The sequence below is a fragment of the Neofelis nebulosa genome, chromosome X (assembly GCF_028018385.1).
Source record: "Neofelis nebulosa isolate mNeoNeb1 chromosome X, mNeoNeb1.pri, whole genome shotgun sequence".
NCBI lineage: Eukaryota > Metazoa > Chordata > Mammalia > Carnivora > Felidae > Neofelis > Neofelis nebulosa.
This window is the reverse complement of record NC_080800.1, coordinates 20,227,061-20,294,488: the sequence shown is the minus strand read 5'-3', so window position 1 is coordinate 20,294,488 and position 67,428 is coordinate 20,227,061. Positions and strand designations below refer to the sequence as shown.

Here is a 67,428-nt window from a genome sequence, read left to right as displayed (position 1 = left end):
GACATACCATAAATATGTTGCTAAGGCTAATATCAAAGATCAGTATGTTTTAAGTTTTGTGGTTTCGGGTCTTTAATCCATTTTGAATTTATCTTTGTGTATGGTGTAAAAAAGTGGTCCAGTTTCACTCTTTTGTGTGTAGTCATTCAGTTATCCCACCACAATTTATTGAAGAGACACTTTTTTCCGCACTGTGTATTCTTGCCTTCTCTGTCATAGATTAATTTACCACTTAAGTGAGGGTTTATTTCTTGGCTATCTTGTTCCATTCGTCTATGTGTCTATTTTTGTGCCGGTACCATACTGTTTTGATTACTACAGCTTTGCAGTATAGCTTGAAATCTGGAATTGTGATATCTCCAGCTTTATACTTCTTTCTCAAGACTACTCTGGCTATTCGGAATTTTTTGTGGTTCCATACAAATCTACGGATTGTGTGTTCTAGTTCTATGAAAAATGATATGGTATTTTTTTAATGTATTTTGAGAAAGTGAGAACGAGCATACAAGCAAGGGGAGGGAGGAAGAGAGAGAGAATCCAAAGGAGGCTCTGTGCTAACAGCCCTACACAGATGGGGCTTGATCCCATGAACTGTGAGATTATGACCTGAGTCAAAATCAAGAGTCAGACGCTTAACCGACTGAGCCACCCAGGCAACCCAATGCTATGGTATTTTGATAGGAATTGCACTGAATCTGTAGACTGCTTTGGACAGTATCGACATTTTAATAGTAATTCTTCCAATCCAAAGAAGGGAAGCCTGGGTTGCTCAGTCGGTTAAGTGTCCGACTGGGGCTCAGGTCATGATCTCAAGGTTCCTGGGTTTGAGCCCCGTGTCGGGCTCTGTGCTGACAGCTCAGAGCCTAGAGCCTGCTTCAGACTGTCTCCCTCTCTCTCTGCCCCTCCCACAGTCACACATGGTCTCTCTCCTTCAAAAATAAGCACAGGGGCACACGGTTAGCTCAGTTGATTAAGTGCCCGACTTGGGCTCAGGTCATGATCTCAGTTTGTGAGTTCAAGTCACGTATCGTGTTCTGTGCTGACAGCTCAGAGCCTGGAGCCTGCTTCAGATTCTGTGTCTCCCTCTCTCTCTGCCCCTCCCCTGCTGTCTCTCTCTCTCAAAAATAAACATTAAAAAATAAATAAGGGGCGCCTGGGTGGCTTGGTCGGTTAAGCGTCCGACTTCAGCTCAGGTCATGATCTCACGGTCCGTGAGTTCGAGCCCCGCGTCGGGCTCTGTGCTGACAGCTCAGAGCCTGGAGCCTGTTTCAGATTCTGTGTCTCCCTCTCTCTCTGTTCCTCACCTGTTCATGCTCTGTCTCTGTCTCAAAAATAAATAAACGTTAAAAAAAAAAAAATTTTTTTTTTAAAAAATAAATAAATAAATGTTAAATTTTTTTCTGTAAATAGTAATTCTTCCAATTCATAAGCATGGTATATCTTTCCATTTATTTGTGTTGTCTTCACTTTCTCTCACCAAAGTCTTACAGTTTTCAGAGTATAGGTCTTCCTTGGTTAAATTTATTCCCAGGTATTTTATTCTTTTTGGGGCAACTGTAAATAGGATTTTAATGTTTATTTATTTTTGAGAGACTGAGACACAGAGTGAACAGGGGAGGGCAGAGAGATGGGGACAGAGAATGTGAAGCAAGCTCCAAGTTCTGAGCTGTGAGCACAGAGCCTGATGTGGGGCTCGAACATATGAGATGTGAGATCATGACCTGAGCAGAAGTCGGATGCTTAACCAACTGACACACCCAGGTGCCCCTAAATTTTTTTTTCGACGTTTATTTATTTTTGAGAGAGAGAGAGAGAGAGACAGAGAGACAGAGCGCAACAGCAGGGGAGGGGCAGAGAGAGAGGAAGACACAGAATCTGAAGCAGGCTCCAGGCTCTGAGCCATCAGCACAGAGCCTGAGGTGGGGCTCGAACCCACAAACCATGAAATCATGACGGAGCCGAAGTCAGACATTTAGCTGACTGAGCCACCTAGGTGCCCCCATTTATTACTAGTTTTAACAGTTTTCTGGTGGAGTCTTGCTAATTTTTAAGCAAAATCTAAAGTTTCATTTGGACAGAAATCTCTTAAAGGATTAGCGGGCAGACACAAAAAAATCCTTTTATTTTAAATCTATTCTGATCCAGGAATTGTACCATTCTGAGACTAATACACTCCATGCTGTGAGTTTTTCAAAGTTTACTATTTAAGCCTATTTTAAAATACCCCAGAAATCATTATGTCTATAATAGCAAATAGTATAATCATACCAAAGAATAAAATCAAATGACCTAAATCACCACAAAGCAGGATTATTTACTTAAAATTCAACCAAAAGTTAAACTCTGTCTCAATTAGAGAATAATGATTCAGATCGGTTTTCTGAACAGTAAGTGATGAGAAACCTTCATGGGGCACGGTATCAGGAAAGCCTTAATAAGGGAAGTACTGAGGAAAAAACAGACAGCCAAAGATATGAATAATTATGACAACAATGAGGACACAGAACAATGTAATTTAGAGGGTTTATATGAGACATAGAAGGAAGAAACATAAAATGCATTGAAGCAGGCTTCCAGAAAGGTCCTGAATATCATAAAGTAATGAGAAGCTACTGAAAATTATTGAACATATAATAAAGATGTTTTAGGAAGATTAATTTTGACCGAATTCTTAACTAACAAAGGAAGAGGTAAATTAGGAATCTTTGGCAGTAACTTTTAGGTGTGAAAGAATGGCTATAGGGATATAATGAGGTCACAAAGAATAGGAAGGGTAGTTGCAGTAACTAACCAGGTAACTAAAAGCAAAGAGAAGTCTAAGATGTGTGTGTGTTTCCTAGCTCTATCCACTCAAAAGACCTAGAAGGAATAGCACCCTAGGAACAATGAACACACCTGGCACCTACATCTTCATTTCTAAATACCATTTCCCACTAAAAGAAACCAGGCTTGGAAAAACGGCCAATTCTAAAACTGGAGCATGGGAGGTATGAGAGGAGTTTGGAACATTTTGTGCCAGAAAGTAAGGAACTATTTAAAAAAAAAAAAAAAAAAAAAAAAAAAAGGTGGGGACGTATCAAAAGGACACAGGAGCCAGCCTTAAGAGTCTCTACTGGATGAATCCTGAACAATCTGGGTATCAAAATAAATAAGGACAGTGGGGCGCCTGGGTGGCGCAGTCGGTTAAGCGTCCGACTTCAGCCAGGTCACGATCTCGCGGTCCGTGAGTTCGAGCCCCGCGTCAGGCTCTGGGCCGATGGCTCGGAGCCTGGAGCCTGTTTCCGATTCTGTGTCTCCCTCTCTCTCTGCCCCTCCCCCATTCATGCTCTGTCTCTCTCTGTCCCAAAAAAAAAAAAAAAAAAACACGTTGAAAAAAAAAATAAATAAGGACAGTAATGAATCATAACCTACTGAATAAAATAGGACTCCACGAGGCTAAATTATAACTACTTAAGTAAATAATAGGGAAGAATAATAAATGAGAAGTGGCAGGTTTGGGGGAGGGATGTCATCATTTTAATAACATAATCAAGTTCAATTCAGACAAGAATCATCAGTGGATGAAGAGGAGACTAATCACATAGTCTCAACTAGTCTTCCCACAAAATGAGGTGCATAGGTAAAAAGAGTAACTATAGGGGCGCCTAGGTAGCTAGGTTGGTTGAGTGTCTGACTTTGGCTCAGGTCATGATCTCACGGTTCATGGGTTCGAGCCCCATGTTGGGCTCTGTGCTAACAGCTTGGAGCCTGGAGCCTGCTTCAGATTCTGTGTCTTCCTCTCTCTCTCTGCCCCTCCCCCACTCGCACTCTGTCTCTCAAAAATAAAAAAATTATTTTTTAACAAGTTAAAAAAAAAAAAAAGAGTAACTATATAGAAAATTGGAACAAAACCTTACTTGCATAATCAAAATTAACCTTAACGAGGAGGAGCAATCAGATCTCATGTGCCTCTGGCTATGACTCCCTGAGGAGGGACTACATAACCTGAATCTCATCTTAAGAAATTTCAGATAAAGTGAGGAAGAGTCTAAAAACCAGCTTATATTCTTCAAAATAGTCTATGTCAAGTAAGACAAAGAAAAGCTGAGAAAGTTTCAGATTAGAGATCAAAGAGACATGAAAACTAATGCAATGCATGAGACTAGAATGAAGGGACTAGAGGACATTATTGGGAAAAGCCGTATAACTGGATTAGTGACTGGAGATTTCAGTAATTTATCAATGCTAACTTCTTGAAGCAATTATATAAGAGAATGTCCATGTTTTTAGGAAATATACACCAACTGTTAAGAGATCAAGAGGTATGATACATACAACCTGCTCGTCAAACAGTTGAGCAAAAAGTATATACATATAGAAGAGTACTTACACGCATATGTAAAAATAAACGGTGTATCTGGGAAAAGGGAATACAGGAGGTTATGTGCAATTCTTGCAACTTTCTTGTTAAGTTTGAAATTATCTCCAAATAAAATGTTTTAAAAAGCCAAAGATAAGAGAAACATTGAATCTAAATTCACCGGTTTCTTTCATAGGTTGTGTGTATCACAGATCAGGGCTAGAGATAAAGATTTCAAAGCCATCCAAAAGAAGAGCTGAGCTACAGCCTCAATAACTGTTATGTTCAAGGTAAAGTGTGCACATACACCACCAAGAACTTAAGGGAATTGACTTTTTTATTAGTGACAGAGGCTAATAAACTTACCGCCAGTGTTTCTCAACTCTTCGGCTAAGAGCAATTTTTTCTCCTACTTCTGTGCACACAGGATTAGTCAGAACGATTTTGCCCAAATCGGCCTTAACTGCACTAACTCTTCCTCCTGTCGACAGGGATCCTATGTTCACCATGAGCACTTCATTCTTAGACAGCTTTTGCACCTAGGGAAGTAAATCGGGGAAAAATAAACCCTAAAATCAAGAAAATGCTTTCCAAAAAGGCATGCTTATTATTCTCCTACATCCTTGCCAACAAGAGATGTCAGCAACTGTCCATCTCTGCTGACTTAACCTAAAACTTTAAAAATCAAAATCATACGGATAGTAACAGTTTCATGTCACTGACATATGGGACATACATTTTTGTTTGGGTTTTTTTTGGCTTTTTTACTTTAAACTAATAACCGTATCTAAGTTCTCAATAAATGACTTTCCGAAAGTAGAAAATCAAATTTACTCACATTTTCTTTTTCTTAATCCCATGTTAACTGTCAAAGAGTGAACCTCAAAACTGGTCTTAACATCACTGCCACTTTTCTGAAACAGGAATTACAGAGAGCACTTACCTTTGCTGCTTTCTTGTCTCCTTCAGTGCGTACACCTAGAAGCCGTCTAAGTAGGAAATAGGAGATTTCCAATTCTGTGAAGATCTCTGGTAAAGCTCCAACTGCACCAAGTACCTGTCCCACCATTCTGTCAGCTCGGCACAAAGTGGGGTCAATTTTTGTTCCTACTCCTGATATAAAACAAGATACATAAAGTCCAACTTTTTATTTCCCATTAAGCTGTCTACCCAAAACTTAGTCAAACAAGTAAAGCAAACACCTATACGTTTTAACACACATTTACACTTCCACACTCATGTAATAGCTACATAGGTATGACAAAATATGTCCTACCTGAAGAAAGAATCATAAACCTACGGATTTGTTGGGCCTTTGAGGACAGTCGTTTGATTTAAATTCTAAACAAAGGACAGAAATGATAGCCTAACTCAAAAGTGAGTGTGACTACACTTAATAAAGAGTAAGAAGATACAAAATTCATAATGAGTAATTTATAGAATATTTGCCTGCCAATTCTCCCCTGGAGGGCTAATCAAAAGAAAAAAAAAAAAAACAAAAAACTTCATGACTTCATTATCTGATTCCTAGGATCCACTTCAAAATACTTTAGCTGTGTATGAGGAGAGGGAAAAAGATATAAAGATGAAGCAAAATAAAGTATTGACAACTGTTCAAGCTGGGTGGTGGCTACATGAGCATTATCGTTAAATTATATACAATAAACTATTAATTACGAGATAGGATAAAAAAATGAATTATATACCTAAAGACCAGAGAACCAAAAGACAAACTCCTTCTTTATCCAACAATTTCTTCTTTAATCCAAAGGTACAATAGGTCTAATTCTTACTAAATCTTATCTTTTTCTGGGTATCTGGTAATAACAATAAGTTATAAGTGACCAGGAAATCCATAAATCATCTCAGTAATTCCTATATAATCAGAGTTATTTTTTTAGTCTCACCTCAGAGTAAATATGATCTGACATGATTCAAGTGACATTTGTGGGTAACTTTCCATTTGCAAAACACACACACAAAAACAACCACTCTCTACCGCCATAACTGTGTAGACAAAAAAGTATACTTGGGTGTTTTAACACTGGGTCATAAAACTTTATTGCTAAAAGGCATTCCTTTATATACTAAACCAAAATGTATTCTTCTTTATGCTTAAAATAATTTTTATCAACACATGAAACCATCTTATGAACTAAAATCAACAGCTTAACCACACAAACATTCCCCCAACCCAATCATTTAAAATACCTAATTAAAAATCTACAATACACCTTTTTGGGTACTCCTTTTCCCACGAAAAATACCACAAATTAAAAACGTAAGGTTAAGAAAAGAAATCCTTACCAATAAGACCTCCTGGAGCAGCATACTGAAGATCATTATGCTCCGCAAAAAGTGACACAATTTTCGAAAAGATTGGTTTACACATGAGTTTTCCTTCGCTATCTTTGGAAACAATACCAGGTCTGACTTCTATCTCTTGGCCCACCTGTAAACATGTAAGTTTGTAATTAGAATCACTCTGGGATGATACAATTACCACTTACATATCAAAAGTCCTAACAGGAAGACCCCATAACTAAAAAGGCAATTCTTTTTCTATGTCAAAGACTGCTATTAAAAAACAAAACAAAACAAAAAACAGACATAGAGTTTCAAAACCAGAACCATTCATCCAACTGTTGCTAGCTACATACCACACACACCTCTCTCCATACTCAGAAAATAGTACTTTCTGTTTGGAGTATCCATACTATCCACCTTATGATTAAAACAAGAGAAAAACAGGGGCTCCTGGACAGCTCAATCAGTTAAGCATCTGACTCTGGACTTTGGCTCAAGTCATGTTCTCATGATTCATGAGACTGAGCCCACATCAGGCTCTGCGATGACAGCATGGAGCCTGCTTGGGATTCTCTCTCCCTCTCTCTCTGCCCTTCCCCTACTCGAGATCTCAGTATCTCTCTCTCAAAATAAACAAACATTAAAAAAAAAGACAAGGGAAAAACAAACAAAACAAAGACAATAAAAATCCAGTTCACCTTTAATACTCCTTTTAGAATACTACCACCAGCTACACCACCCTTAAGGTCATCAACTTCACAGCCAGGTTTGTTGACATCAAAGGACCTAATAACTAAAAGAAAACAAAACAAATTAAAGCCAATTCTGCTCGTTTTAACTTTAAAGGAAATGTTCTTTTCTAAGTTAACTTCTACAATAGCAGCCACAGGGATGCCTGGGTGGCTCAGTCACTTAAGCCACCGACTTTAGCTTAGGTCAGGATCTCACCATATGTGAGTTCAAGCCCCGCCTCCGGCTCTGTGCTGACAGCTCAGAGCCTGGAGCCTGCTTTGGATTCTGTCTCCCTTTCTCTGCCCCTCCCCCATTCGCACTCTGCCTCTCTTTCTCAAAAATAAATAAATCTTAAAGAAAAAAAATTAAAAAATAAAACAGCAGCCACATGATTCTTATACACACAGGGGTGACTTTATGCAAAATCTATTATTATTACTCCTACATTTATTGCAGCCTTACTTATGATGAAAAAAGGGGAAATAAGTTAAAAGTTAATTGATAGGGGGCATATGATGGTACACCCATACTATGGAATATCACGCAGTTATTAAAAAAAACAATGTTTAAGGAGCTCCTGGGCAGCTCCGTCAGTTAAGCGTCCAACTCTTGATTCTGGCTCAGGTTCTGGGATCCCACGGTTCATGGAATCTAGTTCCATGTTGGGCTCTGTGCTGACAGCGCAGAGCCTGCTTGGGATTCTCTCTCCCCCTCTCTGCTCCTCCCCACTCACGTTCATATTCTCTCTCAAAATAAACTTAAAAAAATTTTTTTATAAGGATGGTAATTTATTATCACCTCTGTAGAAAGAAAAAGTATTAATAAACACCCTTAGAGGAAAATCACTAATGTGAAAAAGATCAAATTAAGAGTTAAAGACAGGGGTGCCTGGGTGGCTGAGTCAGTTAAAGTGTCCGACTTCGGCTCAGTTCATGATCTCACGGTTCATGGGTTCGAGCTTCATGTGGGGATCTGTGCTGACAGCTCAGAGCCTGGAGCCTGCTTCCGATTCTGTGTCTCCCTCTCTGCCTCGCGCCCTCTTCCGCTGCTCATGCTTTGTCTCTCTCTCTAAAATGAATAAACATCAAAAAAAATAAAAATAAAGACAAATACTGTCACTTACCAATGAGTCGGGGTTCTGAAGTAAAGTCTCTTGGGGGTACTGGAATTTTCTTCACTATGTACTCACAGACAACTTCAATGTTGTATTTCAGCTGAGCGGAAATTGGAATAATAGGAGCTCCTTCTGCTACTGTACCTATAGGAAATTCAGATTAAGATTCTTTAGTTTAACAGAACTTCATCTGTGTTACATGAAACACTTAAGATTGCTCAAACAAATGCTTAAACATCCCCCCACAAATGCCAGCAACAGGATAAAAGTGATAATTCTGTTTAGAAAGGTGGCAGTATTGTTTGTTCTATTCCTGAAAATGAACACTAGTTCCTTTACAGAAAAAAACTGCTAAAATATATTAACATGTATATTTAATATACTAAAAATGATAACACTGTCTAAAGGAATAAAATACTAACACTCCTGGGAAAGAGCACTTTACTAGTTGAAAGATTTCTAATAATATGTAATTAACCTCCCAATAAATGTCAAAGTAAAATTACAGACTCGGTGCTAATCAAAGACTACTGGCTCATATAATATTTCCTCCTTATTAATTATATGTCAAACAGGCTGGGCAAAGAAATGAACCAAACATAATTAGATTTTAATCAAAAGGACTTATTCTTTTTCATAACAACAGAACTGAGTTCACAGGAACTCAACCTTTCCACCAACAAGGCTAAGAGAGAATTGTCAACAACATGCATCATGTCTACTGTGAAATGAAAAACACCATGCTGTTAGAGAAATAGACACTATAAAGGCTAAATAAATCATTGTCAGTTCCAATGATCAAAGTAACTACCTGGTAAGAATAAATAGTATAAGACCTAAGTATAAAAAAAAATGCTTTTGTTCTTTAAAGTGAGTTATTATTTTTTTTAAATCTGATAGTTTCCAGGATACAAACTTCAGCTCTAACTTTCAGTCAGCAGAAATATACTTTGGTTTATCCTTCCAATTATAAAATAAAAAATCACTGGGATGAAATGTACAGCATGGGGAATGTAGTCAGTAATAATGTAAGAACTGTGCGCGAAGACAGTTGGTGACTCCACTTACTACGTGGAGCATTGCATAATGTATAAAATTGTCGAAACTGTTGAATCACTATGTTGTATGCTTGAAACTAATGTAATAGGAGGTCAACTATACTTCAATAAAAAAAATTTTCAGGGGCGCCTGGGTGACGCAGTCAGCTAAGCATCCAACTTCGGCTCAGGTCATGATCTCATGGTTCGTAAGTTCGAGCCCCACATGAGGCTCTCTACTGTCAGCACAGAGTCTGCTTCAGATCCTCTCCTTTTCTCCCTGCCCCTCTCCCGTGCTCACTCGCTTGCTCTCTCTCAAAAATAAACATTAAAACCAAGTTTATTAAATTCAGAAACAAAGATTTCACTAGTTGTGTTAGGTGGCTAACAAATACTAGGGAGAGAAAGAAGGCTTAAAATCCATAAATGTATTCTATTTCAGATAGTCTATTATAGTAAAAGGTAATTTAACATCTGTATCTGGACTATATACGTGTCTAAACAATTCACAGATTTATTAAGTATCACGGCTTCTTACCTTGTACAAATGCAAGGATCTGTTCATACTGCTCTTTAGCCTGACTTTCTTTTACCAAATCAATTTTATTTTGTAGAATCAAAATATGCTTCAGTTTCATGATTTCTATGGCAGCCAGGTGTTCAGATGTCTGAGGTTGAGGACAAGACTCATTACCAGCTAGATGACAAAGAATCAGAAAGATGCCATGAGAATCAGCTGGAAATATTAAGACCAGGCAAATCCACAGGGACAGAAAGCAGATAAATGGTTGCCAGGAGCTAGAGGGAGGGATATGGTACACAGTGACTGTTTAACGGGCATGTGGTTTCCCTTTTGGGGCAATGAAAATATTCTGGAACTAGAAGATGGTGATGCTCGTCTAACACTGTGAATGTACTTAATGTCACTGCGTTGTACAGTTTAAACAGCTAAAATGGTAAGTTTTATTTTATGTCTATTTTACTACCAAAAAAATTTTTACCTGGCATCTAATAAAGAAAATTTGTCCAGGTCTTATCCTTACTCAAGGCAAAAGTCCTGACTATTATTGCCAGGCGTCCACCTTTTGCCCTTGCTTCACTCTCTGTGCTTGCATTCATTACAGCCTCCAAATCATTTGGCTCTCATCCCTGATCCTAAGCAAGAAGCTTGGAATCAACAAGTTTGGCATTTAGGGTCTGCCCTTAGCTTTTGTTCAAGGGTAAGTCATAGCCCTCTGGCTCTATTCAGTCTTAGAGATGTTTTGGCCCAGTCCAGCTCCTGAGGGGCAGAGAGTAATTCAGAAGGGAAGACGCTTATTACATTCTGTGAATTTCAACTACCATCAAAGGGTACTCTCTAACAAAGGGAGGGAAGAACACTAAACGTGAAGATAACCAACAGTGTATCACATAGAAATGAGCACGTTTTGTTGTGCACTCCAATGATCATTTTCCCTAAGCAGTGATGTTCAGATGTCCTGTACTGTATATACGTGGCATGCTTTTAAAAATTATGTTCCATGTCAATGAAATCTCTTAAGAGCTCACATAAGAAACCCTAGCTTTGAAAACCCCAATGAGGTCTACACTTTAGCACTTATTAGGAGATCTGCATCTAAATAAAACCACTACGTGTCAATGTTGCAGTGGACGACGCACAGACCAAAAAAAAAAAAAAAAGGCACATTTAAAACTAAATTTAAAACTAAAATAAGAAATCATTTCACGTGATCTAGACGGGAAAAATGCACTATCGACTTTTTCAAAATGTATACTACTGTAAGGATTCACCTGTCAGCCCCAGATCTTGTTTACTATCGTGTGACAGCTGGTAGGCAGGGATGTCATCTTAGTTGACATGTTACCTCCCGTCGGTGTCACCCTTAGGTAATGGAAATGGCCCTTAATGGCCTTGGTTCTCGTTTCAATATCCCACCCTGGATTCGTTCCACACTGATCTGTCCAAGGCAGCTTTGATGTATTTACCTATCAGCAGAAGGGCTGCATCCATCACTGCTGCACCGTTCAGCATAGTCGCCATCAAAATATCGTGGCCGGGGCAATCAACAAAGGACACGTGTCTAATAATTAAGAAGTAACAATGAGTCCTAAGATCAATCTGTATTTCTGCAGACAGAAATTCCCAAATCCAATCAAAAGGAATAGGGTATAGAGTATGGTACAGAGTATATGCTGGAAATGTCATTGATTTGAAAGCTAAAACAGTGTTAACAGAACAGGCACTGCCATCTGAAAGAATAACTTGCCAAAAATTCCTCTAACACCTTAAAAAGCTGGAACTGCTAATGTGAAGTAGAGACAGGAGTACTATTTTAATAAAACTATACTACTCATTCAGAATCACTATATCCAAAAAGCGTAGGCTCACAATGACATGATCTCAAACAGAGGTTAGCCGACTAAGGCCCTTAGGCCAAACCTGGCCCATACCCACTCAAGCACATATTATTTGTATTTGCTTCCATAACACAATAGCAGAGATGAGTAGCCTCTTCACAGAGAACCTATGGTCTGCAAAGCTGTAAATATTTACAATTTGGCCATTTATAAAAAAACGTGATCTCTGATCAAGGACCAGAACTAGGGTAAGGCCAAGGGAGGAATCTGCCTCAGGTGCAAAGTTTAAGACGGTGCCAAAAAAACCTGCTAATCAAAATAAATAATATTTACATTTAAGATTGTTAAAACAAAATTAATGCAAAAAAGTCCATGATGAGCAAAGTATCAAAATTAACTAATAATGCCACAATGAGCCAAAAACAGTGATAATGAAGAGAAAAAAATCTGTAATTGTCTAATTTAAACAAACAACATTCTATTTATTAAGATTTCTTTGCATTAATTTCAAAAAGCACTGTCTCAAAATACTATTTACCCTGATTACTGAGGTGTTTGGGGGGATATTCCCCCTTATATTTGGGGCCCAAAGCAAGAGCCTCACTCTCATCTCTCCTTAGTTCCAGCTTTGCCCCAATCTAAAATTTCCTTGTGGGCCATTCCCAATCCCACATTAACACCACTAGGCAAAAGTCTGTATCCTCTGATAAAAAACTAGGGTATGAATCATATTCAGAAAACAGATGGGTAACAAGACCATGTATTTAAGAGAGGTAATTAAATATTGCTTTGTTCATCCACTATCTAAAAAACAGAAACAACATTGTTTAAAAGAAATTTAGGAAGCCTGGCAAAAAGCATCCCCTAAATCCAAACAGCTGTGTTTCCACCTGCTTGTGTGATACCTTTCCTTTGAAGAATTTGCACTCAAGTATCTAAATGGAGGTTGAAATACTTGACTTTTCAAATTACTGTCATAATAGACAACCGAAACAATAAAAAATATAAAAACAAAAACATTCAGCAGTTTCATTATTTAATATCTCAGTTAAATACTTCAAAAAGGATAATTAGAAGACAACAGAATATGACATATAAAGTGTTTTTAGCATGAAAGAGCTCACCTGACTAATTTGAAGTTCCCTTTGGTCCCTGGAATGTCTGTAGGAAACTCATCGGGCGTACTACTTCCACAGGATCTATAACATTCTGGCCGAGGACAACTTGGGTCATCAAGTTTATAAATCTAAAAGTTCCAACAAAAAAAAGATTCAAATTTGTTACGTGCACATTCAACAAAGTTATTTCTAGTTCCACGGTATACACAGCTCACCTTAGCATTAGCATATCCAAGCTTGATCGTAATATTTCTTTCTAGTTCGTTTTTGAACCTGACAGTGTGAACTCCAGAAATAGCTTTTACAACTGTGGATTTCCCATGAGCTACGTGACCAATTGTACCTACAGACAAAGTACAAGAAATTAATTCATATGCATTCAATTATACCAAATACTTTTTCAAATAGCATCAGAGGAGAAAACCCAAAGCTGTAACTCCCTATAAATATCAATGTAAAACCAACTGTGACTTCAGTTTTTCCTCCTTCATATTCTTTTCTACCCAAACCTTATGCTGATACAGGTCTGAAGTGAACCTTCCATGTAAAGACAATCTTGTTCAAAAACTACAGTCAGTATAGTAAAAGCTATTCATTTTATGTTTCTAATCACATGAAAGACTGCCTTCATCTGAAATAAACACTCTGGGAATGCAAGCTGGTGCAGCCACTGTGGAAAACAGTACGAAAGTTCCTCAAAAAACTAAAAATAGCACTACCCTACGACCCAGCAATTGCACTACTAGGCATTTATCCACAGGATACAGGTGTGCTGTTTCAAAGGGACACATGCACCCCCGTGTTTATAGCAGCACTATCAATAATAGCCAAAGTATGGAAAGAGCCCAAATGTCCATCGATGGATGAATGGATAAAGATGTGCTATATATACACAATGGAGTATTACTCGACAATCAAAAAGAATGAAATCTTGCCATTTGCGACTACGTGGATGGAACTGGAGGGTATTATGCTAAGTGAAATCAGTCAGAGAAAGACAAAAATCATATGACTTCACTCATAGGAGGACTTTAAGAGACAAAACAGATGAACATAAGGGAAGGGAAACAAAAATAATATAAAAACAAGGAGGGGGACATAACAGAAGAGACTCATAAATATGGAGAACAAACTGAGGTTTACGGGAGGGATTGTGGGAGGGGGGATAGGATAAATGGGTAAGGGGCACTAAGGAATCTACTCCTGAAATCACTGTTTCACTATATGCTAACTAATTTGGATATAAATTTTAAAAATAAATAAATAAAATTAACACTTAAAAAAAATTAGGTTAAATACAAAAATAAACACTCAACAAGAACATAAAATTCTATATACTAAGAAACTTTCCAGTATATCCAGAGTGAAGTAAACAGGTATGAAACAACCTGAAACAACCAAAAAGAATCCATGAAAACAAGCAAACCACCCAGGTTTAATTATGGTAATGCTAGCAAGGGTAACATATATCTTATAATTTCTTAATAACCTGATGGTAGAGCTTTACTTTCAACTAGATTTAATTGTGCTGTTTGTACAGGCTGTCAGATACTCTAACTTGACACTCAGTCAACATACCTTCTCCTCTAAAGTTCTAGATGGCAATGGGCAGGGAGAGAAACTACTTAATAACAGCTTATATACCAAATAAAATTTTTCAAGATTCTGCCCTTGCAATAACCCTGTGTGGCAAATACCACCACATTTTCAACTCCTCTGATACATACGACTACATATTGCCTTATGCTACTAAACTTTTTATATGTATCTTCTCACCTAGTCTGTGAACTAAGCAGGAACAATATGTGCTTCCCACAAAATCTGACAGGTGCTTTGCTCACAAGGGCTCGAAGTCTATTTCTTGAAAGTCTGTGTCCTCATATAATTCAGGTAATCACACAAAGGAAGAGGTTAAAAAATTACTTGTCGAGATCAAACAAGTCAGGTCAGGAAAAGACTAAGGCTTTGTTTACTTATTTTGAGAAAGAGAGCGCGTGTGAGTGGGGGAGGGGCAGAGAGAGAGAGAGAGAGAGAGAAGGAGGAGGAGGAGGAGGAGGAGGAGGAGGAGGAGGAGGAGGAGGAGAGAGAATCCCAGGCAGGCTCTGCACTGTAAGCACAGAGCCTGATGCGGGGCTGGAACCCACAAACTGCTAGATCATGACCTGAGCCGAAGTCAAGAGTCGGATGCTTAACCACAGAGCCACCCAAGCACCCCACCAAGTTACTCTTATCTTACCTATATTAATCGTGGCTTGTCTGCTGATAACTTCGTGTGAAAGTGGCGTCAACTTGCTAACATCCTACAACCAAACATTTTTATTTTAAGTCGCTGTACATAAGACCAATCACAACTTTCCTTTGATTTTACATTTGCTCCACAGAGCTTCCAAAGCGCTTTTCCTGAAAAAGCAATCTTCTGTTCTGATGGCTGGGATGCCCTAAGAGTCCTTCATCGTTAGAGAAGACAACTCCACTCACTATGGGAGATGTGAAGGCCCGAGGCCCCCCAAACTTGACAGTATTAGGGCTAAGGACTATGTAGATACTCCCTCCCCAGACCTTCAGAAGCAAAAGCCTTAGTGACATTTAACACCATCACTTTCCAGCCGAATCCTTCGGGGGGCTCGAAATCCCACAATCTTACACCCCCCATGCACAGCTCGCAGACTTGCCGGGGTACAGCCGGCGGCGCGAGCTCAGCTTAGGGCGCCCGACTCCAAGGCTCCCTCCTAATGCATGCTCCCGACATCCCGGCACTGCCTGATCCCAACGCCTCCCGGGAGGCTCTATCACTCACTTCTGAGCTCCCTCCGTATCCCTGCAGCACGAAACCTTACCAAGGTGGCGAGATCCTGGCGAGAAAGATGCGGCTGCCCCAGAGTCACGCCAGCCTCGCCCCCCGCCATCTTGCTCCGAGAGGAAGGAAGTCGCACCAGTGGCTGCCTGACCAAGCGCAGGTCCCCTTGTAAGGGGCGGGGAAGCGGAGGCGGGAAGGCCGACTAGGGCCCACGCCTGGGAAAGGAGGCTGGCCAGTGCCGCCGGGGCCTCGCTGCTTGGACTTCTCTCCGCTTGGGTTTACACAGTGCCTGCCGGCCGACTGACTATAAACCAGGAGGCAAAGTTTCGGAATCTACTCGTGGCAGACCTGATACATATTTGTGCAGGCAACGCTGAGGGCAGCCCCATAATAAGACGCTCCCGCCCCCCTTGCTAGGCGGGTGATGTAACCGCCGCGCGCGCTGGCGAGGGAGAAGCCATTTCCGGTTCCCGGGGGGAGGGCCGGAAGAGTTTCCCGGAGCCTGGGAATGTTCTTTGGGGTGTGGGGACAGACAGTGGGGCTGTCCTTCTTTACCGATTTCCATAATTAAATAAGGCGAGATCGGCTGGGGGTGCGGCTCTCCTGTGACGGCCACGCTGGCCACATTTACGGCCCCACGCGTCACCTGGTGGGTGGGGGGAAGGGCGCCCTCGCGCGGAGGTTTGTTGAAATGGTCATGGCACAGGGATGGCAAGAGCAAAGTCCCTAACTTGTTCTCACAGGTTTCTAGGGCCTGGGAGGCGGTCCGTGGTGGCTGTAAACTGCACAGCATTGTAAGGGCGCCCAAAGAGGTTATTTTTTTAAGCTCAAGCAGGAAAACCCACTTGCTTAATGGAACGATTACCACTAAATCGGTGTTTTGAAATGTAAAGACTTTTGGGAGTTTCCTTTTTTTTTTTTTTATGGTGTATCAAAAAGTCGAGTAATTGCTTACCTCCATGTCTACACTTTACAAGTTTTCCGTCATGAACAGGTGTTCATGTTTAGCCAGCAAAAAATTTAAGGAGAGGTGAATAAGAATCTAGATTACCTGTGTTCATTGAATACTTAAGATGAAAAGGAATATATGCATTCTATCACATACGTTTTAGGTACAACAGTTTACCTAAAATGGGAAGTTCTATTTCAATAAATGCATTCATTGGTTAAGTGATGGTAGAGACTACAATGTATTATGTTTGAATGGAGGAATTTAGTTCCTACATTTAGGAACTCACACATTTGTAAGTTTATAAATTTAGAATTTCTCTTACATTCTGAATAGTTACATCAGCCAATTAAGAAAACCCATTGAGGTGATAAAAATGTAGAAATATTGAATCACTATGTTGTACACCTAAACTCATTATTATATGCCAACTATACTTCAATAAAAAACGTTGAACTAGGGGTGATGGTTGCACAATTTTGTAAATATACTAAAAACCAGTGAATTGTATGGTTTAAAAAGGGTGAATCTTATGGTATGTGAATGAAAAATAAAATTAATTGATAATAAATATAATATGCTTCATTGTCAGAAACTTGCACTGGAAGTAGAAATGTCACAAAAAATAATATTCGTAAAAAATTACAGTACAGTTAAATATTGGCAATGACTCAACAAGTATTAACTTTATTTAACCTTCACAACGATCTGACGACGTAGATGGTATTATTCCCACTTTACAAGTGAGCAAACTGAGTCCACAAAAGATTAGATAACGGGCCCACAATCCCACAGTTTATAACTAACAGAGCTGGAATTCATAGGCAATTACGAGTATACTCTTTTTAAAAAATCACCTTTGAGGGGTGCCTGGGTGGCTTAGTCCGTCGAGCATCCAACTTCAGCTCATGTCGTGATCTCATGGTTTGTGGGTTCGAGCCCCACGTTGGACTCTATGCTGACAGCTCAGAGCATGGAGTCTCCTTCAGATTCTGTGTCTCCCGCCCTCTGCCCCACCCCCGTTCGACTCTCTCTGTCTCTCTCTCTCTCAAAAATAAAAGAATCAGGGGCGCCTGGGTGGCGCAGTCGGTTAAGCGTCCGACTTCAGCCAGGTCACGATCTCGCGGTCTGTGAGTTCGAGCCCCGCGTCAGGCTCTGGGCTGATGGCTCGGAGCCTGGAGCCTGTTTCCGATTCTGTGTCTCCCTCTCTCTCTGCCCCTCCCCCGTGCATGCTCAGTTTCTCTCTGTCCCAAAAATAAATAAAAAACGTTGAAAAAAAAATTTTAATAAAAAAAAAAATAAAAATAAAAGAATCAGCTTTGAGATAAAATTTGCATACTATGAAATTCACTCATTTGAAGGATACAATTCAATGGTTTTTAGTAAATTTACAGAGCTGTGCAACCACAACCCAGATTTTTGAATTTTCCGCCACCCCAAAGAAATCCCTCGTATCTATTTACAGTCAATCCCCATTTCCATCTCTGGCTGCCGGCAGCCACTAATGGGCTTTGTCTCTACAGACAATTTCTGGACATTTCATATAAATGAAATCATACAATATGCAGTCTTTCGCATCTGGCTTGTTCGCTGAGCATAGTGGTTTTGAGGTTCTTCCATGTTGTTCATTCCTTTTTATTCCTGGGTAAATTCCATGGTATGGACATAGCACATTTTGTCAATCCCTTCACCAGGTGATGGATAGTTGGGTTGTTTGCATTTTGGGCTACTTTGAATAACACCATGAACATATGTGTACAAGTTTTTGTTGGGAATAATGCTCATATGAACGTTTCTGTACACGTTTTTATGAAAACATGTTTTCATTTCTCTTGGCAAAGATCTAGTTGTGCAATTGCTGAGTCCCACGGTAAATCTATGTTTAACATTTTGTGGAGCAGCCAAACTTTCTTCTAAGATAGCTGCACCATTTTATAGTCTTATCAGCAGTGTGCGAGGGCTCCAGTTTCTCCACATCCTCGCCAATACTTGATACTGTCTCTTGTTTTTAGACATTCTAGTAGGTGCGGTTTTCATTTGTATTTCTCTAATAACTAATGAGGCTGAGCATCTTTTCGTGTGCTTATTAGCCATTCATATTTCTTCTTTGGTAAAATAGCTATTCCAGTCCATTCTTAAGTTGGGTTGCTTATTTTATTATTGAATTGCGAGAGTTCTTTATATATTCTGGATACAAGTCTGTCTCAGATACATGATTTGCAAACGTTTTCTTCCAGTCTGTTGCTTGTCTTTTCATTTTCTTAATGGTATCTCTGCAGAGCAAACGTTTTTAACTTTAAGTCCAATTTATTTCTTCTTCCATGAATCATTCAGTGGGTATCATTATTTAAGAACACTTTACCTAACTCAAGTTCACAAAGATTTACTCCTAGGTTTTCTTCTTAAAGGTTAACAGTTTTAGCTCTTATATTTAGCTTATGATATATTTTGAATTAACTTTTGTGTATAGTGTGAGGGAAGGCTTTAACTCCATCTTTTTACATGTGGATATGCAATTGTCCCAGCACTATTTCCCTTCCCTATTGAATTGCCTTAGCATCTTTGTAGAAAATCAATTGACCATCAATTGACCATATTTTTGGACTCTCAACACCTTTCCATTGATCTACATGTCCAAACTTAAGCCAGTACCACACTGTCTTGATTTCTGTAGTTTCATAGTACATTTTGAAATTGGAAAGTATTAAGACTTCTAACTATGTTATTTTTCAAAACTGTTTTGGCCCTTCTAGAGCTTTTGCACTTCCATATAAACTTCAGAAACAGCCTGTCAATTTCCGCCAAGAAGAAGAAGAAGAGAAAAAGAAAAAAGAAAAACAAAGAGCCTGCTGGGTTTTCGATATGGATTGCTTTGAATATGTAGACCAATTTAGGGAGACTCACCATCTTGACGATATCGAGACTTCAATAACACAGGGCTATCCTGCCTCACCCATACTTAGCATTAAATGAATGCCCCTCACCCAAACAGTGCTGCTCTCTTCTCAAGTCCCTGGGAAGCATGAAGCTCAGCCGTGCTTCGGCCTGAGCCCTGTTGCTCACGTAATGCTTTCCCAGCTTCTCCTTCAGCTCCCACCGCCCTGCGCTGTGGCGGCCCGAACTGACTTACCCAAAGTCCCTCTCTGCCCTGTATCGACAAAGACAGCTTGTCCGGAGAGAGCTATGCGATTACTGTTTTTTTTTTTCTTTTTTTAAGAACTTCGTTTTAGAACCAATAAATAACCTCAGAGCCTGGCTTCAATCCCGTCTCTATCCTTAACCACACTCAAACCCTAAAGCTGTGCTTCTGGCAACAGTAATTACTGAAGGCGTTTTTTTTTTTCACTTCTTTCATTGCGCAAACACCATGTAGCAGCTCTTCATGGCTCCTGCTCACCTCAACTCTGGCGCTCACACTTAGGATGTGTGTGTGTGTGTGTGTGTGTGTGTGTGTGTGTGTACGCACATCTACTGAAATGCTGTGCTTATGAATATGTGGCTTGTACCTTGAGGCTTCTATAGTATTGCTTTTCATTGGCTCATAAAGAACATAAAAATGATTAACTTTGGGGGGAATTTGTTCTTTCTAGCATTTTCATTTACAAGGAGGCATTGTCTACATTGTTCCCAAGTAGATAAATTTCATTAAAATGATGACATTCATTTAATCTTTTATAGATAGTGGAGTTATAACAACTTACAATAAATACTTTTCTATCTGGCTTGCCATACCACACTCTCTCTTTTACCCTTATCTCACTCGCTACTCCTCAGGCTCCTTGACAGCTCTCCATCTTTTCCTGGATGACTCCCTACTATTGGTATTGCCCCAGGGCCCAGTCCTAGTTCTACTTCTTTCAGCCCTTGGTAATCCCATAAACGCTTCATGAAAATGTGGCTTGCAATGTTGAGGCTTCTGAAGCATAGGGTTATTTTTCATTATTTCAGAAGGAGCACAAAAATGATGATCTTTTTAAACACTTGTTCTTTTTGACATTTTCATTTAAAAATTTTTTAAAGTTTATTTAGAGAGAGAGAGCGAACGAGCAGGGGAGGGGCAGAGAGAGAGAGGGAGAGAGCATCCCAAGCTGGCTCCGCGCTGTCAGTGCAGAGCCCGACTCTGGGCTTGACCTCTTGAACCCTGAGGTCCTGACCTGAGCCAAAACCAAGAGTCGGAAGGTTAACGGACTGAACCATCCAGGCACCCCTGACATTTTCATTTGTCTACACTGTATTTCAAGGTAAATATATTCAGTTAAAACAGCAACATTCGGGCCACCTGCGTGGTTCAGTTGGTTCAGCGTCTGACTTCAGCTCAGGTCATGATATCACAGGTCATGAGTTCGAGTCCCACATCACATAGGACTCTCTGCTGTCAGCACAGAGCCCGCTTCAGATCCCCTGTCTCTCTCTCTCTCTCTCTCTCTCTCTGCCCCTCCCACACTCACGGTCTCTCTCAAAAATAAACATTAAAAAAATTAAAAGAAAACAAAATGGCAATGTTCACTGCACCTTTTATTGATGGTGAACATTGAGCAACTTCTACTAGTCTCTCCAGCTTGTAGCATACCATACTCCGGTCTCCTACACCTGCTCCCTGTTCTCTGGACGGCTCCCAGCCCTTGGTGTGCCCCCTTCTCTTTTCACGCCCACTCATTTCAAACCTGCTCCTCTTGAGGTCTTCCCCATGTCAGGAAATGCCAATTCCATCCTTCCAGTCACTCGGGATGGAAACCTAGGCGACTTCCTCATCTCCTCTCTTTCCTTTATTGCTACATCCAGGAAATCCAGTTGGCTCTACCTTCAGAATATTTGCTGAGTCTTGCCACTTCCCACAGTGTCTCCTTTAGCTTCTATTTCATTGTTAGATGAGTCTCCTTATCCCAGGTCCCTGCTTACATGTTCATCCACTTTAATTGTTTAATAGCCTAACTTTTTATTTATTTGTGCGTGCATATTATATTTCCAGTGGTTTTCTTTTCTTCCAATGTTACTGACATACAGCACTGTAGAAGTTTCAGGCATACAGCGTAATGACTTGACATGAATATATTGTGAAACGATTACAATAAGTTAACATCCATCATCTCATACAGATAGAAGAGGAAAAAAAACGTTTTCCTTGTGATGAGAACTTTTAGGATTTAATCTCTTAGCAACTTTCAAATATCCCATACAGTAGTGTTAACTATAGTCACCATGTTGTCCATTACATTTAGGCCTGAATTCTATCATTTACACGAGCAGCCTTAGGGTTAGTGGTAGTGCTCCTCTTCTCAAGAGCTGCCAATGGTTCCCAATTTCTCAAAGGCCAAGGCCTTACAATGGTCTAAAAAGCTTTACACAGTCTGGTCCTTCACCTCCTTCAAGTCAAAGCTCAAAAGCAACCTCCTGCGTTGATTATCCCAGTTAAAACTGGAACACTCTTACTAATCTTTTACCCTGCTCTGTTATTTCCCACAGCGCTCATCACATTCTAATAGGCCACAGAATTAGCTTATTTATTTTGTTTACTATCTGATTTATGTAATCTTTGAGATGGCAAAGGCTTTTTATATGTTTTGGTCTCTGACAGATTCCCCAATGCTTAGAACAGGACGTGACACACAGTAGGTGTTCATAAATACCGACGGCATGAATAAGTAAATTAGCATAGTAGATTAGGATAAATTAGATTACTATTAGATTACTATAGCAAATAATTTACGGAATTAAGTAGGAGTAAAAATGCAAGATCATTTAATACGTTCATCAGTATGACATCATGGTACAGTGGAAAAAGCATGGCGTGAGAGGCCACACAGGAGGGGAGAAGCCTTTACTGCTTCGGTCTAATACGCAGCAGCCTTGGTGGTTCTTCTTTTCCCTCTCCCCTTTTTGTGTACTATGCTGTCATCCTACAGAATTATCAGCGGTTCTCTAAATAAAGCTGCCTTGCTGTCTCTTCTAGGCCTGGAACGCCCTGCGCTGTGGGGGATCCTTTACTCTCTTCCCTTTCCCCTCTATTCTTCCCTTTGCCCTGAATTTAGAAATTACTGCCTCGGGGCACCTGGGTGGCTCAGTCGGTTAAGCGTCTGACTTCGGCTCAGGGCATGATCTCACAGTTCGTGGGTTCGAGCCTCATGTCGGGTTCTGTGCTGACAGCTCGGAGCCTGGAGCCTGCTTCGGATTCTGTGTCTCCCTCTCTCTCTGCCCCACCCCAGTCACACTCTGTCTGTCTCTCTCTAAAAAAATAAACATTTAAAAAATTTTTTAAAAGAAGGAAATTACTGCCTCTGAGACTTGTTAGACCCTCTCAAGCCCGAATTACACCCCCCTACCTTTGTGCTGACTCACATAGCACCCCATGTTGTCTAAACCTGTCACCATGTATTGGGGACTCTGAGACCAAACCTGAATGTTTTTAAACACTTGTTAGCTGGCCACAAGCACAAAACAGTTATTCTCACAACTGCCAGCAGAGAATTGCTTGCTAGGGCTTTAAGGATGGAAGTGAAATATGAAGAAGCATTTGGTTCCAGAATCACATTGTTGAGTCCTCTTGGCCATACAGAAATAAGTCAGGTTATCAGTTCATTTTCATTGAGGTAACTCCCCACATTGGTGAAATAACAAAACATAAATACAGTAAAACCTTAGTTTGCAACCATAACCCGTTCCGGAAACATGCTTATAATCCAAAGCACTTGTATATCAAAGCAAATTTCCTCCTAAGAAATAATGGAAATTCAGATGATTCATTCCACAACCCAAAAATATTCATTTAAAATGATTACAATCCTGTAATACAATACAAAATAATAAAGAAAATGCAAAATAAAGAATTTTTTAATGTTTACTTATTTTTTAGAGAGAGACACACAGACTGTGAGCAGGGGAGGGGCAGAGAGCAAGGGAGACACTCTGAGCTATAAGCACAGAGCCTGACGCAGGGGTTGAACTCACAAACCGTGAGATCATGACCTGAGTCGAAGTCAGATGCTTAACGAACTGAGTCACCCAGGCGCCCCAAGAAAACACAAAATATAAAGAAAAACAAATTAACCTGCACTTATCTTTGAAAACTTTCGTGGCTGGTGTGAGGGCAACAAGAGAGAGGAGGGTTATTGTGTAGGATGACTTTCACTGTCACTAACAGATGTTGACTACAGTACAATGTGAATTAACTTGTCATAGACTGTATTTAATGCAACTGGCAATAAGGCAGCAGAGGAAAGGGTCCCTCTCTGCAGGCAGCCTGACCTAGAATGAAGCAAAGCATTCTTAGGCTTACTCTTGTCTGGAAAAGCAAAGGACTGTCCATCAGTGCTTTGAAGTGACAGAAAACACACTAGTGACAGTTGTGGGCACCTTCCAACGTTCTGAAAAATTACTGATTTCTGCCAGACACCGTGGCCAAACACCAAACACCGCATCCGAGCATGGAGATGATCATCCACAATCCCGCAGTGAGAATGAGAGAGAGAGACAGACAGAGAGAGAGAGAGAGAGAGAGAGAGAGAGAGAGAGAACCATTGGCTCAGTTGTGATCTTGTGACATTTGGCATCATGTACGACTTGTATTGCAAGACATCGCTCGTTTATCAAGTTAAAATTTATTAGAAATGTTTGCTTGTGGGAGCGCCTGGGTGGCTCAGTCGGTTGAGCGTCCGACTTCAGCTCAGGTCATGATCTCACCGCTCCTGAGTTCGAGCCCCGCATGGGGCTCTGTGCTGACAGCTCAGAGCCTGGAGCCTGTTTCGGATTCTGTGTCTCCCTCGCTCTCTGCCCCTCCCCCACTCACGCTCTTTCTCTCTCTCTCTCTCTCTCTCAAAAATAAATACATATTAAAATTTTTTAAATAAATAAAAGCTATTAAAAAAGAGAAATGTTTGCTCATCCTGTGGAACACTCGCAAAACAAGTTACTTACAAGGAGTGATGTCTTGAAATATGAGTAGTACGTGATGCCAAACGTCACATAATCACAACTGAGCCAATGGTTCTTGAAATTCACTTTGATACACAAGTGCTTTGGATTATAAGCATGTTTCCCAGAAGGATTATGCTCACAAACCAAGGTTTTACTATATTTCTTTTTTTTTCTAAAATTTTTTAATGTTTATTTTTGAGAGAGAGAGACAGAGTATCAGCAAAGGAGGGGCAGAGAGAGAGAGGGAGACATAGAATCCGAAGCAGGCTCCAGGATCTGAGCTGTCAGCACAGAGCCCGATGCGGGGCTGGAACTCGGGAACGCAAGATCATGACCTAGGCCGAAGTCAGACGCTTAATCAATTGGACCACCCAGGCACCTCGGTTTTACTATATTTCAGATACACTGTCTCATGGGGGAAGTGCCCTTTTGAGGGTTTTTGTGTGTGTGTGTGTGTGTGTGCCCACATTCCTTTTGGATGTTTAGGGACCTGGTGCTCTCCTAGCTGAGCCCAAGGCGTGGATTTAAGGACTCATGAGATTGGGGAAGAGAGGAGATGGGACAAGCCCCTTTTTTTTTTCTTTTTTTAAAGTCGATTATAATCAATTTACACTTTTTTCAAATGCTTATTTATTTTTGAGAGACAGCGCGCGAGCAGGAGAGGGGCAGAGAGAGAGGGAGACACGGAACCCGAAGCAGGCTTCAGGCTCTGAGCTGTCAGCACAAAACCCAATGTGGGGCTCGAACCCATGGACCGTAAGATCATGACCTGAACTGAAGTCAGACACTTAGCCAAATGAGCCATCCAGGAGCTCCTCTTTTTTTTTTTTTTTTTTTTTAATGTTTATTTATTTTTGACAGAGAGACAGAGCATGAGCAGGGGAGGGGCAGAGAGAGAGGGAGACACAGAATCCGAAGCAGGCTCCAGGCTCCGGGCTGTCAGCACAGAGCCAGACATGGGGCTCGAAACCACATGCTGTGAAATCATGACCTTAGCTGAAGCCGGACCAACTGAGCTACCCAGGCGCCCCAGGACAAACCCTTTGATATGCTTAGGAGAGGGTTCCCACCTAATGATTACAATTCTGACTTACAGATGGCGAGAGAAGACATCCCTGTTTAGGGATCTCTAGAAGTCATGTCCTGTTTAAAGCGACTGAAGTTTCCTTGTGATGGCTTTAGGTTTTTGCTTTGCTAGAGAACTGGAGGGAGAGTCAAGTTTGTGAGGCAGGAAGTACACAGAAAGAGCTGGAGAAACGTGGAGATGTGATGACACACCAGAAAGCTAGAGATAGATAATAGGACAGAAGCTATGAGGAGCCATTCCAAGCAACAGGTGACCAGCAACAACCAAGGTATGTAGGCATTAGCCAGGAAGCCTCCAACATTCACGAAGACACGGATTTCCTGTCAGTCATGCAACATAAAGTCTCAAGTTATTCTACTGGGTTGTAAAAACAACAAAGTTGAAAGGCTGGAAAATTTGGGGACTCTCAGATTGCATTAAAAAAAAAAAAAAAAAAAAAGCTTAGGAGCACCTGGGTGGCTCAGTCAGTTAAACGTCTGACTCTTGATTTTGGCTCAGGTTGCGATCTCTCAGATCGTGAGATCGAGCCCGGAGTTGGGCTTGGGATTCTCTCTCTGCCCCTCCCTGGCTTGCATGTGCACGCTCTCTTTCTCAAAAGAAATAAACTTTAGAAAAATATTATTATTGTAGTAATCTCTATACCCAATATGAGGCTCGAACCCACAACCCCAAGATCAAGAGTAGCATGCTTTTCCGACCGAATCACCCAGGCACTGCTCAGACTGCATTTTGAAGGTTCTGTCTGCAATAGGGACCAGAAAAAAAATATTTAGGACAACAGCTACCAACCTGTTGGAATGTGTCAGTGTACAGGTCTTGGTGTGTACCAGCGGAAGTTGGTACTGATTTGGGAGGATGCTGGTGCATCCTGAGGGACTGAGATGGACTGGACCCCAACAAGATGCCTTAAAAACCATCAACAGCTATAAAGTCCCTGTCCAAACAGTTTTCAAGAGGAAAGGGAATGCATATGTAACTTTATTAGAGTTCACTGAAAATACAACTCTTTGATTCCCAGAGATTAAAGTGGGAGCTAGTTACATGAAAGTGACTACCTTATCACAGACGCTAGGCTTCTGAAAAGCCAAAAAAAAAAAAAAAAAAAAAAAAAAAAAGTGGGCAAGGAAAGGTTATAGAGTATCCTAAATCCTCACAAACCCCTTCCTTGGAACTTCCTTCCAACTCTGCCACCATTCTTAGACCCAAGCCTCTAACATGCCTCGGGACATTTCAGACTGCAAGGTAGCAGATTTGAGGAGTATCCTGTTAATACTTATGTTAGAGGGCTAGGAAAAGACAGCCTCCCTTTCCCCAGTGGGACTCTACCAGTGTGAAAAGATGCCCTCAAGGTATTTGGGAACTCCCATTACTTTCCAGTAATTGGTGGGAAAAGTAATTGAATACAGGAATTACCTAGAGGAGTTAGTATAAATGATGTGGTTTCACTTTACTTGGTGTCAGAGAAGCAGAATGCTCCTTACAGCACTAGACCCATCTATACCCTTTTTTTTCTTAAATGAAAGTGAGGGAGGTATCATAGATCACATATAACTTTTTTTTTTTTTTTTGAGGAATGGACTCTACATAGTAAATATACAGATTGGTGAAAAGACACAGCACACAGAAACAGTATTTTTAAAAAAGACGTTTTGGATATAACGGAATGTCATATATGAGGCCACGTCATGCCATAAGGGGTGTAATGATCACAGTGGTTCATGACATTACTCACTGTAGGTATATATACCAGCTACACACAACACAGACACATTTCAATTCCTGCTTGATTCAAGAACGTAAGTGTCTCTCTGTACAGGTCAGTGCTACACTATGTATACCTCAAAATGTATGTTTGTTGGCTAATACACAAGAATCAAAATTCACCCATTTTAAATGTTCAAGAATAATGTATGAAAACGCAAATGTTCAAAGTTATATGTATGTCATTTTAAAGTATATTTTATGGCTTACAGTTTTTTAAAGCTTGTTTTATAGTTTAAATCAGAAAAAGTAAGCTTATTTCCCTATTTCCTTAGGATTCAGGTGATTATTTTTTCCCACGAACTAGTCTACTTCAGCAAAAAAGTACACCGTGTGCTATCTTGGCCTCTTGGGAAACATGACATGTTCAAGTTTGCTAGAAAGAGATAATGATCGCTTTTAGCCACACACCTCACTGTAAATTCATGGGGATATTGGTGTAGAGAGAAAATGGCGGTGGGGGGTGGAGTGGGGGTTAGGGTAGGAGATCCTCAGTTTTAGATTAGAAATGGGCACTGGATGACTTAAGGTTAGTTGTAGAACCACTGGCCTCCAGCTGTGTATTTCTGTCATTTACATTTTTCTCACAAAGAGGTTTCACAATAATAAATTTACAAAACAGGCTTTAGTATGGTTCTACATTCTTAAATCAAGTACGGCGATATATTTAAAAAACATTAGCTCAAATTCTACAGCTGATTTATTTAAAAAGAACAACCACCCCAAAAATCACTGCTCTCTGAATGTTCGTTCTTGCCATCGTATTTTGACGCAAATAGAACAGCGTTTTTAGATCCGACATTTCTGTGGGGCAGACATGCCGTTTTCTATGAATTTTCCCACCTCTGGGAAATGCATTCCCGAAAGAGTAATTGCTGTGCAATAAGCCAAGTGGAACTATGACGCAATAATCTCCTGCAAGTTGCTTTACAAAAATGATGTCATTTGGCGCAGAAGTAGTCAATTTTATAAAACAGGTAGGTAGGGCAAGGCTTCCTCCACGTCGTCGCAGACTCCCCCACCCCCACCGTGGTATTCAAGATGCAAAAAGACATTTTCCGGGCGCCCCAACCCTCAACTTTGTCGAGGGTGGGCGCACCCGCAGTAGCTTGAGACCACCGCTCATGCAGACTAAGCGAGACCGCTGCGAGGGGATAAGCACCACCCGGCGTTCCCAGCCCCGACGGCGACGCCACGAGGGAAACCGCGTCGAGCCGAGGCCGCAGTGCAGCGCCCGGCCGCCTTATTCTCTCGGTGGGGCCCGCCGGCGTGGCCGGCTTGAACGTGGGGCCCCGCGGGCGTGGGACAGCCCTGCCCCCACCCCGCTCCCACACCCGCTCCCGCTCCCCCGGCGCCGGAAGTGACGCGCGCTGGCTGAAAGATGGCGGCATTGGCGCTCGACCAGGGGGAAGGTAAACACCCTCCGGGCCGTGGCCCGCGCGCGGGCCCTCTCGAGGCGCCGATGGGGGACGAGGGCGCCTCCGAGGCCTGCTTTCCAACTGTTGCCTTCCCACCCTTCGACCTCCCTACCCGCGTGGCAGGCTTCCGCGTTGCGACGACGGCGCATGGAGCCCCCTGCCGGCGGGCCCCGCCTCCCAGGGCCGGCCCCGGGCGGCTCCCGCGGCCCGCAGGGGGCGCGCGGCCCGGAGCGGCCCCTGGCTCGTGGCCCCGCACGCTCCGCCCCTTGCCCGCCCCTTTCCCGCCTTCCTCCACCCCCGGCGTGGGTGATCCTGAGGCTCGGCGCGCTTCGGGGCAGAAGCCCGGAGACGCCGTCGTCGACACCGCTACCACCGTGCATCTGCCGCTGCCCGCAGCCCCCCAGCCCCTTTCCCCGCCCGTGGCCCCGAGTCGGCCCTCCAGCCGAGCCCCGCCGGGCGCCGCGAGGCTCCTGGCGTTGGCAAGGCCGGGCCCGGCCCCGACGCCGCGCCGCCTTGCGCCTTGTGCCGAGCCCGACTGTCTCGACTCGCGACTCAGCGCTGTCTTCTTTCCCAGGACTGGTTCCGAGGGGGCCGCAGGCGCGCAGACTCGCCCCCCGCCGGAGCGCCCCGGCCCGGCCCGGGAGCGGCCCCTTGTAGAGGTTCGAGGAGCCTGCCGAGTGCCATCCCGGGGCCCGACCGCCCACCGCCTGGCCCGCCGGCCCGCTTCTTCCTGATGCAGACTGCCGTCCACTAGAGGCTGGACAGACCCCCGAGGTGCGTAGCCGCCCCTGGCCCTCCGGCCTGCAGGAGCCCGGGCTTCGTCCGCGTCCCCGTGCTCGGCACCGATTTGGTAGCCTTTTCTGCACAGACCCGAGTCAAACATTTGGTAGACGCCGGGAACTAATTTGTCTTTGAGTTTACTTAAATTGTTTGAAATCTAATTTTTTTCAGGGAGGGGGGGGAGAAGGAAGAAGCATAATTCAGCCATTTTTTGCAGCACACAGCTGCAGGTACCATGATTATTTTCTCCCTAACCCGTTCCTTCCCTTTAAAAATTCTGTTTATGCCTGGGATAGAAGTATGCGAAATGCGAGGCATAAAACGTGGAATCAGAAGGTCTGGGTTCGACCGGGTGACGCTGAGAAAATCGCTTACTGATCCTCGGTTTCTTATCTATGAAATCTAGTCGGTAATAGCCACATCACAGGGTAGTGAGGACTATATGAGGTCATATATATGAAAATAACCTATAGCTGTAAAGTGTTGTAAAAATGCAAAGCAATTTTTTAAGTAACCCTTGCCAGAGTGGTTAACGTTGTAGTGGCTAACTGTTGCTGCCTCTTTTTTTTTTTTTTTTCTGTATTATAAGAGTAAGCAATAAGTACGGAATAGCGAAGCAGTGCTGTGAATCGACCAGATATATAATAGTCACGTTGCTTGGCCTTCTTCCTACGAAATGCTAACTGCTTATTTAAATAACGGTATTCTTTAATTCAAATTTAACGTTACTGTAGTGCTTTGCTTTTCATTTTTCTAGGCCGCTTATGCCCGTTTTCTTACTCGGAATATTTATTTAACACTTTGTGTTTAGTCTTCTGTGTTTTCCGAATTTACATTTATTTTTGTTGATCTGATTAAATTGTAACTTAGAAAATGCTTTTAAGGTATATTCTTTAATTTTAATGCTGTTTTTCATATCTAGGGAACAGGATGCCTGGATATCTCTACTAATTTGAAAATTATTTTTGAAGAGCTCACAAATGCATTCAGATTTCTGTAATTCTTAACAGATCTAGAAATGTGTAGAAATTTTCAACTTCTTGGCAATGTACTAGTATTTGTGTAATTTAATTTTCTTTTTAAGTCATCACAACACTTAGTAGGTGCTTAAAACCAGTTTTTCAGTGGTAAAGGGTGTTAATTTGCGCTCTATTGCTGATTTAACTTGGGAGAAATAATAGAATAGTAAATATTTGTGGTTTGGACTTATTTGTCAGATTTTATAATACATATGTGTAAAAACAGATCAGTATGGAATAATTCTTACTGGGTACATCAAAAATGTACCATGTAGTATGTTTTGGTTTAAAAATGGTCCACAAAAAGTGAAAGAGAAGCATTTTTCTTAGTATATTGTTATTTTTAGCCAACAAATGGTTTTCTGAGACTTTTTATTTTATAATCTAATCCTGGTTGTTTTTTAGAGTATGCTTTTGTGTTTTGTAAAAAGATCGAGTAATATAAGTGGGTAGGATTAAATTAGATGGTAGAGCCTCTTGTAATGTGCTAGGCTTTTATACATCAGACTTATCGTTTGTCCTGAAGAAAAAATTTTGGTAAATCATTGCTTTATTGGGAATTTCAAGGTTTGACCTTCTCTCTGCCTTGATTTGGGTTATCTGGGGCAAAAATCTTGGAACCAGGGCTGGCTTGGCCTTCATGGGTGTTCAGAAGGGCCTCGAAGTTGGTATAATAATCTGCACATAAAACTGGCATTGTACAATATAAAGGCGAATGATGAAACTCATGCTAATTTAAATTTTTAATTTTTCTTTACTTAGAACGCGTTAAACAGCAAATAAAAAAACACCAATAAGTCGAGAGATACCTCAGAAGAAAGGAGAAAACTTTTTATTTTAGTACCTTTAACGACACTTTTTTCCAGCTTTTGGATAAGGGGGCCCAAATTTTCATTTCACTTGCGTCCCAAAAATTAGCTGGTCTGCTGTCAGCTCGCCCTTCACTTTGTAAATATTTTAAGAGTAAATAACGTTAACTGTAAGGAGAATTAATATTTAGTTTGAGAGGTTGGATTAATTTATTAGCGTATATTTTCTCTGAACTGGCATGCGGTAGTTTGTGTGGGGTTTTTTTATTGAAAAGAAATTAAGAGTCACTGGTGAAGCCTTGTAGGATACTGATTAAACATAGAGGCTCTGAAGTGGGACGGACCCCAACTCCACCGCTTAAGGATCAGGGCCTCAGGCAGGTTTCTTAACCTCTGTGAGCTTTGATTTTTCTCATTTTTAAATCAGGGGTGGTTACAGAACATGGATCGTTATGTGGTAAATGAACGGATAAATTTATCTGTTCATCCAACAAATATTTATTAAGCACTTATTATGTGCCAAGCGCTGTTATTTCTAGGTTGTGAGGGATACAACAGTCAAAGCAAAACCAGAAAAAAGAAAAACAACCCAAACAGTAAACTAAACAAGGAAGAGAGGCTCTATCTCAATTTTAATATACTATAGAGAAAAACTAAGCAGAAAAGTAAAGTGAGGATTTCTGGCAGTGGGTTTTGTTTTTTTGTTTGTTTGTTTGTCTTTAATTTTAAAGATGGGGTTTGGGGAAGGCCTCACTGAGATGACACTGGAGTAAAGGCCTGAAGGGAGCCCTATATATCTGGAGATATAGTGATCCAGGTAGAGGGAACAGCAAGTGTAGAAGTCTTAGGATGGGTGTATGGCTGGTTTTCAGGAAATAGCAAAAGAGGCCAGTGTATCTGGGGCAAGGGGTACAAGGGGGAGAATAATAGGAGATAATACTATTATTGCTATTTTAAGAATCATTGGAGGGGCTCTTGTGGTTCATTTTTGCTGTGGGTATATGTTGTATTGCCGCTGGTACAAAAGTGGAAGGCCTTTTCAGAATTAGAAATTTTAACTTTGGCAGAAATTAGAAAAGGGGAGGTATTTCCTCAGATACTCTGTTTTTAATATAAGGCCTTTAAAGCTCATCTGGCTGAATCATTGAAGCAAATAAGAACAGATAGAAAATTTATTCTTTGTCTCTGATAAAATCATTGAATTTAGTTAATGATTCTACATCATTTAAAGATTTGCAGGAAATCTGTATCAGGACATCAAGATCCCTTCCAAAAGATTTAGTTTGTTTGTATAATTCTTGTAGAGAACTAAAATGTTAACACTATAATATTGATGTTTTCTTGTTAGGGTATAACTTAGAAGATTTGGAGTTTGATTCCCCAGTAGAGGCTTTTCCTAGAATTCTCACTGGATCCAATCTCTAAAGGCTAGGGAATCTGTTTTCCATGACATCACTCTTGGACTACTACTGCTTGTAGTGAGAAATAGGCAGAGCATTAAATGAAAATCTTCTGATGAAAAAATAGCATTGAAGCAGGAGTGGTGTTTTTTTTTTCTTATAAGTTTTCTTGTGGTATAGGATGATTAAATGCTAAACATACCTGAAAAGTGAAGTAATTTGGATAATAGGTGCCAACCTGGCTAGAGGACCCAGAGCCTTCCTAAAAGCTCAGTTAAACGGTCATTTGCAGTTTGGTACTGAGTTGTAAGAACATTTAGATAGATAAGAAAGAATTTCCAGTATTAAGTAAATTAAAGTTATGTTGCCTTGCCTCCCATATTAAACTGAGTTGTCTCTCAATTTGAATAGCGTATCCAAGAATAAAATGACTGCTAATATAGGATGTTTTTACATTTTTCTTGCTTTTAGATTGAGAAGTTAACCACTTTGAGATTGCTGAACTTAAAATTTCTTCTTTATAAGTTAACAGAAATTGTGAGAAACTCCATGATTCTATTTTTGTCTATAGTAAGCCTTGCATTTTCTTTTCAGTGTGCGAGTATGGGATTTTCTGCATTAGGCATCAGCTTTGGTAAGCCACCAGTTTGAGGAAGAAGGTAGTATGAAATAATTTAAATTTTTCGTTGAAAACAAGTGTATCAAGCTTTGAGAATCTAGCTTTTGTTCCGAATGACTTAAGATTTTGTATGAATTTTCAAGGAGCTTTGGGAGGAACGTGAAAGCAGTAAATTATTGCTTAAGGCATAAACATGGAGGTTGATTTTGAAATACCTTCTATTTAATTGCCTAAAATTTTGCCTTGAGATTGGAATGGCAGCCTTCTAACTGAAAAGGAAGCATTTAATTTCTTTGCGTTTAATTTCCTGTCCAATTTTACCCCCATCAGACTTCTTTCTTTACTGGTCACTAGAGAGTTTGAACTGTTAGAAATTTCTGTGATATAAATAGCAGTAATAGTCTTCCAGGGCAGAGGTAGGAAGAATATGTTTTGTGCATGTGTGTGTTGTCATCAATCTCTTATACCGTCAGGAGCACTCAAACCTTTTGGTCTCAGGACCTCATTATTCTCTTAAATATTTGGAGGACCCTTAAGAGCTTCTGTTGATGTGGGTTGTATCTATTTATATTTACTAAAATAGAAATTAAAACAGGGAAATTAAAAAAATATTTGTACATACAATTTAAAAAACCCATTACAGGTTAATCTGAGTAACATTTTTTTAATGAAAATTAACTGTCTTCCAAAACCATACTAAACTTGGTGAGAAGAGTGGCATCATTTTGCAGATCTGATTAATGTCTGACTTAAAGACAGTGGGCTTCCTATAGGCTTCTGCATTCAGTCTGTTACCATATCACACGTGTAGCCTCTGAAAAACAGAGAATGAAAGTTCTGGAAAAGACAGACAACTTTTAAAATTATGACTCTGAAAATAGTTTTGACTTGGTGGATTTCTTTTAGGGGACTAGGACCTCATTTATCCCTGGACTGTACTTTGAAAATCACTATATTAATCATTCTTAGGTGTAGAAAATACGAAGGTTTCTCTTTAATCAGTGCCAAGTTTATGAAACAAGACAAACTCTTCAGTATTTTTTTCCTAGTGAAGTAATTATGTCTTGTCATTTAGTTTTAAGTTGGTTCCCCTTTTGAAAAAAAAAAACCTGCCATTTGAAATTCTGAAGGCCAAGTGTAGAATATTTGTGTGTGTGTGTGTGTGTGTGTGTGTGTGTGTGTGTATATGTATATAAGTTTATAAACCATGATTTCCTTTAATCTGATGATCTGTTTTGAAAAGTGAGGATACAGAATTTATGTGCATGGAACATCTTGTAAGTCAGTAAATACCTCTTCTCAAAACCCCTGAATGGATTTTTTTCGCCAGACCTCATTGATTTATAGTCCTTATTTGAGTTTAGTTTTACAGAGATTCATTCTTAAAACTATTTATTCCATGAATTGCTATAATTTTAAAGAAAATTCTTATGCATAAGATTTTGTGGGGTTTTTTTTGTATCCTTATAATTTCCTCTTTGTAGGTATTATTTTTTTTGTTTGCTTACATGGGTGTTTTGTGTTTTTATTTTAAGCCTCACTTTTTTTTCTTTTCTTTGTAGCTTCCAGGGTATGGATTGTGAACAAGTTGGTTTTGTTTCACATGTTCCTTTGTAAGTTTGGTTGTTTGATGCCTTAAACATGGATGTTGTAGCTCTGTGCTGCCCAATAGAATATAACACAAGACACATGTAATTTAAAATTTTTTACAGCCACAGTTTTTTTTAAAAGTAAAAAACAGGTGAGGTTACTTTTAGTGTATTTTATTTAACCCATTATATCTAAAGTATTATTTCAATGTGATTAGTACAAAAAATTGTGTAAAGAGATAATTTACAGGGTTTTTTTGTACTAAATCTTCAAAAATCTGGCATTCATTTTATACTGAGAGCACATCTCAATTTGGACGAGCCACATTTCAAGTGCTCTATATCCCCATGGCTAGTGGCTTATATATTGAACAGCACAGATACAGAGAGTGGCTACCCTGGTTAGGGCAGAAAAACTTGAAAAGCCCATAAAAGCTAGAAAATTATACTTGTGTGTTGAGAAAAAGTAGAAAATAATGCCATTGTAAAATGAAGTCCAGTGTTTTGACTACCAGTAAGAGATCTCCTGATCTCTTAGGAATTTTCATTTTAATAAGCTTTAGGGAGATGTGGGGTCTGTAGAGGTGATTTTGAGAGGTACCAAGTTCCTATGTTTTTTTTTTTTTTTTGATGGTAAAGGAGCATTAGGCAAGAGTTGAACAATGGAAGCCATCATTGATTGACCTCTGGTGGATGCCTTGCTCTGGGCTAGGCATTGAAGTGACTTTATTTAATCACTACCCCAATTCAATAATAAGGCGGTGGTGATGATAATTCCTAATGTATGAATGGAAACTGAGGTCAGGAAGTTAACTACATTTCTCCAGGTCATGCAGGTGGTGAGTACTAGAAAGTACTCTAATTTCAAAAGTTTTGCTCTTTCTAACAAAACACATATTTTTTGTAAATTAAATTCTAGTTTTAACTCTATTTCTAACTAGTTGTATGACCTTGAAAAATTTCACCCTTAGACCTTAGTTTCTTTATCAAGTTAGAGTTGGCCTGGCTCCTAAGAGACTTCACTGATAAGACAGGTTGGGGTTCTAAGGAAGTGCTGTTGCTAGGGAGAAGGGTTCTCTAGAGACAGCTGGACTTGTTTGTTTGTTTGTTTGTTTGTGACCTCTACGTGCTCTGTGGGACTTGAACTCATAACCCCGAGATCCAGTCGCATGCTCTACTGAGTGAGCCACCTAGGCTCCCTGAGGCAACTGGACTTTTAAAGTGGCCGTTTGACTCTCTTGGTTCCACTAGCACCAACTGAAGGGGCCTAATAATGAGCCCTAACATTATGGTGTACTTAAGGGCCATATACTGTCTTTACATGTATTAACTAAGTCTGTACGTGTATTAACTCCTGCAGTCCTCACAGCAACCTGTGAGGAAGGTTCTGTTGATACTGGTGCCTGCTTTTTACAAGTGAGGACAGTAGAGCACAGAGAGGCTCAATATCTTGCCCCAAGGTCTCAAAGCTAGGAAGAAGTTAGAACCAGGATTCAAAACAGGCATATGACTCCACACCTGTGCTTTTAACTCAACTATTTCCATTTAGAGATTAAATGTTGGTCAGTTAATCACGGAGTATTTTATTGTTTTCTCCTTATAAAAATAAAAATACAAAATACTGCTGTTGCTCTAAAGCTATTAGTTATTAGTCTTATTGATAGATGCACCAAACTTTTTCATGTAGAAGTTACTGAGAAGTCCCAGCTATCACAAATTAGTTTTAGAAATCAATTTAGATCAAGTAAACTTCACAAATGAATTGCTAAGGCTTGAAAAACAGCTACAGGTTATTTAGCCTGCACACCTACGTAAGTGCGTTATACCTCTGTAAAGTCTTATAAAAAGTAGGAGAATAAATGAGAAATTATCTGACTAAAAATTTTGAGGTCCTCATGGTGAATGTTCTCAATTTTACAGATGCAGAGATAAGACCAAGAAGGTTTGAGTAACTTAAAGTATAGCAGTTTCTGTTCTAAAACCATATTAGTTAGGGACCATGGTTATGTGAAGGGAAAACACACCTATAGTAGTAAAGTAGGAATTTGTTCCAAGCATGGAAGGATTTCTCTTAGAACCCAAGGGCAGGAATAGAGCTGAGCCTAGAAACTGGAAAAATGAACGTGTTAGGGAGCACTCCCTGTCCTCTTGTCTTGGCTTTATCCTTCTTTCTCAGTTCGCTGGCTTTCTCTGATATTCGGCCCACATGGCAGGCAGAAGTTGGTGCCTACAGCTGCTTTTTGACATGTTCCAGTTCCAGTCATACACAGTCAGTGCACGTCTCTCTCTTTTTCCTTTTTCTAAATTCTTGACAAGAGAGTGTTCCTCTTGATTCATATTTCCCACCCCAGTCTGACCGTATGTGACTGGACAGGATCACAGAGTGAAGCCTGCCTGCTTGGAGTCCCCCTTGGTGTGCTGGATCCCAGAGGAGTATGGGTGCTGTCCTTATATTTTTTAGGGTCTTTTGACTCACAGTTTACCAATCATTCTCCTTTTTTTTTTTTTTTTTTCCTTCTTTGCCCTATGATGTTTCTACCATAGTAAGTATCTGGAACCTAGATTGCTTTTTTTTTTTTTTTTTTTTTTTTGGAGAAATCATAGTTTCTCCTTTTATTTTTATTTTAAAAAATTGTACTTTTTAGGGGCGCCTGGGTGGCTCAGTCGGTTAAGCATCCAACTTCGGCTCAGGTCATGATCCTGGGGTTTGTGAGTTCGAGCCCCGCGTCAGGCTCTGTGCTGATAGCTTGGAGCCTGGAACCTGCTTCAGATTCTGTGTCTCCCTCTGCCCCCCCCCCCCCCCCCCGGCTCACACTCTGTCTCCCTCTGTCTCTCAATAATAAATGTTAAAAAACTTTTTTAATTGTACTTTTTAAAATTCAAGTATAATTAACATGGTCTTATGTTAGTTTCAGGTGTACAGTATAATGATTCAACAATTTTATGCATTTCTCAGTGCTCATCAGGAGAAGTGTACTCTTAATTCTCTTTATTTTCACCCATTCCCCCCGCCAGCTTCCCCTCTGGCAATCACCAGTTTGTTCTCTGTATTAAGAGTCTGTTTTTCGTCTTTCTTTCCTTGTTCATTTGTTTTTTGAGTTCTACATATGCGTGAAATCATATGGTATTTGTCTTTGACTTATTTCACTTAGCAGTATACCCTCTAGGGCTGTCCCATGTTGTTGCAGATGGCAAGATCTCATTCTTTTTTTAATGGCTGAGTAATATTCTATAGTATGTGTATGTATGTACATACACATACACGTGTTCTTTATCCACTTATTGATCAGTGGACACTTGGGTTGCTTCCATATCTTGGTTACTACAGATTAGTACAGTCACTGTGGAAAACAGTGTGGAGGTTCCTCAAATAATTAAAAATAGAATTACCATATGACCCAGTTATTCCACTTCTTGGTATTTACTCAAAGACGAAAACATGAATTCAAAAAGATATATGCCCCTCTATGTTTATTGCAGCATAGTATCTCCTTTTAAAAATTTCCTTCAGATGAAACCTTTTCCAGAAAGGTGAATAATAGCTGTTGGAGACCTTATCAGATAGTGATAACTGTTGAATAGAGAGTGTTACTTTGACAGGAAGTGAAATATATGGTATTCTAGGCATTGTCAAAATAACAGATGAATAAAACACAAAGAAGTCTATTCTCACGTATACAAACCCTGAGGTCGAGTCTTCTATTACTAAATCTCCATTAAACGTGACCAGTATCTTGACAAGTCACAGTGATAATTGGTGTCCATAATGATCCTGAGAAAGATAATGAAATATCAGACATTTCATCTGGTCCAATTTATTGTATTTTTAAGTTCCAGTTATTTTGAAAACTGATCGTTAGTGTGATGTGGGTAGTCTGCTATTAACCATAATGTTTGATTATTCAGATACCACGCCGTGTGATGTTCCTTTTGTTCCCAGTGTGCATTTGTGTATGTATGCCTCATATCACTTTGAAGATTCTAAGCTCATTAATTTTACCTTTAAAAATAATTCAGGAAAAAACCCCTCATATCTTACTTTAATGTTGAATGTGTTAGTAAAGTTGTTTTGCCACGAATTACTTGTAGTGTCTAAATTATTTTATATCTGTTTTCCACATGATAGACAAACCTCTTGTGTTCTGCCTTCAAAGTGAAAATATAGCTTTTGGAACAATGGAGTACTAATAAAAAACTTGATAGTAATTTCACTGTGTGCATACTTAGCTGTCTTAGGTAAGTGATTGTATATATATATATAATTTAATCAGTAAGACTTGCAGGTAAGTTAGGGACAAATTGAGTGAGAGAGTCACCTAGACTGCCTCTTGGTAAGATGAGGAATATGGAAGAAAGAACTGGTTGGGAGAAGGTCATATTATGATTACTTTTAGACATGATGTTTTTGAGATCCCAGTGGGACACAAGAAGAAGTGTTTAGCAACCATTCACTATTTGGACAGAGATAGTCAAGGTTTTGGTAAAGGTAGGTGTTAGAAGAAACCATGGGTTTAGATGAGATCATTGAAGGAGATACGGTGTTAAGATGAAAAGAGAAAAGGTCCGAGAACAGAATTCTGGGGAACACCAGTGTTTAAGGAACAACTCAAGAAAAATGAGGCCAGGGAGGAGATTGAGAAATAAACAGCCCAGGAATAGGAAGAGAATCAGGGAAGTAATTTCATGAAACTGAGCCAAGGGAGTAAGTCATGTTGCGGAAGGATTCTGCAAAATAGGGACTAGTCTATAACCATTGGACTTGGCAATTAGTTTTTCTTAATATTTTTAAAAATGAATTTTCAAAACAATCATATACTTTTGCTGCAGATAGATTAGAAAACACAGGTCAGCAAAAGGGAAAAAATTAGAACTTCTTGATACTCTGCCATCCCGAGATAACCATTTTTAACATTTTGGCATACTATTCTTTCAGACTTTTGTCTTGCTGATTAACAAAGGTGTTTTTTTTTTTTAAGATGACTTCAGACGGGGGTAACTACTGAATCAATGGGTTAATACATCAAGAAGTTAAATATGGGGTGTCACAGATAACATTGATGAAACAAAGAAAAATACCGTGATAGTCTACTCACAAGATTGGATACGTAGAGCTGTTAGCATGTCCACAGAAGATGCCTTTCACTCTCAGCATCAGAGGCTTCTTCCAAATCCAGGGTGCAGAGGGGATTCCTGAAAGGCACATTCCCCCATGCCTAACATAATGCCTGGCACACAGAAGTACTCTTTTAGCAAGTAAAGGAGGAGGTTTTGGTAATAGAGTGGGGAGATTGGAAAGGAAAGAACTTGGGAGATTGTGTCCAACACCAGAAGATCTAAGCTGGAGAAGGATACAGGTAAAGTTTGGAAACGATAGACCAAGTGAAAAGGGAGGCGAAGATTAAGCCAGAGTGAAGAGTTGACAGTTAAGATTTTAGATGGGGACCAGTTATGGATTGTGTTGACATCTAGCAGGTACAGGAATAAGATTTTAAAATGGAGTAAAGAGGGAGGCTGAAGCAGTTGAGGTGGTCAGGGAAATTTGACCCTTCAGGTTTTGGATGAGTGGTCGTATGTGAACATCGAAGAGGTGGAGAACATGAGTCTTAGCCAGGTGCCAAAGTTGTTGGCAAACGTGCATGAGAGAGTGATCGATCTGGATGTGTGTTTGTGACAAGTGACAAGAAGCAATAGAAGATGAATTTTTATCTGAGCAAAAGGCCGTGTTTTAGAAAAAGGACAGTAGAAAGCTAAAAAGGAGCCTTAGAAAGTAGGTTTATAAGCTATAGAGGAGTATGTTTTCATATTTAAATCAGACTGCGGGAAAAACTTTGTGACCAGCAGGAGGCTGTAGGGGAGTTTGTTTTCACTGAAGCAATATTCCACAGGGCACAGTGGAAAGGGTAGGGAGGGAATTCGGGAACGGAGGAGGCCCCAAGCTGTGTGAGGTGGAGAGGAGAGGATAGATGGCTGGCGGGCAGGGTATGAGGGAGGGTTCTTGTGTGAAAAGGAGAAAATTGCTTTGCTTCATAAACAGTCTAATAGACTGAATTAGTTGATTCTGCTTCAGAGATCTAATTATCAGTCCACTGTCTCGGCTTCATTTCTCAGATATGCAAAAATGTGGTTTAATTCCCTTTAAAAATTATATATTTATATTTTAAATATATAAGCAATGTGTGATCATTGTTTTTTTAGGATAAGGTTAATGAGGTAAGTAAAAAAGAAAAGGTAAACTTCAACATTTCTTGAAATCCCATTACCCAGGGACATCGTTTTGGTATATATTCCTCCAGACTTTTCCTCATCTAAACATACATGTGTGTATTTAATTTTGGAAAATGCACCAAGTAAACTGTAGTTGTGTGCTTTTTTGTTTTTTCACATAACAGTACCTAATAAATATCCTTTGTCAGAGTAGGTATATTGCTGCCATCATTTTTAGTTGTTAAAGTTATCCATTATAGAACTGCATGCACCATATTTATTTAATAATCTCTTGTTGGGCTTTTGAATACTTTCCAGTTTTTTTTTTATTGTAAGTAAGGCTAGAAAGAAAATCTTGTGTGTGTACAATTTGGCCTATTTATCTCATTATTTCCTTTGGGTAAGTTTCTAAGAGTGTTCAAGGTCAACTGTGGTACTTTTTGGTTTGGTTTCTTTCTTGTTGTTTTTTCTCATAATTTAGCGTTTGGCTGAGAGATTCTTTTTGTGTTGAAAATCTGGGAACATATTGAAATATATTTGGTGAACGGTGTAAAATCAGTGGGATAGGCATATATTGTTTGTAAGTTAACAATTTACCATTGTTTGATAGATACGTGATCATTTAGATATATTTTTCCCCAGGTAGGGAAGCCAAAACATTATCCTGCAAACCTTTAGGTTGTCTTCTCCCAAAGGGCTTGTACATTTATGATTTAGGCAGTGGAATTGAGATGATTATGAAAAATTGTTTAAGCTCTTAAGTTAATAATGTCTTCAGAATGCATGGAAATGATTAACACAGTTTTCTTTGATTACCTTTCTTCCAGGTGATTCATGGCAGGGGACGTGGAAGGATTCTGTTCCTCCATCCATGACACCAGTGTCTCTGCTGGGTTCAGAGCACTGTATGAGGAGGGATTGCTTCTTGATGTCACTCTGGTTATTGAAGATCATCAGTTCCAGGCCCATAAAGCACTCTTGGCCACCCAGAGTGATTACTTCAGAATTATGTTTACTGCAGACATGAGGGAGCGAGATCAGGACAAAATTCATTTAAAAGGTTTAACTGCTACTGGTTTCAGCCACGTGCTTCAATTTATGTACTATGGAACTATAGAACTGAGTATGAATACTGTTCATGAGATCCTTCAGGCTGCCATGTATGTTCAACTTATAGAAGTGGTGAAGTTCTGCTGCTCTTTTCTGTTAGCCAAAATCTGCTTAGAAAATTGTGCAGAAATTATGAGACTCTTAGATGATTTTGGTGTTAACATCGAGGGAGTCAGGGAGAAGTTGGACGCCTTTCTGCTAGACAACTTTGTGCCACTCATGTCCAGGCCTGACTTCCTGTCTTATCTTAGCTTTGAGAAGCTCATGTCTTATTTGGATAATGATCATCTGAGCAGGTTCCCAGAGATAGAGCTGTACGAGGCTGTGCAGTCTTGGCTGCGGCATGATAGAAGACGCTGGAGACATACCGATACCATCATACAGAACATCAGGTTTTGTTTGATGACCCCATCCAGTGTTTTTGAGAAGGTTAGTGCATTTGAAAGCAATAGATAGGACTCATATAGGTGACATTCCCAGGCTTGGTCAGGAGCTAAAAAGAGAATGAATAGTTTATAAGAATAGTTTATGTGTAAGAAGTCTGATTTGTTATAGCTTGTGCATTTAGGTTTTTAAAAACACATTTTGTGGGTGAAAGATGAACCAGGTAGGTAGTAGAGTAGTTTGTTTTAAGTTGAAGCATAATTACGTAATGCAAAATATTTCAGGTTTGCTTTAGCTCTTCTTTCTTTTCACAAAGTAATTACATCTGAACTGCATCAGGCTAGCTCTGTTTTTAAAAATTAATTTAAGTGATACATGCTGAAATTAGAGTTGAGAGGAGTTTTGTAGTTCTGAATGACGTGCATTAAAGCACTTTGGTGTTCCTCTAAAACGTAGTGAGTAAACATAAAATAGCTCTTGAAAACCAATAGGCCCTAGTGGTGATTCTTCCCTACCCATACCTAGTTGATTTTCTTCCCTGCTCTTCAGTAGTTCTGTTTTTCCCATTTCACTGTGAATACTAACTAAATTTAACCATGAAAACATGTTTATGTCTAAAACCATTGTTTGGGCATTTCTAACTAAATAGGCCATCAGTCATCTATCTACATTGATCAAACATCCCTGTGCATATTTTACCATGTAACAGTTCTCTCTTAAAAATAGTCTTTCTTCAAAACAGCCTTGCCCTTTTTGCATGTAAGCATATTTCATTTTTATGTCAGAGTCTCACTTGTGATCCTTTCTTGCGGAAAGGAGAGAAAGCGGTTTCAGTAATTGCTTAACTTAATTGGTTTCTAATCACATGGTTACCTCTGGGGGTCTGTTTACCCTCTTGCATCTTCTTTCTAGAAAGCGTACTTAAAGCTTTGGTCGACACCCTTCATGTTAAATAGTTACTCAGATTTAGTTACCAGGCCTGACGATAAAAATATAATATTTGCAAAGGAGAGTTGTTTGCACCATTTGAAAAATAAACAAATTTGCGACTTCAGATAACACTCAGCAGCCTGGCATGTTCCCCCCCCCCACCCCGAAATGTTGTGAAATGTCATTAACTTACACTTTTTTTTTTATAATTTTTTTTAACGTTTATTTATTTTTGAGACAGAGAGAGACAGAGCATGAACAGGGGAGGGGCAGAGAGAGAGGGAGACACAGAAGCAGAAGCAGGCTCCAGGCTCTGAGCTGTCAGCACAGAGCCCGACGCGGGGCTCGAACTCACGAACTGTGAGATCATGACCTGAGCTGAAGTCGGATGCTCAACCGACTGAGCCACCAAGGTGCCCCTAACTTACACTTTTAATAGAGAATTCAATTTTATGGGATTTTATCTTTATTCTCAAAATGTACTGATCTAACAGAAATAATTGAGGCTAAGAATACATTTCTTAATCACTTTTTGTTGGATAATAACCAGTCCCAACATCAACTATATAAATCATTTGTGTCTGATTTGATTTTTTTTTCTTTACTGTTGTTTTTATTGCTCTCTTTCCCTGGGGAATCCTGTTTTGTCTTATACATTAAATGCAAATGCTTTCCCACTACTAAAAGAAACAAAAACCCTCCCAACTTCAGTCCAGATGGAAGTACTGGTGAACAAGAAAATAAAATTTTCCTCTTGTGGTGCAATATGATGGATAATTTTTAGCAGTAAGTGATTTTTAAGTGCTAGAGCAGAGCCTTTTTATATTCTAATCACCAGCTCAAGATGGTCAATAGTGATTGGCTGAAATGAAAGTTAATACTGTCAGGTAGTTTTGTAAATTATATGAAACATTACTTGTACCTTCTGATGGATTTTGTTTGCTTATGTAGTATAAGAGGTGGTTATTAACCATTGGCCAGGTATTGAGCATCTCATCAGAATAAAAATGTTAGGGCTTCCTACTTGAGTTAATTTCTTAGGAAAACTTCATAAAGCCCTGGCCACAGAGAAATCTTTCAGTTCTTTGTTATATAGTGTAAGTCTTTCACTTTTATTTTAATAATACTGGTAAGATAAATAGAGGTAGGTGTCTCTGATTCTTACCTTTGCGATATGAGAGTTAATGTTTATCAAAGGAATCTGTGGCTTTCTATTTATTTTAATTCCAGTAGAGTTAACATACAGTGTTATATTAGTTTCAGTAGGCCTGTATGGCTATCTACATTTTGAGAACCACTAAGTTAGGCAATTTTTTTTTTAAGTTAGGCAAATTTTTGAGAGCTTATCTCTAGAAATAAAACTTCATAAACCAAACTAAAATGGAAAATTGGGTTGGGAAATAAGAATTTGAACTATTTTATACCATACTATTTTGAGCTCCCTTGAAAATAGGGCCCATCTATTTTTCCATAGTATGCTGCAGGTCTCACACAAAGCCATTTTAATATCCATTATATATTCATGGTGCCAGAAAGGGCACAGGAATAAAGACGTGTTACATCTGCGCTGGTCCTTTTTTAGTATGAGAATCTACATGGGGAAAAGCGTAGGCAGTTTTGATTTGTGGTTTTATCCTATTTGCCGAAATTTAGAAAAGTGGAATTGATACGCACTTCTTATTTTTAGCTTTAAATTTTTAAACACTTATTATGAGACTTTCTAAACATAAAAAAAAAAAAAGTCTGAGGGGCACCTGGGTGACTTCGTCATTTGAGCGTCTGATTCTTGATTTTGGCTCAAGTCATGATCCCAGGGTTATGGGATCCAGCCCTGAACTGAGTGTGGAGCCTGCTTAAAATCCCCCCATCCCTCCCTCTGTCTCCCTCTGTCTCTGCCTGTCTCTCTGTGTCTCTCCCTCTGCCTCTCTCCTCCACTAGCTCCCTCTCTCTCTTTCTCTAAAAAATAAAAAGGGCCGAAAGAATAGTGAAATGATCACCCATAAACATCCTGTAGGTCAGTGTTTTTATCATCTTGTCACATTGGCTTTAGGTATGTGAAACCATTTCAAAGAAAGTTGTAGATACTATTACACTTCATCCCTAACTACTGGAGCAAGCAGCTGATCTCCCAAGAGTAAGGAAATTCTCCTACATAATCATAATACCATTATTGAAGTTAACAATCATTCCTTAATGTCATGTAATACCCACTTCGTTTTCTGGTTTTCTCACTTCTCCCCCAGATGTCTTTTTTAGCTACTTTTTAAGGATTTAATCAAGGTTCATACAGCATATTTGGTTGTTATGTCTCTGTTTTCATCTAGAATTTCTCCTTATGATGAGGATGTTTAAACACAGAAAAAGTTGGAAGAATAGTATAATGGATACCTATATAGCTGTCATCTAGATTCAAGAACTGTTAACATTTTACCATATTTTCTTTCTTTTTTTTTTTTTAATTTTTTTTTTTTTTAACATTTATTTATTTTTGACAGAGAGAGACAGAGCATGAACGGGGGAGGGTCAGAGAGAGAGGGAGACACAGAATCTGAAACGGGCTCCAGGCTCTGAGCAGTCAGCACAGAGCCCGATGCGGGGCTCGAACTCACATACCGCGAGATCGTGACCTGAGCCGAAGTCGGACGCTTAACCGACTGAGCCACCCAGGCGCCCCATTTTACCATATTTTCTCTGTCTAGATTTTTTCTTTGCTGAACCTTCAAAAATAAGTTGCAAACATCATTAATGCCTCATCCCTAAAAACTTACATGCCTCTCGTACGAATAAGGACTTTATCCTACCCAAGTTCATTGCCATTCCATCTAGGTAAATTAACAATAAGACCTTAATATCATCTAATAGCTAGTCCATATTCAAATCTTCCCTTTTCTCACAATGCCCTAGAATCCAGTCATTATTTATGCATTGCTTTTGGTTTTCATGTATGTCTAATCTTAACCTAAAACAGTCCCCCATTTTTTTTTTACATTTATTTATTTTTGAGAGAGAGACAGAGCACAAGTGGGGGAGGGGCAGAGAGAGGAGACACAGAATCCGAAGCAGGCTCCAGACTGAGCTGTCAGCACAGAGCGTGATGCGGGCTTGAACTCACAAACTGTGACATCATGACCCGAGCCGAAGTTGGATGCTTAACTGACTGAGCCACCCAGGCGCCCCAGTCCCCTACTTTTTAAAAAGAAAGATCACTGATTGCCTTAGTGTGTCCCACATTGTAGATTTATCATCTTATTTCTTTGTGTTAGTGTTAACTTATATTTCCTCTTTTCTTTATGTGTCCCTGTTAACACATCTCCTTTTCAGTGTTGTGATTTTTCAGTAATGGTTGCAGGAAAATCTTGTTGTAATGCTGAAGAAGTCTTGGAAAAACTACTTAGTAACTCTGATCAAACTTAGAATTTACCTTTCTTTTTTTTTTATATTAGGAAGTCAGGTAGCCCAATCCTCTGACTAAAATAGTCACAAATTTTATTCACACTATTCCATTAGATTTCTTTTAGATTGATGAAATTTCCCTCCTTTAAAAAAAATTTAAATCTAAGTTAGTTAACATAGTGTAATAACGATTTCAGGAATAGAATTTAGTGATTGATCACTTACACATAACACCCAGTGCTCATTCCAACATGTGTCCTCCTTAATGCCCATCACCCATTTAGCCCATTCCCCCTACCCAACACCCTGCCAGCAAAATTGTTCTTTGTATTTAAGAGTCTCTTATGGTTTTTCTCCCTCTCTGTTTTGATCTTATTTTTGCTTCCCTTACGTTCATCTGTTTTGTACCTTAAATTCCACATGAGTGAAATCATCTATTTCTGTCTCTGACTTAATTCGCTTAGCATAATACACTCTAGTTTCATCCATATCGTAGCAAATGGCAAGATTTCATTCTTTTTGATCACTGAGTTATATTCCATTGTATATGTATACCACATCTTTATCCATTCATTCGTCGATGGACATTTGGACTCTTTCCATACTTTGGCTTTTGTCGGTAGTGCTGCTATAAAATCTCCCTTTTAAAAAAATTTAAAGCCTTTCCATTCAATTTACTGGGGTTAAAACTAGCTGAAGTGTCAAAAGATTACTCTTACTGATAAAAATTTTAGTGTATATCTATGACTCTAGAACTGCACTGTTCGATATGGCCACTGCTTGCGGCTATTGAATACTTGAAATGTGGCAAATCTGAATGGAGATTTCAAAAATTAAGATGACATAGGATGTAAATGACCCCATTACTAATTTTTATATTGATTACAATTTGAAATGATATTTTGGGTATATTGGGCTAAATAAAATACATCATTAAATGTTTTTTACTTTTTTTTGTTTGTTTATTTTTGAGAGAGAGAGAGAGAGCAGGGAAGGGGCAGAGAGAGACGGAGACACAGAATCTGAAGCAGGTTCCAGGCTCTGAGCTGTCAGTACACAGCCTGATGCGGGGCTTGAACCCACAAGCTGTGAGATCCTGACCTGAACCGAAGTCAGATGCTTAACTGACTGAGCCACCCAGGTGCCCCAATGTTTTTTACTTTTTTAAATGTACAGAAAATGTAAAATTAATCATTGGCTCACATTTGCGGCTCTTTCTGTTGCACAGCGCTGCTCTAGAAGTTCAAGGAGTGAGTTGTTCATTAGAAACTCTGAATCTGCATACAATAAGCAGCTTTTCTCACATATTAAACCCTTCTCCTGGTTTCTCAGCCATTAGAAATGTTCTGTACAGTTTAGTATTAAATGAACTGACCTACCGAACTATTCTGTAGAGTGGCTGATGAAGACAGCTTGAGTATAGCATCTCTTTGTCAGGATCCTTACCCTGGCCTCACGAAAATTAAAAGCTAGTGAGCAAAGCTTGGTGAAAGGAACCTGTGGAGATTTTAAGTCTTCCTTTGGAAGTAACAAACAGATCTGAGCAGAGGCTTCCTAGTGCGGAAAGGGGATGTTCTGCCTCTCCCCAAGGAATAGCCCTCCTTCACTCCAGGGACCTGAATCATGCTCCGTAGCTATGCTGAAATCTTTAGGTTTATTCTTGTACAGTATCTTTCCCCTTAGTCCTCTACTGGATTTTCTCCCCAGCTGAAAACTTTTGTACTGAGTACTCTGTGGGAGCATCACCAAAGAGATCAAGACTTCCAAATTTCCTCCTGGAATTCCTTAGAAGCAGTGATTCTCCTTATTTGAACACCTTATGTGTGTCAGGTCGCGCATACGCTAAGCGCTCTCCGCGTGGGTAGAATCTATAGGTTATCTCCATTTTATAGATAAGAAAACAGGCTCAGAAAGGTTAGGAATCTTATCCCATGATGAATGACTGAGTGAAACCTAGGTTTGCTTGCTTCCCACTGCAAGGGCTTCCTATTACAGCTGCTGGAGCAGGGAGGGAGAGGCCCCTAAGGTGCAGAAGCATGCACTTGTCTCTGTGGCCCAGCTTGGGTCATTTAGAAGTTGCTGTCTAGAGTCATGAAAATTCCAACGTGTTTGCATGAACAAAATACAGCCTGAGAAGTGTAATGGCACTGAAAAAAGTACAGGGTGTGGGAAAACCTTCAGATGTGAAAGCACAATTCTGGGGATGGCAGTGTATAAGAAAGCTGAAAATAAATATCAGAATCTTGTCCTTTTAACGTAGTTGTTGAAGAGTTCTTATGATCCCTTTTATCTGTAGTGGATTCTCAATTTTAAAACTAGACTTCAGTTTCAGTTTTTACTCCTACAAATGTCTGTGGCGTGTTTTTTTACTAGCTCCGAGGGTCTTTGCATCTTGGATTTAAATAGTTTACACTTCGCTTTCTTTGGTCCTTTGGTTTTTAAAAAACAATTACTGCCTTACTGAAAACATTGTATGAGGCAAATCTATATTTAGCCAAGTGCATATTATACTTGACTTTTTTGCATGGGAAAGATCTTTTCAGCAAAATTGTTAAATTATTCATTAAAATACCCATATGTTGATTCTTTAGTACAGTGATATTTTAACATTTTGAACCCAGGGTCAGTATGATAAATATGTATATGGTAAGAGCTTACCAATGATCCCCTTAGAAATTGTATCAATCATAAAATCTTCCAATTTTTCACAAGGAAAGAAAATGTATTTTAAACCCTATAAAGATTTACAAAGCAAATTTGTTTGGCTTATAATTAGGCTTTTACAGTTGATTTTTCATTGGCTGTTGACTACGGAAGCAGATTATATACATGTATTCTGCTTCATTCCAAATGTTTTTATCAACTAGCTCATGATACTCAGACTCCCTACTGTGCTTTTTTCCTGATCTATTAAATGTGACTCATCATCTTCCCCCCAAATTTGGATGTATGTAACTTTTAAAGAGCAAAGTTTATGTTTTAATGAGAAAAAAGCTCTTTTACTGAGAATATATTTCGATTTAACAAATCATATCTGCATTTTATGAAAGCTTGTTATAAGAATAAAGCTTTGAGGTAATTTTGATAGTCTGCTGAAAAAAGACAACTTCATTACTAGTGAAAAGTAATCCTAGGATCAGAATAAAAAATGCTTCAGAAGAGCTTTCCAATACTTTTTTTAAAAAGTGTCTTTTACTTAAAGTACAGAATTTGTGGCTTTAAAAGCTACATCTTAAAATGGGGATAAGTGATCTTGTACTCACCTTGAAACGGATAGAATTCAAGGATTACAAATTAAACGTCCAAGTATAGTATACCTTGGACACTTAAGAATACTAGTAGCTCTCAGAATTGGTCTTCACAGAGTGTTCCAAATATTTGCGCTATTAGCATAGTTGATTTAGATAGCATTAACAGTGGACTATATGACACATGAGGAAATCAATTGTTCTTAATGTCCTGCTTGGATGGTGTGATATTTTGGTTAATTGAGGTACAGACCACTTGTAATGACGTTGTATGGATAAGGACGCATCTGTTTAAAGTGCAGGTGCTGTATACCCTTTAGAATTCCTTTACTTAGGAGCTGTGACACGTTTTGACTGATCTAGCACTTGAGCAATCCAAAATTTCTGTCTAGCAACAAGACCATTAACTGTAGTGTTAATTACGGTTTAGCGGAAAACTCAAAGTTTAATTATTTCTAATGACTTCAGCTATAGCCAGACAAATCTAGAGGAGAGAACAGAAGTTTCCTTCTGACCCTCACGGAAGTACATGAGAAACACAAGCAGTGCTGTATTTGACAGTACAAATATTTTTTACAAAGACAGTAACCTAGATTTCAAATGTGAAATTTGGTTACAGTTCTTAATGGGTTTGAGTTGTTTTTGAAAAAGTTTAAAACCCCCTTGAATACATTAAATAGTCCTTATACAGCTATAACTTGAAATTGCTTAACAATCAACTCACTTGCTCCTTGGAGTGAAAGCACAGAGATGACCAGGTTTTCTGTTGGAAATTAGGTCAATAGGGTAAGCGGACTTTCACTGTTCACTTAATGTCTTTTTTACATCCATCTCTTTTACCAGCCCCTCCTCCCCCAGCCCTGTGGACTTGGATGATTGTAATTAACACATGCACAGTTCTTTCAAAATCACCCAAGGTGTTTTTCTTCTCTCAACTCTTCTGCCTTTTATATATAGAAGTAGAGTGCTCTTGTTTTCTATCTTTGACTTGGATTCATCCCAGGTTTACAGGTTCGTGGAGGGTACAGTAATCCAGGGTGTTGACTGCTGTTAGATCCCCTGGGAGAGAGACTGTCCGTAGAGGGTGTATTAAGCAGGCCAGAACCTACTGAAAATGGTAGTTCACAAATTTAGTCTTACTTGCTGATTTTCCTTTTAAGTAAAATAAATGGGAGATAAAAACAAAAGTCTAGAATTGGAAATTAACTGTGGAGTGAAAGGGAAGGAGGAGATGGAGTGGAGACAGCTGTTTTCTTATAAAAGGAGAAAAATGTTTTAATGAACGAGGGAACAAGGAGGGAGAGAAACCAAATGAGAAGCCGAAATCAAAAAAGATCAGAGAAGTCAGAAAATGGAGGCAAGGTTAGAAGCAGGAAAGGAACAAGAGCAAATACTAAGATTGTAGGCTTTAAAGTTTTAATTCTCTAATATTTACTCAAAATGTTACATGAGTCATAGGTAAGCCTTGCTCATTCAGAAGTTAATTGTAGGATTAAACCTTTTATTTGGCTTTCCTTCTCTTTTAGCATATTTTTCAATAAAATTAAAACATTTACACAGTTGAGAATATTTCCATAAGTAGGAAAAAGTCCTCCTAAGTTGTGAATTGTAGAATACAGTTGTACTATCTAAATATTAGTATAACCAGATAATAAGATAGTCCTAAGGCTTTCTAGAAATTACATAAATTTTTACCTTTTAGGCTTGTGAACGCTTATTTAATTTCTAGTGATGTTCAATGACTACTGCACTGGAATTGGAAGCAAATTAGACTTTCTGAGCATATTTATTTTTTGAGTTACATATTTTTCATCCTAGGAAAGTTGAAGGGATAGAGGACTAACCAAATTGTGCTCAATCTCTTATTAGATTATTGTCTTGAGGAGGGTCTTCTCCCTCACCCCCATTTATGCTGGTCACTTGGCTTTTGAAGTTCTATTCGATAATTTAGATTGTTGCCTGCTTGAAAAAGAGAGGATAGGTAAATCCTTACTAAAATTTGTCTTTACTGTTTGGTGTTTGACTGCAATTACAGTATTACTGAGAGGATTTGTACTTAGCAGGAACTGATTTTTTTTTTCTTATAGCTTTATCCTTGGTCATTAACTCAGTTTTTCAGGACAAAGGGATTAATTAAAGGTATCTTGCACCTAGCTTTTTGTAATTTTAACATAAATAAGTATGAGCTTCAGTTCTGAGCATGAATTTATAAATAGACTTCTCATACCAAGGTGGATGCTTTTGTAATATGGCACATAAAGACTGCTCCACATTTTGCTGAATATCAAAAATAATACTAGATGTAGCTGTGGTTCCCAAAGGTATAATTCGTTTTAGTAACTGCTTTATTTCTGGATATTTCTTTTGAGCAGATTGGATCATAGAAAAGGGATGATAAAACTGATAGCTAGGACTCTGTCTTCCTTCCACATGATCCCTTATACTCATCATTCTGAAAATTAGGGTATCATTTTTGGATGTAGGAAGGGCCAGAGGTGTCTTCATGCAACTGACTCCTATCGTAAGGAGAAAATGTCTAAACTAGAGGCTTGTCCATGGTCATACAGTGACTTAGGGACGGCATCAAGCCCAAGACCTGGGATCTTTAGTTCAGGGAATATTTCAGTCCCCAGTGGCACCTCCAACCCCCACTGATGGATAAGCTAATAAAAGACGGGTTTTTTTTTTGGTTTTTGTGGGGTTTTTTTTGTTTGGTTTTGGTTTAGTAGAAGTATATTGGGCATTTAAAAACATTTTGAAAGGTGAAATAGCTGTTAATATCTTAAATTGGCTAAAGGCCTAAAATAATTTTAGATTGTAGCCAGTTTTTTTTTAAGTGACCTCTACACCCAGTGTAGTGCTCAGACTTAAAACCCCAAGATCAAGGGGCGCCTGGGTGGCTCAGTCGGTTGAGCGTCCGACTTCGGCCCAGGTCATGATCTCACGTCCGTGAGTTCGAGCCCCGCGTCGGGCTCTGTGCTGACAGCTCGGAGCCTGGAGCCTATTTCAGATTCTGTGTCTCCCTCTCTCTCTGACCCTCCCGCATTCATGCTCTGTCTCTCTCTGTCTCAAAAATAAATAAACGTTAAAAAATTAAAAAAACAAACAAACAAACAAAACCCCAAGATCAAGAGTCACATGCTCTACCAGCTGAGCCAGTCAGGCACCCCAGACTAGCCAGTTATAGTAGATTTTTTTAAATTGCAGATTTTTAATCACGTGAAGTTATGTAGTAATAAGCTCTGTAGAAATGCTTGTTTTAGTTATATTGCCAGTTTCACTTTAATTCTTTAAAACAATTTTTTTTAGTGTTTATTTATTTTTGAGAGAGACAGAGTGCAAGCTGGGGAGGGGTAGAGAGAGGGAGACACAGAATCTGAAGCAGGCTCCAGGCTCTGAGCTGTCAGGACAGAGCCCAACGTGGGGCTCGAACTCCCAAACCATGAGATCGTGACCTGAGCTGAAGTCGGACGTTTAACCAACTGAGCCACCCAGGTGCCCCAGTTTCACTTTAATTCTTAAAATTAAGAATGATCTATACGAATTACCTTTAAAATTAAAAAATTGAATGAATGGATTATGTAACGTTTTGACAGCAACAGGAGAAACCTGGAATATTTGCCCAGTGGTAATGGCTAGCTCCTGTTTGTTCCACTTAATACACATTTCCAGGAGCCTCATTCAGAATTAATAGTACCTCACGTTTTCTCCTGTACATGCATGTGTGCACACAGTTACATGAAACTAAAGATCAGAGGAAATGGCCAATTTAAATTTTCAGATCACTGTTTTTAGGAGGTATCATACTTTTATTTTTTATGCAGCATAAGACAAAATACTTTTCATAAAAAATTTTTAAGTATCAAGAAAAGCGATAATGAATATATTCTTTCTAAGTGTTAAAACAAGACCGCTTTTTTAATCCTGTGGAAGGATAAGGAAAGTAGTTCTTCAGAACATGAAAGAAATGTCATTTTTCCCCCATAATCTTTCTTTTGGAAGTAACTGATCTAGAGATAAACTGTTATGTGAGCGAATGATGGGAGAAATGCTTTCTCTATGAAAAGATGAGCCACATGTTTCTTTTTTGATAGCTTTCTTCATTAATGTATTTAAATGATTCCATTCACATAGGTTTTAGCCCTACGCTTTTTGTTTTAAAGCAGAGTATATCTGTAATTACTTTGTCCAGGATTATCAGAGAGGCATTAATTCCCCATTTCTATAATGAAAGAAGAAGCTAATTATGCTTATTGATATTATGTAGTTGTAGAGGAAAATTGTAGTTCTGGGGAAAGAGCATGGTAGATCTAGAACTTCTAGCTGTGGCAGGAGTAGGAGCTGAATTTCTTAGGTTAGAAGACATTTTACCGTATAACCAACTGTCTCAGAGGCACAACTTCCATTGTTGGGGGCTTACGGTTAGAACAAGCTGGATAAAGGTATGTGGCTATGATAAGGACTTTTAACATAGAGTTGAAGTAACTCTTTAAACTCTTTGGAACCCTGGTTTCAAAGGAACACAATAGAATGAATGGAGAAGAAGACAAAGGGACCGAAACACTGGGTAGGAAACAGACAGGAAAATGACTTTAAGAAGCACTTACGCTGGTTCAGGTTGATGGGATTTGCAAGAGACTGGGGTTGGAAGGTGGAGGGCTGTCACAGGCCATTGTGCCTAGTCCTCATGTGACACCAGAACCCTCTCCACTCCTGACAGGCAGTCACACACGGACTACCTGAAGTGACAGGATTGCTCACTGACTCCGGAGGTAAACAGTCCTGACTTGGGGCAAATATGTACCCATACCCTTTTTACTGTAGTCCTTGTGAAAAAGCCAAATACAGACCTGTATAGATCCTGAAAAGGGGCAAGTCCCCCAAAAGTTCACTGGTAACCATATGTTGTATGTGTATACATGTTTTCCTCTGAATACACTACCAGCTGTTCAAAGCAGGCCACTTTTATTTTTTGAGAATATTGTATATGTTCTTCAGTTATCATTTGACACTTTGAACATCTGTGTTAGTGCATGTGGATTAACTTCATTCTCTTCATGACTGCATATGGTAAAGTCTGCATACCACAGTTTATCCAACTGATGTCATTGATACTTGAGTTGTTCCTGGCTTCTGTGCTCTTTTACTAATGTGATGGATATCCATTATCTTGGTAGGTCTAATTACAAAGCTTTTCTCTTTGTTGGCCTAAAATCTTACTCCAAACTTCGGCTTACTGGTCCTGAAAATGGTTGCCATCTTTCTCCTGAGTCTTCTCTTGAACGTAAACATTGCTGATCACTTTTACCATTCTTCCTATGGTTTAGATCCCTTCGCTGTCTTCAGACTGTGGTCCACTTTGTATTGTCTAAATTGTAGCGATGGAACTAAACGCTCTGAGCTGTGGTTTCATCTGATGGAGAGGATGGGATTGTCTAATTTAATTAGGTCCATGATATGACTCTGCTCTATCACATTGTACTGAGGATAGTCAGTTACAGCTTTACATTTAGAGTTCATGGATCGTTGGAGCATTTGATAAAAGCTGTGGACTTCCCACCATCTAGCCTTACCCCCGGAATGCATTAACACAATTATTGCTACAATTGCAACTAGTTCATGGATCCCTGGTACTTCTCTTGATGATTAGACTTACTGATTACTTTGCCAAAGCCATAGGTTCTCTCATTGTCTACCGGTTCTGTTACATCCTCGGACGTTAAACTGGAAGTGTCAAGTTTTGGCATTATTTGGTGGGTCTGCTGCCTCCCAGTGTGTAACACTTTCTTATTTGCAAGTGGTATTTTTTAACAATTCAGGATCACCCTCTGGCTAACTAGTCTAGTTTGGAAGTCTGGCTTCTAGTCGTTTTCCATTCTTCATGATTCCGCACAGATTACGGAAAGCAGTTAAGCAACCTTATATGTGAAGCCTCTCAGGATCCCAGAATGTGATCTTGAGATGAAATGACTTGAACTTAGTGACAATATCTTATCTAGTTTTTCTTTTTTTTTTTTTTTTCCTTAGCCATCTTGGATTTAAGTTTCTTTGTCATTGTGTTTGATCTTCAGATTGGACAGAATAAAACATTGTTAGCTGAGAATGGAAATAAAATAGAAGACTATTTGTCTTTGCTAATATTACATTAACCACCCCATCCGGGAGGGGCTTCACTTTTGCCTCCACTTCTTTTTACTTTAACCTCCAAGATGCCACTTAATTCAATACCTGGCACTTTGCTGAGTCACAGTTCATCCTGAGGCGTTAGCCTTGTTCACAGTATTCTTACAGCTCCATCTCACCCTTTGTAATACTTGTTTTATGCGCCTGTTTTTTTTTGTTTTGTTTTGTTTTGGCCATCTGTTGTAAGTGGTTTTTTAACATCTGAATTCCAGAAATCTCTCTGTGCAGCACATCAGATTTTTTAGATACTTTCCCCTTTTCTTCCCCTCATCAGTGTGTTTTGCAATTATGCAGTCAGCATTATGCTTTTGAGAGCCTCCAAGCCTTCTTGAGCTTCTTTACACAGTTTCCGATCTTGGAATTGGTCCTAATTTTCCTTTAAAACACTTGAAATCTGCCTGTCCAATATGTGCAGTGTTCCCCTTCCTTTTTCCATCTCCAAGTGACATGGCTGCTTTTGGGAAAGCTTCCTTCTCTTCGAATCTTACCAGTCAGGTTTTACTGGGGAGGATTAGGTCCAGGGTAAGTTTGACTCATTACTCCTCTCGTTTCTAAAAGACTGAATTTTTACACAGACCAAAAACACACCATCAGATGCATTGACTTAAGCTGACGGACACTTCCACAGATGTCCACTGGTGAGTAATAATAGCTAATAACTGCTATTATTTGTTGTACACTGCCACATGACAGGCACCATAGTAAGTCTTTTTCACTTGGATTATCATGCTTATCTCCTACCTTAGGGTTATGAGGCATAGGTGCTATTGTTATCTCAATGATACAGATGAGGAAACGGCTGTAAAGATGTTGAGTTACTTGCCCAAGATCCCACAGCTTGTTGAATGTGAGTCGGATATTTTCTAAATTGGATTCTTAGTTGTCTTACCGGGCTGCTTGACGTGGTGCTTAATTACGGTGCTAGACCGGATTCTGTTACTTCAAAACCTGTGTAGCTCTCAGGCCACTGGCTGTGCACAGTAGGCACTTAAATACTTAATTTGAGGTTTATGTTTCTTGTTGATTTCCAGGGTATTGCCTTTTAGTCTTGCACATATGAAAAAGATGAGAAAAATGGGCGAGGTACACTATTAGGCGATTCATAGTAGAAATGAATGGAAAATGAAAAGATACGTATTTTTACTAAGCAAATATATTTTTGATGGTTTTAGGAGACCCATTTTTTTAATGGCAAGATTCTTCTTGTTTATAAATAATGATACATTAAAAACAAAGAATGCAAAGATGTTTGTGAAGTTTTAGAGAATCAGTATTAACACAGCAAACGTACACAAAATCTTCTTTAATTGGGATACCAGTTTACTATTGCTTTTTAAAAACTGAATATATTGTGAACATCATTGCATATTGATAAATACTCCGTGAAAATGGCTTTACAGGTTTCCATTGTTTCTCATAAGAGATTGAGGCTCGTTTCATTTCCTTTATTCTTCTATATGTGAAGTGAAAGTAGTAGAGAATGAGAGTTCATCTCATATTTTTATCATATTAGTACTCTCTTTATTGAAATTACTTGTTTACCATTACTCATTATTTTGCTGTGATTTCTTCCACACTTAATATTTTGCTAGGAAGAATTGGGTTGGATGCCCAGTCATTTGTGATCCATATGATTGATTCTTTAAGAACCATTATATTATCTTTTCTTTGAGAAGGGTCATTAGGCTAATTCATTAAATATGTTAAGTGTTCTAAGAATTGAGTTTGTCATTTGAAGAGTTTTCTAAAGACTAAAGGAAGCTGTGCTGTAACCTATTGGAAATTGATCTTCGGAGCAAGACTGTCCTGGTTCAAGGTTCAGATCCCAGCTCTCCTGGTTTTAGTCATGTAAACAATTTGGGCAAGTCACTTAAGATTCTAAGCCTTAGTTTTTTCATCAGGAAAACAGGGATGATTATTAGTCTCTCGCAGGAGGAATAATTTAGCTTGAGATGTTGCACATAAGGCCCCCAGTGAAGTAATGACGTCCGTTTGTTCTCTTTTATGTAGTCAGACCAGGAATTCTCTGCTGGCCTGGTTAAATCCACCGAAGGACCCCTTCTCAGAATAATGATTTTAAATCCATAAAATTAACTGCTTGGGATCACAAAGGAAGCCAATCATATTGAAATGCAGTTAACAAAATACTTAAAAACATATTTGCGGTGCTTTCTGTTTCAAACTTTTTGGACCAAGGTGGGCGTGAATGAGAAAACTAGGGAGGAGGAAGGAAAAAGGAGAAGGAAAGAAAGCTCCTAAACATTTATGTGTAGTTCTGGCTCCCTCCCACACAGCCACGCTGGGTTCCCTGTACACTCCTAGACATCCCCGCCTCAGCATCCTCCCACCAGTGCAGATTGATCACCAGTGAAGTGGAATGCCTCTCCAGAGTCCCTTAGTGATCCCGCTCTCACGAGCGCCTCAAGTCTAAATCCTCAGATCAGTTCAAGTCATCGCCTTTGCTCCCTGTCTCTACTTCACATCAGTCGTACTCTTCTGCCCATCTTCTGTCTACAATAGCTGATTTTCCCCCTTGAAATTGAAGATTCTTGTCTCATTCTTGTCACTAGGATACAAGCTTTTTCTTCACGGATTCCAGCTTCCTACCTCTTCCACGAGGTAACCCGTGAGTGTTTTGGGCCAGTTTGGTGTATGTTCCATGTCCTAAGTTCTACAGAACTCCCATATTACACCCTCATTCCCAACTGTCAACTGCCTTGTTTATTTACTTACTGGCAACTCTATCTATTTTCATTTCCCCAGACACAGATTCTAAGTTCTTTGAGGAAAGAGATCCCATCTTAACATTTTTATGTCCCTATAGAACTTAGCACAGTACTTAAAAGTGCTTCATAAGATCTTGATAATCATCACAATGAGGTAGTTCCAGCTCCAAAAAAAAGAAAAGAAAAAGAAAAAAAAAGTTGGGGCACCAGGTGGCTCAGTCGGTTGAACATCTCACTTTGGCTCAGGTCATGATCTCATGTTTGTGAGCTCAAGCCCTGCATTGGGCTCTCTGCTGTCAGCACAGAGCCCTCTTTGGATCCTCTGTCTGTCTGTCTCTCTGCCCCTTGCCCTTTCTCTCTCAGAAATAAACAAATGTTTTTTTTTTAAAAAGGAAAAAAACTTGACCTTTCCTTGTCAACTGGGTTATGATTGTAGGAGTTGATACAAACCAATTCTTTATATCAAAAACCTACTGAGAATTTTATATATATTTAAATTTTTACTAACTCACTAACTTGATTGCCCAAGTTTTTCAGTCATGGCTGTTCTTACAGTGTTCCTTGTGGTTAAGAAAACCATGGCCATGATTTCCTCTACTGTGAAACCTCTGTCCTCATAGCCACCACTTGTATCCCAGGGCCTGACATACAGTAGATGAATGATTAGTACATTTTGTTAGAGGAATGTAGCTTGTGCCTGGAAAATAAATATTTACTTTAAAAGGCTTGGGGATGTGCATAGATTATTATGAAAACAAATATGATAAAACTTTGCTTAAAAAATAGTATGTGATCTTAACAGGAGAAACAGTTTTAGCAAAGTAAGCCTCAAATCGTACACTAATCATCTTAGTTGGCTTTGATATCTTGTTTGCCATTGATGTTCTTTCTTTTGGTTAAATTCTTTTACTTGTATTCTTAGGTTAAGACATCCGAATTTTATAGATACTCCCGACAGCTGCGCTATGAAGTTGACCAAGCACTGAATTACTTTCAGAACGTTCACCAGCAGCCTTTGTTGGACATGAAGTCAAGCCGCATCCGTTCTGCCAAACCCCAAACTACAGTATTCCGAGGCATGATTGGACATAGCATGGTTAACAGTAAAATTCTTCTCTTAAAGAAACCAAGAGTCTGGTGGGAACTGGAGGGCCCACAAGTTCCTCTGCGCCCGGATTGCCTTGCTATCGTCAATAACTTTGTGTTCTTGTTGGGCGGGGAAGAACTGGGCCCGGATGGCGAATTCCATGCTTCTTCCAAAGTGTTCAGGTATGACCCCAGGCAAAACTCTTGGCTCCGGATGGCAGACATGTCTGTGCCACGTTCAGAGTTTGCAGTTGGTGTCATTGGAAAGTTTATTTACGCTGTGGCAGGCAGAACCAGAGATGAGACTTTCTATTCAACTGAGAGGTATGACATCACCAATGATAAATGGGAATTTGTGGATCCTTATCCAGTTAACAAATATGGACATGAAGGGACAGTGCTCAATAACAAGTTGTTCATCACTGGTGGAATCACCTCGTCTTCCACCTCCAAACAGGTGTGTGTGTTTGACCCCAGTAAAGAAGGGACCATAGAACAGCGGACCAGGAGAACTCAAGTGGTTACCAACTGTTGGGAGAATAAGAGCAAAATGAATTACGCAAGATGCTTTCACAAGATGATTTCTTACAACGGCAAGCTTTATGTCTTCGGTGGCGTCTGTGTGATCTTGAGAGCCTCTTTTGAGTCTCAGGGATGCCCTTCCACAGAAGTGTACAACCCAGAGACTGATCAGTGGACCATTTTGGCATCCATGCCAATTGGCAGAAGTGGTCATGGTGTGACTGTGCTGGACAAACAGATAATGGTTCTCGGAGGCCTTTGCTACAATGGTCATTACAGCGATTCCATTCTCACTTTTGATCCAGAAGAAAACAAGTGGAAGGAAGACGAGTACCCGCGGATGCCCTGCAAGCTAGATGGTTTACAAGTATGCAACCTGCATTTTCCGGAATATATACTGGACGAGGTCAGACGTTGCAACTAATGACATCTTTCTCCCTTTAAATAAGCCAAACAAAAAATTTGTTTGTGACAGAGTAGTTAATTAAAAAACATAAAGAAAAACCTCACCAGTTTTACTATCAAAGCCATTGGTCTAATATCGTAAAAAATTCTTCATTCTGTGCTAGCATCCTTTTTTTTTCTTTTTAGTGGCCTCAAACTCATGCAATAAGTTAATTCGAAGCGCTAGCTCTTGAAACTACTTCCAGAAGCAGTTTAATAGAGTGATCCACTTATCTGGGAAGTTGATTTTATGCTTTAAACATTTCTTTCAGATGTCAGCGTAGGAGTCATGCCTCTTCTAAGAGAAGACCTGATAAGTGTCACTGGATGTAATTTCGGTTCCTATCTCAATCTGAAATCTTTTGGAACATTTATTTCAGTGTATTTCAGTCTGTTAGACCTTTTGGTTTTATTATTTACGTTAAAACTCTTGACCTTTTTGCATGGCTTTTTGCTGAAAATGCAAAAATATAAATTTTCTACAAAGTTAACTTTTTTATATTCAAAACACTATTTCTAAGCTGCCTTCTCTTCTCTGCATTGTGTTAGCGAAAGCATACCCATACTTGCGTACATCTTAGGAACATACAAGGCACATCTCCTTTTATGCGTGGTTAGGATTCTATATTTTTAAGCTAGTGCACTTGCACACACGGTTTGCCATACTTGTTGAATTTTAGATGTAACGTCTTTTCATGTACTAACATTTTTAGAAAGTTAAAATAACTGGAGTCCTCATTTGGTATCAAAGTAGCCTATCTTCAGTCCATACTGATTCAGTAATATTTGAGCTCCTTGTATTCCTGAAACATGTATGGATTTCTGAAAACTAACATTTTGTATTTTATTTTCAAAAGTAAACGTTTAGTGTTCCTTATCAATGTATGTCTTCTTTTTGAAAATGTTTTTCTTTGCAGTCTGTTTAACGTTACCCTGTTTTTAGTGAGAATCGGAGTGGTATATGCAGTCCTGGCCCTGCAGCGTGCAAGCACTTTTAAAGAGAATTTAGGTAATACCAGACTCCTAAATAAAGGCCCCCTAAAAGTAAGTGCAACTCCCGTTCTTTACATTCAAGAAGGCTGCTGCATCTGTTGTTGAATGGAAAGTAGCATCTCGTGGAAAATTTGAGTTCATTTTTGACTTAGAGGTAAGAAATAGAATTACAGTCTTACTGGTTATATCTACTTGTTTATTTAGTACAAAATATTTAGTGGCACTGGGGATGTAAGCCCTCAGCCTTTGTTTTATTTACTGAAAGCTACTAGCATGAAGGATAGTAACCTCAAAATTCAGAATGCATCAAAGTTAACTGTTTAAAAGCATTTATAAAAGTGTTGTAGGATTAGCTGTGCACCTTTCAAGTCTTTCAACTCGAAGGAAAAACATGTAGTTGACAAAATTAAGCAAGAATAACCAGGGAGTGGATCGTTCAAATTGATGCCATTTTCTCTTGAGTAAAGTCTATATCTGATACAGACTAGATCTACACTGGCAAAACTTGCCAGAGCTTAGGATATTGGTGCAATATTGCAATGCCTTCTTCTATGGCTGTTGTATAAATTTTCTAGTTTCACTTTTTTGGTTTTGTTTTTTGTTTTTTATTTTTTGTTTTCATTTTTTTTTTTTTTTTTTTTTTGCTGCTGCCACCACTGAACACAAAATGGAAGAGTGAAGTCATGATCTTGTTTCCCATGGTAATATGGGTAAAAGTCTTTTTCTACCTTTTAAAAATCATTTTTTAATCATTTTATTTTTGAAAACTAGGAATTAGATTAGCCTTTTAATTCTTTTTCTAATATATTAGTTGGTTTAGTGCTTTGTGTGCTTTCTTGCTTTAAAGAAAATAATGGTAATGTCTTCATTATTTTCCTCATTGTTGTCTTTTGCTGGAAAAGACCGAGACAGGGTACCCCTATCAGGCTTTTACACTTTTACACACCAGTGGTGGTTCTTGTTAATTGCTTAGATACGACTTCATAGTCCTAGTTAGTGTAAGATCTGGGCAAACTGTTGACTATTCTTGGTCTTCCATTCTCAAGACACAAGACCAAGATCACAGTTCGTGTTTTGGAAAATTTGTGAAATCTTAACTTGAACTAACTGTGGGTTCAGCTTCACACGTGAGTCATGTCTGACCTGATGTTAGCTGTAGTCAGTTTTGAGCTTTAAGAACAGTTGGTATTGCTTGGGTTCTGAATGTATGAGAAAATTCATCCGTTTATAGGTAGTGCTAATATAGGTTATTTTAAATCCACGATTAACCTACATTCCCTTTTAAAATTACGGTTTCATTGCTGAAAGAGATTTATTTTTGTTATACTAAACTATGGAAAATTTTTCCATAGAATTTTTTTCACGTTTATTTTTTGTGTGCTTCATTTGGAACCATTTTTTGTTTAGATACATTGTATGTGCTCAAGGTAGTGGTTTTTAAAAATTCAGTAAGAGATTGGGAACTACAGTGTAACTGTTGTGATCTTTGTGTGTTAATTTTCACTTTACATTTTAAACACCAGACTTGACAAAGATAGCTGATCTTCAGTAATTGCATCTTAATTAGAAATGTTTGTTCTGTTCCCTACCTTTGACCTTGAATTTCAGTTTTGACTTTAATCTGCTTAAAGAAAATCCTTGCACTACAGCCATTTCACAAAATTCAAGATTCTCACATTGAAGGTTTTGTATTGGAAGAAGTACTACTGGTTTTTATAAAAGCAAAGCGTAATTAATAGAATTACTAGCTTTTCTTGAGACAACATTCTCTGTGTCCTCATTGCTCTGCTCTGTGTGTGCGTGTTACTCTAATTTGTGAAATATTGACTGAGCCCTTCACTTATCTTTTCTAAAGCAGCACCTTTGGACACCTCATTCTGGGAAGCCTGCTCGAGTCATAGTAAAGGACACACACATTTGTGTGGGGAGAAGTGGTAAAAAATGGAGAGTTTTGTCTTAATTACATGAAACTAAGCTTTAAAATATTTTATAACAAATTATTTGAGCTGCATAACCTAAACATGTCAAACGTTCAGTGGGACTATTTTTATATATGTATATGTGGTTGTAGGTCATAACATTTCAGTTTATAATATAAATTGATATTTCAGTTTATAAGCTATCTCTCAGAAAAGACTAGCTCTTTTGAGAATACATAATTTAAAGTTTTAGACTGAAGTAAAACACAACATAGATAATAGTGTAAATTAGCTGTAACTGAGGGCTATATGGCAGTAAAACTGCCAGTGCCATTTTTCTTGTTTGCCTATTATACGTTTTTGATTTTTTTTTTTGTACTCAACATTTTTAGGGATCATACGTTTATTCAATCAGATTAGAGTTGGTTTGGGAATAAATATCTTCTAAAAGAGATTTATCTTCAAAACGAAAGTCCTGAGAAATTAGTTTATCGAGAGTTTATAAAGTCAAATATTCAATAGACACAGACCAGAATAGGTAAGCTCATGCAAGTCCTACCCTTGCAGTACATACACCCGTGTGACTTCACTGGTACACGGGCGACGCTGAGAGAATGCCCTCAGCGTGGTTTGTTCCCCCTTCATAATCTGGGATTTTCTTTTTTTACATCTTTGGGAACAGCTACATTAAAAACCTTATTAATCAGTATATCAGTAAGGGTAAGGTGTTTGCTTTCTGAAGGAATGTTCCAGTGAGATAGTCAGAGAGGTTATTTTCTACCTAACTTGTATATGCCCTGTACCTCTTGGGCATACTTTGTCTATAGAAAAATATTTTGACCTTTAGGTACATTTTGGGCCAGTAGTCAAATAATCCTAAGGCCGATTTAAAAATCTTAGAATAATTTAAGGTTTGCCTTTTATACCTGTTTTGAAAGCCTTTACATTTTTGTCAGGTAATTTTTCCCAAGCCGTGAATATAATCTATTCAAACATGTTTATGCTATCCATTCTGTTTTTAAATTGAAAAAAAATGTTAAAAGTGTTTATGAAGAAAAGTTTAAATAAAATATTTTTAATCTTTAAAATCTATTTATCTCTTATTATTTGCTATCTTTATGCAACCCATCACTTTCCAAGTCACTCATGACCTGATTAACAGCATACATTTTGTTTCCCTTCGGCGTGCCAAGGAAGTACCATAAAAACGTGATTTCTCCCACTGCTTTCAGTCACAGATTCAAATGAGTGCATTAGAGTGAAATTACTTACACTTACATGCAATGGAAATTTTATAACGAAGCCAAGTAATTAAAGTTCCACTAACACAGAGTTTTGCAGAATGGAAATACGGAATTGAGAAAGAGCATTTACAAGCCATAAGCCTTAGTGTGGTGATTTTTAGGTTTCCTTTAGCATTTATTTCTGAACTTAGTGGCGAGGCAGAAATGAAGCTGCTGCGTCACAAGCGCTTGGATATCCATAGGCTCCTCCTCTGTGCCTTCTTTAAAATGGACGCCTGAGAAAGGATTCCCTGGGCCCTGGCCTCAAGCCACCTTCCCAGCCTCTTTCTGTCGCTTCGCCCACTTCATTCTGTTGTGATCTTTGTTAGTTTCCAGCTTCTGATTACCTGCCTCCTTTCCCCTTCCCTGCTTGCAAAATCCATTTTCCACCCCAACTCAAATGCTCTCCTCCCTTCCTGAAACCTGTGTTCTCTCTTCCATTGAATTAATTGCCTCTTCAACATTCAGCATATTTGTAGCTCTTGATTTCATTTTGCATAATAGGTGGGTATAATTCTTTCTCCACGACTACATCCTAGTCCCCTTGGATGAAAGGACCTTCTTGTATTCCTCTTTGTACCCTCATATCAAGCATGGTACTTTTTGTGCACAAGTAGGCACTGAGCTAGATGTTGCAGCACGTAACACATTCCGTAAGTTATAGGCAGAGGCTATAGGCGTTCAGAAGAGGAAGATGGAGTTCCCCATGGTTTTGTCTGCTTCTCAGTCTACACATTCCCTGCCCGATTTCACCACACCTGTGGCTCCCGCAGCTTTTATTCTGAGTTCTGACACCTGTCAAATCTGGGTACATCTCAACCCAGAGTTCCAACCGTCTCCTTAACGTCTCGCATGCGTTTTATCAGAATTTCAAACCGAACAAGTGCAAGGCTGAGTATATTCTCTCCTTCCCAAATACCTGCCCCTCATCCCGAGTTCCCTCTGTTATGTGGCTGGACCATTGTTGAAGTTGGAAACCTGGGAGTGGTCTACCACTGCCTCTCTCCCCTGCCCCCCCCCCCCCAGCATCTTGGTTCATCTAGCCCTCACAATTTCACCTCTCAGCTGCCCCTCTCCGTCTTTACTGCCCTTGTTCAGATCCTCATTATTCTTGCTGGCCTCCTGGAGCTTGCTTTCTGATCTACCTCCGCAGTCTGTTTTCTACACTGCTGCCAGAGGGAGCTTTCAGAAGGTAAATCATCCTGAGGTTCAACAGCCTTTCATAATCTCCCTTCACTCTGAGAGTAAGAGCCAAACTCCCTAGCTAGCCTGCCACACAGAGCCCTTCATCTTTTGCTACCTTTGTACCTGTTCCATCTTTTATACCCCATACTCTAGCTAGGCAAACTACTTGGAGCTCCCTGAATATACCATGTTTTCTCCAGCCTCTTGGACTTTGCACATGCTCCTCCCCTCTTCCTTGCCCGGCTAAGCCTTCCTTGGCCTTCAAGAACCAGCCTGGACATGATGGCCTTTGTCAAGTCTTCTTTCACACCTTGGGCCGGGTTAACTGTGCCGTTGGTCTTCCTACAGCACCTTGTGGATGCCTGCATGCCGCCACCTCTGACGCTCAGTTATAACTCTTCTCCGTCGTGCCCTTAACTGTACTCCTTGAGGGCAAATACTGTGTCTTTATTTACCAAGAGCCTTACTTAAGCCAGGCACATGGGAAGTCCTCCTTAAAGAAACACAGAACCCAGAAACTTGGAAGGTTACCAATGAAATGCTCCCGGTGAGGACGGGCAGCTGTATTAGCTTGATTGTCCACAGAAATTGACCTCACTGAGGGATTTCCCTCCATTCATTTCCACTACCACCATTCCCATGTCTAGAAGGTTGATGCATCCAGCTGTCATAGT

The 67,428-nt window shown here is 39.4% G+C and overlaps 2 protein-coding genes across 3 annotated transcripts in view; one reads left to right on the top strand and one right to left on the bottom strand.

Annotated features, from left to right (window-relative positions):
- The window catches only part of EIF2S3 (eukaryotic translation initiation factor 2 subunit gamma), an 18,376-nt gene extending 2,390 nt beyond the window's left edge, over positions 1–15,986 (bottom strand). The window contains exons 1-11 of the mRNA XM_058712564.1: positions 15,843–15,986; positions 15,242–15,305; positions 13,221–13,348; positions 13,012–13,133; positions 11,516–11,610; positions 10,068–10,226; positions 8,502–8,636; positions 7,345–7,439; positions 6,647–6,791; positions 5,283–5,452; positions 4,706–4,878 (exon numbers count right to left, since the gene is read on the bottom strand). Of these exons, the coding sequence (XP_058568547.1) occupies positions 4,706–4,878; positions 5,283–5,452; positions 6,647–6,791; positions 7,345–7,439; positions 8,502–8,636; positions 10,068–10,226; positions 11,516–11,610; positions 13,012–13,133; positions 13,221–13,348; positions 15,242–15,305; positions 15,843–15,911 (1,355 nt within the window). The 5' untranslated portion in view covers positions 15,912–15,986. The remainder of the gene's footprint in view (positions 1–4,705; positions 4,879–5,282; positions 5,453–6,646; positions 6,792–7,344; positions 7,440–8,501; positions 8,637–10,067; positions 10,227–11,515; positions 11,611–13,011; positions 13,134–13,220; positions 13,349–15,241; positions 15,306–15,842) is intronic.
- A 13,333-nt stretch (positions 15,987–29,319) lies between these two features.
- On the top strand, positions 29,320–65,378 carry KLHL15 (kelch like family member 15). 2 transcript variants are annotated; one of them, XM_058712563.1, is made up of 4 exons: positions 29,320–29,702; positions 42,176–42,887; positions 60,245–61,336; positions 61,647–65,378. In XM_058712563.1, the coding sequence occupies exons 2-4, from the start codon at positions 42,183–42,185 to the stop codon at positions 61,656–61,658; spliced, it is 1,809 nt and encodes a 602-aa protein (XP_058568546.1). In that variant the 5' UTR covers positions 29,320–29,702; positions 42,176–42,182; the 3' UTR covers positions 61,659–65,378. The 2 variants fall into 2 exon arrangements, with proteins under 2 accessions (XP_058568546.1, XP_058568545.1); XM_058712562.1 differs by having other exon boundaries at positions 29,322–29,702; positions 60,245–65,378.
- Positions 65,379–67,428: the final 2,050 nt, after the last annotated feature.

What these genes read in the sequence shown, in the direction of transcription:
- KLHL15 (XM_058712562.1), top strand. Translation starts at nt 42,183, where the DNA reads ATGGCAGGGGACGTGGAAGGATTCTGTTCCTCCATCCATGACACCAGT. An exon ending in CATCCAGTGTTTTTGAGAAG is followed by an intron (nt 42,888 to 60,244) that starts GTTAGTGCATTT and finishes TTGTATTCTTAG; the next exon opens with GTTAAGACATCCGAATTTTA.